General features: G+C 46.3%; 1 protein-coding gene across 1 annotated transcript; it reads left to right on the top strand.

The window, feature by feature from the left end:
• The first annotated feature begins 12302 nt into the window (after positions 1-12302).
• Positions 12303-63994, top strand: gipc2 (GIPC PDZ domain containing family, member 2). Its single transcript, XM_078408145.1, has 6 exons — positions 12303-12699; positions 44136-44321; positions 53668-53848; positions 59055-59164; positions 60170-60251; positions 61681-63994. Exons 1-6 carry the CDS (start codon positions 12415-12417, stop codon positions 61830-61832), a joined length of 996 nt encoding a protein of 331 aa, XP_078264271.1. The 5' UTR covers positions 12303-12414; the 3' UTR covers positions 61833-63994.
• Positions 63995-72089: the final 8095 nt, after the last annotated feature.

Below are 72089 nucleotides of genomic sequence, written 5' to 3'. Positions count from 1 at the left end.
TATCCCTTGATTCCACTAGCCTCTAGAGCTCTATCTAACTCTCTTTTAAATTCATCCAGTGAATTGGCCTCCACTGCCTTCTGTGGCAGAGAATTCCACAAATTCACAACTCTCTGGGTGAAAAAGTTTTTTGTCACTGCTTTAAATGGCCTCCCCTTTATTGTTAGACTGTGGTCCCCCGGTTTTGGAACGTACAGGTTTGTGGGTTAATTGGCGTGGTTTAAATGGAAAATTGTCCCTAGTGTGTGTAGGATAGTGTTTGTGTGCGGGGATCGCTGGTCGGTGGTGGACTCGGTGGGCCGAAGGGCCTGTTTCCGCGCTGTACCTCTAAAACTAAAACTAAAAACTCACGCCACCCTGGCCATACTTTCAGTTCACTCCAGCCATCGAGAGGAAAATATAAGAGTCTGAAAACCATGACAATCCCAGGTTCAAGAACAGCTGCTTCTCAGGAACCATAAAGCAATCAACACTACAAATACCAATTAAAGTCTGTACTTTGTAAATTGTCAACACCCTTTATGGGCAGTTATTTGCATACCTTGGTTATGCAAGCAAAGAATTTCACTGTGACTTGTTACATGTGACAATAAAGTATTTATTCATTCATTCAACCTACAAAGCCCTCCATAACCTGGCCCCATCCTACCTGACCGACCTCCTCCACAGGCACACTCCCACCTGCACCCTCCGCTCTGCCGCTGCCAATCTCCTATCCCCCCACATCCGGACTAAACTCAGATCCTGGGGGGACAGGGCTTTCTCCATCGCTGCTCCCACCCTATGGAACTCACTACCCCAAACCGTTAGAGACTCCCCCACACTCACCACATTCAAAACATCGCTGAAATCTCACCTGTTCAGTACTGCCTTCAACCACTGAAGGTCACCTCACCTACTGTCTCCTTTCTCTGTTCATTTATTTATTTACTTATTTATCTATTTATTAATTTCCCTATGTTCTCAAAATCTCTGTAAAGCGTCTTTGAGTATATGAAAAGCGCTATATAAATAAAATGTATTATTATTATTATTATTATTCATTCATTCATTTATTCACGTATCTGTACACTATAAATGGCTTGATTGTAATCATGTATTGTCTTTCCGGTGAATGGTTAGCACGCAACAAAAGCTTTTCACTGTACCTCGGTACACGTGACAATAAACTGAACTGAACACTGAAACTGAAAAACTGAAATGAATGCTGTCACCAATTAGATTGAAACAATATTTGGAGATAACAGGAATCTGAGGGGTAACTTTTTCTACACAAAGGGTGGTGGGTGTATGGAAGAAGCTGCCAGAGGACGTAGTTGAGGCTTGGACTATCCTAAAACAATTAGACAAGGACATGGATAGGACAGGTTTGGAGGGATATGGATCAAATACTGGCAGGTGGGACTAGTGTAGCTGGGACATGTTGGCCAGTGTGGGCAAGTTGGGCCGAGGGGCCTGTTTCCACACTGTATCGCTCTATGACTCGATAAATAAACAGCAGTAAAGATTAAAAGTCTTTCATTTATTTCAAAGATAGGCACAAAGTGCTGGAGCAACTCAGCGGGTCAGACAGCATCTCAGAGGAAACAGACAGGTTAGGGTCTCGAAATGTCACCTACGCTTTTGCTCCAGAGATACAGCCTATCCCACTGAGTCAAGTCAAGTCAAATTTATTTGTCACATACACATACACGATGTGCAGTGAAATGAAAGTGGCAATGCCTGCGGATTGTGCACAAAAAAGAATTACAGTTACAGCATATAAATAAAGTTAATAAGTTACTATTAGTGTCGACAAAAATTTAGTCTCTGGGGTTATAAAAGTTGACAGTCCTGATGGCCTGTGGGAAGAAGCTCTGTCTCATCCTCTCCGTTTTCGCAGCGTGACAGCGGAGGCGTTTGCCTGATCGTAGCATCTGGAACAGTCCGTTACTGGGGTGGCAGGGGTCCCTCATGATTTTGCTTGCTCTGGATCTGCACCTCCTGATGTATAGGTCCTGCAGGGGGACGAGTGTAGTTCCCACGGTGCGTTCTGCCGAACGCACTATTCTCTGCAGGGCCATCCTGTCCTGGGCAGAGCTGTTCCCAAACCAGACTGTAATGTTGCCGGACAGGATGCTCTCTACAGCCCCAGAGTAGAAGCAATGAAGGATCCTCAGAGACACTCTGAATTTCCTCAGTTGTCTAAGGTGGTAAAGGCGCTGCTTAGCCTTACCCACCAGTGCGGCAATGTGCGTTGCCCACGTCAGATCCTCTGCGATGCGGACTCCCAAGTATTTGAAACTGCTCACCCTATCCACAGTAGACCCATTTATCTCCAGTGGCGTGTACGTCCTTGGATGTTTAGCCCTTCTGAAGTCCACAATCAGCTCCTTTGTTTTAGTGACATTCAAGAGGAGGCTATTGTCCTGACACCAGAGTGCCAGATCAGCCAACTCCTCCCGGTAGGCCTTCTCATCGTTGTTGGAGATCCGGCCCACCACCACAGTGTCATCAGCAAACTTGACGATGGAGTTTGAGCTGAACCTGGCCCCACAGTCATGTGTGTACAGGGAGTACAGTAGGGGGCTAAGGACGCAGCCCTGGGGGGATCCTATGTTCAGGGTGAGGGAGCTAGATGTGTGTTCCCCCATCCTGACCACTTGGGGCCTGGCAGTGAGAAAGTCCAGGACCCAGGCACACAGAGGGGTGCTAAGCCCCAGTTCCAGCAGCTTCTCAACCAGTCTGCTGGGGACTATTGTGTTGAATGCTGAACTAAAGTCAATGAACAGCATCCTCACATAGCCCCCCTGGCTGTCCAGATGAGAGAGAGCGGTGTGCAGAACTCCAGCACGTTGCGTCTTTCTTTGGTGTAAACCAGCATCTGCAGTTCTTTGTTTCTCCATTTATGTCGTACCATTTGAAAACATGCACTTCACAGCAAATGACATACTTCTGAAACACAGTTGGTCGGCATGTGAGAGATGGGCCGATGGGCCTGTTTCCGTGCTGTGTGATTAATCTCAGTTGCTGTAAATACACTGTATTTATATGCTGTATAAATACGCTGTAGGAAACACGGCAGATAATTTGAACACCACCAATTTCCATAAACAGTAAATGATAAAGGTGAGATCATCACTCTTAAATGGTCGAACATAAATATTTATGTGTTCACAGGTAAGAACTTTTCTGCTCTCCTTCAAAGTTCCGCAAGAAATTGCGGGGAATTGTGGACGCAGCCCAGACCATCACTCAAACCAACCTCCATTTATACCTCACGCTGCCTCGGCAAGGCCAGCAGCATAATCAATGACGAGTCGCACCCCGGCCACTCCCTCTTCTCCCCTCTCCCATCGGGCAAAAAGTACAGAAATGTGAAAATGCACACCTCCAGATTCAGGGACAGTTTCTTCCCAGCTGTTATCAGGCAACTGAACCATCCATAACAGTCCTGAACTACTATCTACGTCATTGGAGACCCTCGGACTATCTTTAATTGGACTTTACTGGCTTTATCTTGCAGTAAACGTTATTCAGGTTCTTCCCTTTATCATGTAGTATATTGTGGATGGCTTAGTTGTAATCATGTCATGTCTTTACGCTGACTGGCTTGCATGCAACAAAAGCTTTTCACTGTACCTCGGTACACGGGACCATAAACTAAACTCAACTCAAGTAGTGTTTAGTTCAGTTTAGTTTAGAGATACAGTGCGGAAACAGGCCCTTTGGCCTACCGAGTCCACACCGACCAGCGATCCCCTGCACACTAACACTATCCTACACACACTAAGGACAATTTTACATTTCCACCAAGCCAATTAACCTACAAACCTGTACGTCTTTGGAGTGTGGGAGGAAACCGAAGATCTCGAAGAAAACCCACGCAGGTAAAGATTTTGTGATGCTGGAGTGAGCAGAGAGGATGTCGCTTCAACATGGAGACACAAGCGACTGCAGATGCTGCTTCAGTCTGATGTAAGGCTTTGACCCGAAATTGAGGGAGTGCAGCTCAGGTTCACATTGGTTCATTCCCGGGATGGCGGGACTGTCGTATGTTGACAGAATGGAGCGACTGGGCTTGTATACTGTACATTGGAATTTAGAAGGATGAGAGGGGATCTTATTGAAACATATAAGATTATTAAGGGATTGGACACGCATGAGTTCCCGATGTTGGGGGAGTCCAGAACCAGGGGCCAACGTTTAAGAATAAGGGGTAGGCCATTTAGAACGGAGATGAGGAAAAAGCTTTTCACTCAGAGAATTGTAAATCTGTGGAATTCTCTGCCTCAGAAGGCATTGGAGACGAATTCTCTGGAGGCTTTCAAGAGAGAGTTAGATAGTGATTGTGAATGATCAGCCATGATCACATTGAATGGCGGTGCTGGCTCGAAGGGCCGAATGCCCTACTCCTGCACCTATTAATTGTCTATTGATCAGTTTTAATTTTTAGTTTTAGAAAGACCGCATGGAAACAGGCCCTTCGGCCCACCGAGTCCACGCCGACCGGCGATCACCGGTAACCTAGTTCTATTCCTGCATATTAGACAGAATTTACAGAAGCCAATTAATCTCCAAACCTGCATGTCTTGGGAGTGTGGAAGGAAACCAGAGCACCCAGAGAAAACCCACGGGTCACAGAGAGAACGTGGAAACAGTACCTGTGGTCAGGATCGAACCCAGGTCTCCGGCGCTGCAAGGCAGCAACTCTACTACTGCGACACCGTGCCACCTGCGTTGATTGACTGTGTTTATCATTCCTTTCCACCCACAGTTGCTGCTCAACATGCTTATTTACCCCAGCAGATCATTAGTTGCTCCAGTTCAACTAGGGTTGCCAACTATCTCACTCCCAAACAAGGGACAAAGGGTGACATCACCGCCCCGCGCCCCACGTGACCTCACCCAGCCAGCAGCCACGTGCTTCCGCTCCACCAACGGCGGCCGCCCGGGCCGGGAGGAGGGTTGCTACGCAACCTCCGTTAGGCGGCGCCCGGGCCTCCGGACCTACACTGTCCGGACCTACACTCTCTGGACCTACAGCGTCCGGGCCTACAGTGTCCAGGCCTACAGTGTCCAGGCCTACAGTATCTGGGCCTACATCGTCCGAGCCTACAGCGTCCGGGCCCACGGCGCCCCCCGGGCCTAATACGGGACAAGGGTGGTCCCGTACGGGACAAACCAATTTAGCCCAAAATACGGGATGTCCCGGCTAATACGGGACAGTTGGCAACCCTAAGTTCAACATATTTTTGGGCGACAGTGTAGATTCCCTCAGTATTACACTTGATTTGTGGTTTTACTGGAATATCATCTCAATCTGCAATCTATTGCCTCGGTGACCGAAACCTATCTGTTCACCTGCAATTTGGTTTGGTTTAGTTTAGTTTAGTGTGGAGATACAGCATGAAAACAGTCCCTCCAGCCCGCTAAATGCACGCCGACCATCAATCACCCGTTCATACAAGTGTCTCGACCCGAAACGTCACCCGTTCCTTCTCTCCAGAGACGCTGCCTATCCAGCTGAGTTACTCCAGCATTTTGTGTCTTTAGTTTAAACCATCATCTGCAGTTCCTTCCTACACACCCGTTCACACAGTAGTTCTACGTTATCACAGGGAGAACATGTAAACTCCACTCACAAACAGCAGCCGAGATCTGGATTGAACCTGAGTCTCTGACGCTGTGAGGCAGCAGTTCTATCAGCTGCACCACTGTTGACAATTGACATGCAAGTAGGCCCGACTCTGTAGGAAGGAAGGAACCGCAGATGCTGGTTTACGCCGAAGATAGACACCAAGTGCTGGAGTAACTCAGCGGGTCAGGCAGTATCTCTGGAGAAAAGGAATAAGTGACGTTTTGGGTTGAGACCCTTCTTCCGACGGAGAGTCAGGGGAGAGGGAAACTAAGGGTATGGAAAGGTACAGAACAGATCAGAGGCGGCACTAATTGTTCAGAGCAATTGTGTCTTCTGTAACTAGATGTCGCAATAGCCCAGGGCTTATCCTGCAATTTGTGCAAAGTTAACTGATTATACTGTCAGTGGAAGAGATCCAATGACAGAACCTCCGTGGGCTACGGCAGGGATCATTTTACATCTTTCCTGCTCTGTGTTGTTATCCTGTGACCGCAGCAAGTGACTCCAGACAACAATCTTGGCCCCACTCTGATATAGCCGCTAAATCTAAAAGTGTGGCATGGTGGTGCAGCGGTAGCATTGCTGCCATTCAGCACCAGAGACCTGGGTTCGATCCTGATCTCGGGTGCTGTCTGTATGAAGTTTGTACGTTCTCCCTGTGATCTGCGTGGGTTTTCAACGGGTGTACCGGTTTCCTCCCACACTCTAAAGACATACATGTTTGTTGGTTAATTGGCTTGGTAGATGTGTAAATTATCCCTAGTGTGTGTAGGTTCGTGTGCGGGGTGATCATTCTTGCTATTGAGGGCGTGCAGCGTAGGTTTACTAGGTTAATTCCCGGAATGGCGGGACTGTCATATGTTGAAAGACTGGAGCGACTAGGCTTGTATACACTGGAATTTAGAAGGATGAGAGGAGATCTTATCGAAACGTATAAGATTATTAAGGGGTTGGACACGTTAGAGGCAGGAAACATGTTGCCAATGTTGGGGGAGTCCAGAACAAGGGGCCACAGTTTAAGAATAAGGGTCAGGCCATTTAGAACGGAGATGAGGAAAAACTTTTTCAGTCAGAGAGTTGTGAATCTGTGGAATTCTCTGCCTCAGAAGGCAGTGGAGGCCAATTCTCTGAATGCATTCAAGAGAGAGCTAGATAGAGCTCTTAAGGATAGCGGAGTCAGGGGGTATGGGGAGAAGGCAGGAAAGGGGTACTGATTGAGAATGATCAGCCATGATCACATTGAATGGCGGTGCTGGCTCGAAGGGCTGAATGGCCTCCTCCTGCACCTATTGTCTATTGTCTATTATCATTGGTCAATGTGGACTTGGTAGGCCAAACGACCTGTTTCTGCGCTGTATCTCTAAAGTAACTTTGAGATACAATTTACCAACATTTTTTGTTAAAAAAAAAGGAGGGCAACCTTTCCTCTTTGCCAACTAGATATGTCACATCCAGAAAGTTATAGCAATTTTGTTTTTATTCTGTAAAATTTCAATCTTAATCAAATTTGTTAAATAGGTGATTTTATTATGGGTTTGACTTTTTAGAAGTTCATTCACAGAACGTCAGCATCGTGATGAAGCCCAGAATTACTACCAGTTGCTAGCTGCCCTTGAGATTGATCGAACGATCAAGGGTCAAGGGTATTTTATTGTCATATGTCCCAAAACAGAACAATGACATTTGTACTTGCAGCAGCACAACAGATATGTCTACCTAAGGTAGACACAAAATGCTGGAGTAACTCAGCGGGTCAGGCAGCATCTTGGGAGAGAAGGAATAGGTAACGTTTCGGGTCGAGAAAGTCTGAAGAAGGGTCTCAACCCGAAACGTCACCCATTCCTTCTCTCCCGAGATGCTGCCTGACCCGCTGAGTTACTCCAGCATTTTGTGTCTACCTTATGTAAACTTAGTACTCTGTAAATCACATGATAAACAAAAAAATAATAATTTGGCGTATATTTGGAGGTTGGAGTGTTCAAGAGCCTGATGGTTGTTGGGAAGAAGCTGTTCCTGAACTTGTGTAGGAAGCAATTGCAGATGCTGGTTTAAACCGAAGATAGACACAACATAGAAACTTAGAAACATAGAAAATAGGTGCAGGAGTAGGCCATTCGGCCCTTCGAGCTTGCACCGCCATTCAACATGATCATGGCTGGTCATCCAACTCAGTATCCCGTACCTGCCTTCTCTCCATACCCCCTGATCCCTTTAGCCACAAGGGCCACATCTAACTCCCTCTTAAATATAGCCAATGAACTGGCCTCAACTACCTTCTGTGGCAGTGAATTCCACAGATTCACCACTCTCTGTGTGAAAAAAAAACGTTCTCATCTCGGTCCTAAAAGACTTCCCCCTTATCCTTAAACTGTGACCCCTTGTTCTGGACTTCCCCAACATCGGGAACAGTCTTCCTGCATCTAGCCTGTCCAACCCCTTACGAATTTTGTAAGTTTCTATAAGATCCCCCCATCAATCTTCTAAATTCCAGCGAGTACAAGCCGAGTCTATCCAGTCTTTCTTCATATGAAAGTCCTGCCATCCCAGGAATCAATCTGGTGAACCTCCTCTGTACTCCCTCTATGGCAGGAATGTCTTTCCTCAGATTAGGAGACCAAAACTGTATGCAATACTCCAGGTGTGGTCTCACCAATGCCCTGTACAACTGCAGCAGAACCTCCCTGCTCCTATACTCAAATCCCCTCGCTATGAATGCCAACATACCATTCGCTTTCTTCACTGCCTGCTGCACCTGCATGCCTACTTTCAATGACTGGTGTACCACGACACCCAGGTCTCGTTGCATCTCCCCTTCTCCTAATCGGCCACCATTCAGATAATAGTCTGCTTTCCTGTTCTTGCCACCAAAGTGGATAACCTCACATTTATCCACATTATACTGCAACATGTTGGAGTAACTCAGCAGGACAGAAAGAAGGATCTCAACCCGAATGGTCACCCATTCCTTCTCTCCAGAGATGCTGCCTGTCCCGCTGAGTTGCTCCAGCATTTGGTGTCTACTTTCGGGAAGTCATTGAATTGTTCTTTCAAAATGCCAGCTTCCGTGTTGCACAATTTTAATGGCACTTTGCTCAGCATGTTCTGACTCCCTAATTGGTAAAATGCAATATCAATTCAGATAAGATAAGGTACCTTGAATGCACTTGAGTGTCTGGAATGTACTGCTGGGGTTGGTGGTGGAGGCAGATACGATATGGCTTTTGGTAAGCACATAGATAAGCAGTGAGTGGAGGGATATGGATCGTGTGTAGGCAACAGATAGTTTAAGTTTAGAGATACAGCATGGAAACAGGCCCTTCAGCTCACCAAGTCTGCACTGACCAGCGATCCCCGCACACCATCACTATCCTGCACACTAGGGATAATTTACAATCTTTACTGAAGCCAATTAACCTACCAACCTGCACGTCCTTGGAGTGCGGGAGGAAATCGAAGATCCCGGAGAAAACCCACGCAGGTCATGCGGAGAATGTTACAAACTCCGTACAGACAGCACCCGCGGTCAGGAGCGCACCCGGGTCTCTGGCGCTGTGAGGCGGTAGTTCTACCGCCACGTCACCGTGCCACTAAATATTAATTTATCTTGCCGTCAGAGATTGTTAGAAGCTAAAAACAAGTTAAAATGTGTCAAACTGTAAACCACAGAGGGACCAAAAGATGCCAGTTTCACTCCAGCACTGCAGTTTCAATGGACAAGTGACGCTTGGGTTGGGACCCTTCTTCAGGCGTCACCTATCCATGTTCTCCAGAGGTGCTGCCGGACCTGCTGAGCTACTCCAGCATTTTGTGTCATTTTTTGTAAACCAACATCTGCAGTTCCTTGTGTCTACCACTTACATTTTAGGTCATCTGTGAACGGCTTGATTGTATTCCTGTATAGTCTTTGCCTGGATAGCAAGCGAACAAAAGCTTTTCACTGTAGGAAGGAACTGCAGATGCTGGTTTAAACCGTAGACACAAAATGCTGGAGTAACTTGGACTGAAGGAGGGTCTCGACCCGAAACATCACCCATTTCTCCCCAGAGATGCTGCCTGTCCCGCTGAGTTACTCCAGCATTTGGTGTCTATCTTCAGCTTTTCAGTGTACCTTGGTACACAAGACAACAATAAACTAATAGTCTTTATATTCTAAAGTCTGCCATAATAAGGTATTTATTTGTTGCTGGATCTAAATACTGCAACAGTGTGGGGAAGGGCCCGAAATGCCACCTATTCCTTTTCTCCTAAGATGCTGCCTGACCTGCTGAGTTACTCCAGGTTTTTGTGACTAACATTCTACTAATCAGCATTGTGGAAGCATCTTCCCTCAAAGGTTACAGCTGTTCAAAAAGATGACAGTGTTCTCAAGGACAGTTCAGGGGGACAAGAATAGCTAGGCTTGCCAACAATGCCCACATCCTGAAAAAATGAAAATCTGTGACTGATAAGAAAGTAGCACAATTGTGTATCCTTGAAGTTTAGAAAAGAAAACGAAAGGAAATCTGTATAAACATTTTCCTGTATTTCCCCACATACTTCAGTAGTTAAACATGTTTAAAAAAATTAAATGCTCAACAGCTTTCATTGTTAACATCTGCAATTCCTTGCGCTGAAGCATTCATTGAAAGGCTTGGACAGGGTGGATGTGGAGAGGATGTTTCCACTAGTGGGCGAGTCTAGGACCAGAGGTCACAGCCTCAGAATTAAAGGACGTTCCTACAGGAAGGAAATTAAGGGGAATTTCTTTAGTCAGGGGGTGGTGAATCTGTGGAATTCACTGTGGAGGCCAAGTCAATGGATATTTGTAAGGCATAGATAGATTCCTGAGTAGTACGGGTGTCAGAGGTTATGGGGAGAAGGCAGGAGAATGGGGTTAGGAGGGAGAGATAGATCAGCCACGATTGATTGACGGAGTAGACTTGACGGGCCGAATGGCCTAATTCTGCTCCTATCACTTATGAACTTATTGGTAGGTCGAAACTGTCCTGACTAATTCAGCGATTGCTAAAAATAAGTTCCTGTGTTCTGTCAATGTGTAAACAGCAGAGGGAACAGAGACGCCCTTGTGTACGTAACTGACTCCACGCCAGTTTCACTCAACCCCTGTTACCTGTTGCCGCGCCTCAGGTGAGAGCGCCCAAGCCATGACGTCAGTGCAGACTGACACACGGTTGATGAACTGCGCCTGCGCTGCCTCAAGGTGCATGTTCCCCGAGTGTTCTGAGCGATGACTGCGCCTGCGTGACAGTGCCCCGCCCCTTGAGATCGTCCAACTTAAGCCCCGCCCCTTGAGGGCATCCAACAGTCGGTGAAACAGCACCTGCGTGTCCCATTGAGGCTCCACCCAGTGACTGGGGAGACTTGTCACAATCCATTCTCCATTCAAGTAACCCTGATCTATGAATTGAATAGAATACATTTTATTAGCTGAGTATGCATACATACAAGGAATTTGCCTTGGTGCTTTGCTCGCAAGGATAGCAAGGATTCTCTCCCGAGATACATAGAAAATAGGTGCAGGAGGAGGCCATTCGGCCCTTCGAGATGCTGCCTGAACTGCTGAGTTACTCCAGCATTTTGTAATACCTTCGATTTGTACCAGCATCTGCAGTTATTTTCCTACACAAAATGCTGGAGTAACTCAGCAGAACAGGCAGCATCTCTGGAGAGAAGGAATGGGTGATGTTTAGGGTCTCGGCCTAGAAACGTCACCCATTCCTTCTCTCCACAGATGTTGCCTGTCCCGCTGAGTTCCTCCAGCATTTTGTGTCTGTCTACTACATTTGTATTCGCTGCAATTTAGAGGTATGAGAGTGGATCTTATAGAAACATATAATATTCTTAGAGGATTAGACAGGTTAGACGCAGGAAAAATGTTCCCCATTTGAGTCCAGAACCAGGGGTCACAGTTTAAGAATAAGGGGTAGGTAATTTAGGACTGAGATAAGGAAAAACGTTTTCACCCAGAGAGTTGTGATTCTGTGGAATTCTCTGCCACAGAAAACACTGGAGGCCAATTCACGGGATGTTTTCAAGATCTAGTTAGATTTAGCTCTTAGGGCTCACGCAATCAAGGGATATGGGGATAAAGCAGGAACGGGGTACTGATTTAGGGGGGGAGGAGGGATGGGGGAGAGGGGGAGGGGGGAGGGAGGGGGAACTTGGAGGAGGGGAGGGGGAACTTGGAGGGGAGGGAGGGGGAACTTGGAGGGGGAGGGAGAGGGGGGGAGGGAGAGGGGGGGAGGGAGGGGGGAGGGAGAGGGGGGGGAGGGAGGGGGAACTTGGAGAGGGAGGGGGAACTTGGAGGGGGGGAGGGGGAACTTGGAGGGGGGGGGGAGGGGGGAACTTGGAGGGGGGGGAGGGGGAACTTGGAGGGGGGGGAGGGGGAACTTGGAGGGGGGAGGGGGAACGGAGGGGGGAGGGGGGGGAAGGGGGGGGAGGGGGAACTTGGAGGGGGGGAGGGGGAACTTGGAGGGGGGGGGAGGGGGAACTTGGAGGGGGGAGGGGAGATGCGTTTACGCATGCGCGCCAGTAAGCCCCAGTAAGGTCATCCAGCGGTGGGGGAGGAGGGAGATGCGCGTGCGGCCGCGAGCCCCGCCCCTTGCGGTCACCGAGTGAGCGCGGGTGGGGAGGGAGGAGGAGAGGGGGCAATGTGCGCCTGCGCGTCGTTCCCTGAGGCGTCGGTAACGGCCGAGGGAGGCTCCGGCTCTGCCGCCATCGCCATCATTGAGGGGCGGGAAGGAAAGAAGGCAGGCAGGCAGGCGGTGAGTGAGTGAAGTGAAGTGAAGCGAAAGATGCCGCTCGGCCTGAAGGCCAAGTGGAAGCACAGGTCGCGGGACAGCAGCACCTTGGTGGAGAACGAAGGGGGGCCGGGCTGGAGGATTGGTGGAGGCGGCAGAGGCGGCCGGGCTTCACCCGGCGACGTGGCCGGGGGGCTCCCGCCGCCGCCCGCCCGCCCCAAGCTGGTCTTCCACACGCAGCTGGCGCACGGCAGCCCCACCGGCCGCATCGAGGGCTTCGCCAACGTCCGAGAGCTCTACGCCAAGATCGCGGAGGTGTTCGCCATCCCCGCCGACGAGGTAAAGCCACCGCTCTCCCCGCCCTGACTGGCTGGCCGGCCGGCCCAGTGCAGGGGGTATGGGTGGGTGGGTGGGTGAGTGAGTGGGGTATGGGTGGGTGGGTGTATGGGTGGGTGTGTGAATGGGGTGGGGGTGTGGGTGGGGGTATGGGTGGGTGAGTGAGTGAGTGAGTGGGGTATGGGTGGGTGAGTGGGGTATGGGTGGGTGAGTGAGTGAGTGGGGTGGGGGTGAGGGTGAGGGTATGGGTGGGTGTGTGACTGGAGTGTGGGTGGGGGTATGGGTGGGTGAGTGGGGTATGGGTGGGTGAGTGGGGTATGGGTGGGTGAGTGAGTGGGGTGGGGGTGAGGGTATGGGTGGGTGGGTGTGTGAGTGGGGGGGGGTGTGGGTGGGTGAGTGGGGTATGGGTGGGTGAGTGGGGTGGGGGTATGGGTGGGTGAGTGGGGTGGGGGTGTGTGTGAGTGGGGTGTGAGTGGGGTGGGGTGTGGGTGTGTGAGTGGGGTGGGGGTGTGAGTGGGGTGGGTGTGTGAGTGGGGTGGGTGTGTGAGTGGGGTGGGTGTGTGAGTGGGGTGGGTGTGTGAGGGGTGGGTGGGTGTGTGAGTGGGGTGGCGGTGTGGGTGGGTGAGTGAGTGGGGTGTGGGTGGGTGAGTGAGTGGGGTGGGGGTATGGGTGGGTGAGTGGGGTGGGGGTGGGTGGGTGAGTGGGGTGTGGGTGGGTGAGTGAATGAGTGGAGTGGTGTGGGGGTGTGGGTGGGTGAGTGGGGTGTGGGTGGGTGAGTGGGGTGGGGGTGTGTGTGGGTGAGTGTGGTGTGGGTAGGTGGGTGGGTGGGGTGGGGATGTGGGTGGGTGGGGTGGGGTGAGGTGAGAGGGTGGGGGCTCCATAGGGTGAAGGCATGAGGACTCTTCCACTCTAGCACCAGAGGAAGGGCACAGCCTCAGAATTAAAGGACGCACCTTTTAAAAAGGAGATGAGGATTGAATTTCTTTACAGAGGGGGGGGTGAATCAATCCGTGGAATTCATGGCCACACAAGGCTGCGGAGACAAGTTTCAAAGGCAAAGATTCATGGTTTAGTAGGGGGTTAGTCAGGGGGTTGTGGGGAGAAGGCAGGAGAATGAGGTTAGGAGGGAGAGAGAGTCAGCCATCCATGATTGAATGGCGGAGTAGACTCGATGGGCCGAATGGCATAATTCTGCTCCAAGAACTGATGAACATCATCCCCTCAACCCCCCCCCCCCACAATTTCTGTCCCTCATCCCACCCTTGGGTGAGCAAGCAAAGAATCACTGAGTAAAGTATTCATTCATTTGTGCTTCCTGTTACCCCCCCCCCCTCATTCCCACGGCTCCCACCCCCCCAATCATCTCATCCCACTCAACACTCACCCCGTCATCAAACAGTGAAAGGCCTGAAAAGAATGGATGTGGAGAGGGTGTTTCCACGAGTGGGAGAGTTTAGTACCAGAGGCCATAGTTTCAAAATAAACGGAAGTACCTCAGAACTGAGATGAGGAAGAATTTCTTTCGAGGAAGGTGAATCTGTGGAATTTGCTGTAGAGACCAAGATGAAGGTAAACACAAAATGCTGGAGTAATTCAGCGGGATAGCGGAGTTAGGGGGTATGGGGAGAAGGCAGGAACGGGGTACTGATTGAGAGTGGCGGTGCTGGCTCGAAGGGCTGAATGGCCTACTCCTGCACCTATTGTCTATTGTCTATTGTCTATCTCTGGAGAGAAGGAATGGGTGGACGAGACCCGTCTGCAGTCTCTCATGGGAGCCAAGACCAAGTCATTGAGTATTTTCTAAGGTGAAGGTTGACAGATTCTTGATTAGTGCGGGTGTCAGGGGTTATGGGGAGAGGGCAGGAGAATGGGGTTGAGATGGAGAGATAGATTAGCCTTGATTGAATGGCGAGGGAGGCTCCTTTTTATCACTTATGAACTTAAGACCCCGTCCCATTGGCCCCCTCATGCCCGCTCCCCACTTCCCATTGGGCCTCTCCTCTCGGCCCCCCCTCTTCCAATAGGCCCACCTCCTTGCCCCTTCCCATTGGCCCCCCTCCTTGCCCCTTCCCATTGGCCCCCATTGATTTTCACCCCCAGCAGTCACTTAGTTTAGCTTACTTACTGCCACGTCTAATGACCGAGGTACAGTGAAAATCCTTTGTTGCGTGCTATCCAGTCAGCAGAACGACAATACATGATTATACAGTTGAGCCATTTACAGTGTATAGATGCATGATAAGGGAATCATGTATCTATCGCCCGGTCCAGTCGAGCCCCAGGCTGCTGCAGGGCCTCCTCCATCACCCTCGACAGGTAGAACACAAAATGCTGGAGTAACTCAGTGGGTCAGGCAGCATCTATGGAGCACATGGATGGGTGACGTTTTGGGTCCGGACCCTTCAGTCTGAAAAACTGGTAGATGTGAGATACTTGGACTTGCATAAGACCTTTGAAAAGATGCCACAAATGATTCCATTAAAATTAGATCGCATGGAATAGGGTGTTGTGAGAGTTTAGTCAATCCCTGCATCTCCAGCGGCGATGCAGCACAGTGGCTCAGCGGTAGAGTTGCTGGCTTACAGCGCCAGAGACCCCCGGTTCGATCCTGACTACAGGTGCTGTCTGTACGGGGTTTGTACGTTCTCCCCGTGACCTGCGTGGGTTTTCTCAGAGATCTGCAGTTTGCTCCCATGCTCCAAAGACGTACAGGTTTATAGCTTAATTGCATTAGAATAAATGTAAAATTGTCCCTAGTGTGTGTAGGATAGTGTTAATATGCAGGGATTGCTGGTCGGTGTGGGCTGAAGGGCCTGTTTCAGCGCTTTTTCTCTAAATAAACTATACTAAACTCCAGTATTTAATCTAATCTGTTCTTTTTTTCATCTATTTAGAGCTATAGAGATATAGTTATAGAACATAGAAACAGGCCTGAATATGGTTTGTGGCCCATGTTGGTATTCAGGTACTGCCACAGCCTCCTGGTATTTATTTCATGGGATTGAACCTCTAGTTTAGAGTCATACGGAAACAGGCTCTTCAGACTCTAATACTCCGTGTGGCCTAGCCACCATCTCGCCCAACTGCAACTTCAGTATTCAGTCCAGTTTAGTTTATTGTCACGTGTACTGAGGGACAGTGAAAAGCCTTTGTTGCGTGCTGACCAGTGAGTGGAAAGACAATACATGATTACAATTGCGCCATTAACTGTGTATCGAGATATGATAAGGGAATAACGTTTTTTGCAAGGTGAAGCCAGCAAAGTCCGATCAAGGATAGTCCGAGGGTCACCAAAGAGGTAGATAGTAGTTCAGCACTGCTCTCTGGTTGTGGTCGGCTGATTCACAAAATAATTCACAACTTGAAAGTACCTAAATGGTCGCTGAAATAAAATTCAAAAGTGACTTACAAAAGAAAACCATATTAAATGTCCTTTTCAAGGCATTAGATACTTCGGTGCAATCGGAGTGTAATGACTGCTGTTTACAGAAATACAGTAGCCACACTCCATGTAGCAAACTCCATAAACAGCAGTGTGATAATGATATGTAGATTTTGACAAGGACTCTATGGATCAATGACCTTGTTCTTCGCAGACATTGTACATGAGGGGGGTAGGCAGGTCCTCGGTTTAAAAATCTTAGAAGTAAGTTGGTACCTTTTGACAGTACAATACTCCCGCACACTGCACTATATTTACTGGTTGTTATTGAATGTGATGCTTGGAATTGTATTTGATGGAGATTTGAAAGGGGATAATTTAAGACAAGTAATGGTTGACACAATTAACAATTTATCACTGAAAGAGAGCATTCAATGGTGTGATTACTGCATTATCAGAGAAACCTACGCAGTTTGGGTAACTCAGAGAGCAGGAGCAACTCACTGGAGAATAGGAATTGGTGACGTTTCGGGTCGAGACCTTCAGACTGAAGAAGGCTCTCGACCCGAAACGTCACCCATTCCTTCTCTCCAGAGATGCTGCCTGTCCTGAGTTACTCCAGCATTTTGTGTCTCCCATCTGCAGTTCTTTCCTACACTTTTGGTTATTTTTATTATGGACTTTGGATATTTTTTGTTTCAGATTGCACCATAATCTTTGAATCATTCCGTGGTTCTACACTCACTGTTTACTTATTGCTGTATTTGTCATTCCCAGGTTGAAATTCCTGGGCGTTGATATCTCAGACCTCCATATAATCACAAAGGAGGCACACTAATTTCTTAGTCATTTAAAGAGATTCAGCAGGGCAGCTCTGTGGCACAGCGATAGAGTTGCTGCCCTATAGCGCCAAAGACCCTGGTTCAATCCTGACTACAGGTGCTGTCTGTACGGAGTTTGTACATTCTCCCTGTGACCTGTGTGGATTTTCTCCTAGGTGCTCCGGTTTCCTCCCACATTCCAAAGACATACAGGTTTGTCGGTTAATTGGCTTCGGTAAGAAATGTAAAGTTGTCCATAGTGTGTAGGATAGTGTTAGTTTGCGGGGATCGCTGGTCGGTGTGGACTCGGAGGGCCAAAGCTGTATTTCTAAACTAAACTAATGTCCCTGGATACTCAGTAACAATCTACCTTGGATGCACTGTAGAATATATCTTGACTGGTTGCATCATGGCCTGGTCTGGCAATTCTAACATAGAGGAATGCAAATGGTTGCAGGGAGTGGTGGACTCAGCCCAGTCTGTCACGGGTATAGCCCGCCCCACTGTTGAAAGCACTGTTGAAGACATGAGCTTCTGCCTGAAGAAGGCGGCATCTATTGTTGAGGATCCCCACTATCTTCTTGTTATCATCGGGCAGGAGGTACAGAAGCCCACGCCACCAGGTTCAGGAACAGTTAGTTTAGTTTTAGTTTGAGATACTGCTCAAACAGTCTATGTTGCCCATCGAGCCCGGGCCGACAGCAATCCCTGTACACTAGCACTATCCTACACATTAGCGACAATTACAGTTTTCACCAAAGCCAATTAACCTACAAACCAAACTGTTTGGAGTGTCGGAGCAACCGGAGAAAACTTACGCGATCATAGGGGAACATACAAACTGCGTATAGACAACACCCGTATTCAGGATTGAACCAGGGTCTCTGGCACTGTGAGGCAGCAACTCTACCACTGTGCCAACATGCCGCCCACTAATTTCCTACATGTGCCAATCCTAATCCTACCTTTGCACTAGGATTGTGTCAATCCTAATCCTACCTACATCACCAAGCCCACGTCTTGTACTGCAATGGACTGGTTTTCTAATTGTGTTTTGGGCTGGTGTCTTGTTTTTCCCAGTCATTTTCTTTTCGCTGATTTTTAGAATTTATATGTAATTTATGTATTATTTGTTTTTGTACGTTGGTTGTCCGTGTCTGTGATGTTGACGTAAGCAAGATTTCCAATGTACCTGCACCTCAGTGTACTTGTACATTTGACAATAAAAGCTATTTGACTTGCACCCATGTCAGAAGATAATTTAGTGACTTAGTTTATAGTAGAAACAAGGAACTGTTCATGCTGGTTTACAAAAAAGGACACGGAGTGCTGGCGAAATTCAGTGGGTCAGGCAGGAAAATATGGATAGATGACGTTTCAAGTCGGGACCCTTCGGACTGATTCATAAGTTACATTTCTGGTCAGCATAAGCCTGACACTTACTTTCTTGTTTTTTGGCACTTTGTGTTTGTAAGTTAGTTGGTATATTTCCCACATATTGTAACCAACACCGCAAATTGCCAGAGTAATCTTGCACTATACGTTGTTCCCTTTATCATGTATCTGGCGATTGCAATCATGTATAGTCTTTCTGCTGGCTGGTTAGCGCGCAGCACAAAGCTTTTCACTGTACCTCGATACACGTGATGATAAACTAAACTCAACTCAGTGGGCCAGTCTGAGTAATGGTCCCGACCTGAAGCATCGCCTATCCATGTCTTCCACAGATGCTGCCTGACCTGCTGAGTTACTCCAGCATTTTGTTTTGTAAACCAGTGTCTGCAGTTCCTCGGGTCTCCATTTTACAGCAATAACTAGGCTTGCAAGGAACTATATCACCTGTTCAGAGCTTTGCAAAAAGTGTCAATCTACAAATTTGTTCCTATTGGTTTGACCTCTTGAAATAGGAAATTGATAATTGTTACTCCTTAAAAATGTCCCCGAGTTATTTAGTCACAATCCCTCTGAGGATACTGCCACACGCACATCCTGCATTTCTCTATGACACGATACTGATGAAGAACAGACCGTGGGTGTATCTCACATCCTGCTTGGATCTGTAATTTGATTGGCACATTCAGCCAATAATTCTGTCAATTCGTTTACTTTTTTTGTTTTAATTCAAAAATCTGGATGTGAGTATTTGCAGTAGAAAATCTACTGTAGCTGATTATGGAGTTTGCTTGACTCTTTCCCTAACTTTGTGAATTTCTGACGAGATGGCATCATTGAAGAAATGTCTGGGGTTATGGGGAGAAGGCAGGACAATGGGGTTAGGAGGGAGAGATAGATCAGCCATGATTGAATGGCGGATTAGACTTGATGGGCCTGATGTAGCCTGACCAGCGGAGTTGCTCCGGAACTTTGTCTATTTTTGTAAACCAGCATCTGCACTTCTGCAGTCATCTATAGACCATAGCTGAGACAGTCCCCATTCTTCCCCATGTATTTGCAGATTTCCCTGCACTGTAAATGACACTGAGACTGGAAACTGCTGTTTCCTCCTGATGTTCCTTAGTGATTTAGCGATACAGGGCGGAAACAGGCCCTTCAGCCCACTGAGTCCGCGTCGACCAGGGATCCCCGTACACTAACACTATCCTACACACAAGGGAAACTTTACGGAAGCCGATTAACGCTCAAACCTCAATGCTTTTGGACCATGGGAGGAAACCGCAGCACCTGCGGAAAACAAGGCGAACATTCTGACAGCACCCAAAGTCAGGATCGAACCTGAGCCTCCGGCGCTATGGCAGTAACTCTACCGTTACGCCACTGTGCCGCCCTAAGTGGAAAGAGAGATGAAGCCAGCCCATCATCTATGAACCTGTCCTGAGCTAAGTTGTTGGGGCCGTGCTCCAATTTGCAGGAAGATTCTGGACAATGTCCTTAATTCAGGTGTATAATCGTAAATCTGTTGGGGCCGACAGCTGGTTAACTGATCCTCCTTTCAAGTTCCCAGTGCTCTAATTAAATTAATGTGCTCTTTAAAGCCTATCTTGCGCATGACCTCTATTTGTGAATTAAGTGTAGAATTGTTTTCTAACAATGGGATTATTTACAGTATGGTACCTTGCCAAGCGTGGCATAACATAAAGGACTTGTTAGGATTACAAATTGTGAAGACTACATACTCAACTGCCATCTTGTTTTGAATGTAAACATGCTTTTAGTTTGTTTTTGTTTAATTGGCATAGTAGCAGACATTATCCCCAGTATATAACTGGATGAAAATGTTTGCATGTCTGAGCTTGCAGACCTGGGTTATTTAGTGCATCAGCGTGCTTGAAATTGGGTAAAACTTTCCTTTGGAGCCACATTTAAATTAGATCGTTTGCACTTAATTGTTTTGCATTCCCTTGAATCTTCTTGAAGATTCAATCATAATTTTTAAATAGAATTTGGCTGAATGAGAACGGGTTGGAACTTGACTAAATGCATAGTTTGACTCGAATGAGGTTCATACGCTTAAAGCACAGCTTTAGGTTGAAAATAGGCACACAATGCTGGAGTAACTGCCAGCATTTCTGGATAGAAGGAATGGGTGACGTTTCGGGTCGACACCCTTCTTCAGAATGAGTCAAGGGGGAGGGAGACACAGAGATAAGGAAGGGTAAGGTGTGAAAACGAGACTTCAAAGGGGATGTCAGATCTAGGTTGCATAGTGTTCACTATTTCTCAGTCAAGATGATATGTTTAATAATGGAGACTTCCATTCTAGGTGTCTTTTCCAGTCTTGCCTGTTCTTGATCAATACTTGACGACAGACACAAAATGCTGGAGTAACTCAGCAAGACAGGCAGCATCTCTGGAGAGAAGGAATGAATGGATGACACTTCAGGTCGACCCGAAACATCTCCCATTCCTTCTCTCCAGCGATGCTGCCCGTTCCTCTGAGTTACTCCAGCATTTTGTGTCTGTCTTCAATTTAAACCAGCTTCTGCAGTTCTTTCCTGCACGCTTGATCAATACTTGTTTTTTTCCATCTCTTAATGTTTGTTATTGTTATACTTACTGACAACAGTCAAGATGGCAACAAAAACAAAAAGTGCCTTGACTTGAGTTTGGATGGCAATAATTCAGTAGTTTCAGTTATATTCTTGAGTCATTTACAGATGATTAGAAACTTTGGTGGGGTTAACCCAGAGTGAGGAGGCAAAACTAAAGCTCAAAGGTGGGATGTGAGATCAGGAACCTCTTGGAGAATTCTTCCCTTTGAAGGCAGACACAAAATGCTGGAGTAACTCAGAGGGTCAGGCAGCATCTCTGGTGAACTCTAGGTGAATAGGTAACTGGTAGGAGTTCCACTGTTTGCCTCTTGTTTTCACACCTTCCCCAGCCAACAATGAGCCATTATGGGCTCCACCCTTCCCGAGGTCATCTGTTGCCGAACCTGATTTGCTCTGGCCTTTTCTCACCTGGAGTTTATTTCCCCTCCCCCCTCAAGATTCAAGATTCAAGATAGCTTTATTTGTCATCCAATATTGGACGAAATTCAGTCACCCACAGTCCAACAATAAAAGCATTAAATAAGCATTAAAATTACACAACCCCAAAAAAACCCCAAAACACAGTCCAACAATAAAAGCATTAAATAGGCATTCAAATTACACAACCCCAAAAACACAGTCCAACAATAAAAGCATTAAATAGGCATTCAAATTACCCAACCCCAAAAACACACAAAAAAAGAAACATCCATCAAAGAAACATCCATCACAGTGAGTCTCCTCCAGTCCTCTCCTCACTGTGATGGAAGGCCACAATGTCTTTCCCTTCTCCTGCTGTCCTCGCCCGCAGTCAGGTTGTTGTGGTTGTAGGCCGCACCGGACGGTCCACAGCGGGCCAAGCCCAAGGCGAGTCGCAGCCGCTCCCGCAGCCTCCGAAGACGGCCGGCTCCGCCGATGATAAGTCCGATCCGGGGCGGGCGAACACGCTGCCGCTGTTGCTGTTGCTGCACGTCGGGGCGGTCGTGGCTCCCGACATTGAAGCCCCCGCCCAACAGAGAAATATCCCGCGGCATATCTTAGGCCGCGCTGGACGGTGAAATGTCCTCGACCCAAGCCCCGCGATCCGGGGCGGGCGAACCCGCTGCCGCTGCCGGAGCTCCCGATGTCGGCATCCACGCGGCCCGAGCCTAAGGCGAGTCGCAGCCGCTCCCGCAGCCTCCGAAGACGGCCGGCTCCGGTGATGGTAAGTCCGATCCGCGGGCTCTGCGAACCAGAGCCCTGGAGGCCGACAGCTCCAGGAGTTGGGCCGATGGTAGGCCGCAGCAGGAACGGAGACAACACCCAGAACACAAAGGTCGGGTCTCCGTTCGGAAGGGACACATATTTACAATTTTACAGTTCCCCCCCTCCCCCCCACATACACACATAGTACACAAACACAAAAACACCACATCACAACTACAATTAAGACAAAAAAAACCAACAAAAACACAAAGACAAATGGACCGCAGGTGAGCCGGGTTTCAACCTGAAACGTCACCCATCCTTTTTCTCCAGAGATGTTGCCTGACCCGCTGAGTTACTCCAGCACTTTGTGTCTACTTTATATTAATACACATAATCTGTTGTGAGATAGATTACCTGTAATAATGTTTCTGCAGCTCAAAAGCAATATTCTAAATCTGCAAAGACTGGTGTAGTCAAATGTTGGTCAAAGTTCCAATGTACGTTATGCAAATTTTATGATCCACCGTTCAGCTCTTCGGGTATCCCAGTGACATCACTGCAGATTTATGGAGAGGTTGAGTGTGATGAGTCTGATTCTGCAAATTTTATGTCAGCACGTTTTTACATTCCTCCTTCCTCTTGCCACGCCCAAAGGTGTCTGCTGTAATGCGTATTACACCATCTCTGTGGAGACTATCGCTTTGGATGTCACTAAAGTTCAGTTTTGATTGCATCAATTCAGATTATTGAAGGCAAGGGTTGAGGGGGAAGGGGAAAACCCTATCTTAAGTTTATGAATGATGACGTGGAATAACTGAAGGGCATGAATAAAGGAAGAACAATTCAAAAATCAGCACTGGACATGTTGTAAAAGACACGTCCTGAAAACAATACAATGTTGTCACAATCTTTGATTGTATCCAGAGGTTGAACTTTGCCGATCCTCTCCATCCAGTCCTGGGTAGATGTGGAGATGGTCTTTCTGCTAGTGGGAGAGTTACGGACCAGAGGCCAAAGCCTCAGAGTAAAAGGACGTTCCCTTAGAAGGGGGATGAGGAGGAACTTATTTAGTCAGGAGAAATCTGTGGAATTCATAGCCACAGAAGGCTGTGCAGGCCGCGACTGGATACTTTTAAGGCGGAGATTGGCAGAGTCTCGATTAGTACGGTTGTCGGGTTATGGGGAGAATGCAGGACAATGGGGTTGAGAGGAAAAGATAGTTCAGCCATGATTGAATGGCAGAGTAGACTTGATGGGCCGAATGGCTTAATTCTGCTCCTATAACTTATGAACTTTCCAAAAACATTTCTGGCACTTCTTAACCTGAAGAATGGACCATACCTTTTCTGTCCTGTTTTTTTGGCCTTCCGCTCGATTACGTGTGAAAAACAGAGATCCACAAGACACGGATGAGAAAATAGTGTAACAAAGATGCTGGCCTTGTAAAAAGGCACGATTAAGTCAAAATGTTTTTTTAAAATGAAAGAATATGTATCAAAACATTGTATTCCTTGCATTTGTAAAATCTTAACTGGACAGAAAGTCCAACAGTGTTCCATCAGATAATTTGTGACGTCTCTTTTGAGGAGTGCCAAGAAATGGACATCATAGGTTTCAATCAAGAGAAACAATGTGGAGAACTGTGGAACTGGTAAAACGATGAGGGAGGGAGGGGGGGGGGGGGGGGGGGAAGTGGAGGGGAGTATGAGGCCAAGTTACTTAAAATTAGAGAATTCAATGTTCATACTGATGGGTTGAAAGCTACCCAAGCAACATATGTGGTGCTGTTCCTCCAATTTGCGTGTGGCCTCACTCTAGCAATGGAGGAGGCCCAGGACAGAAATGCCTGTATGAGAATAGGAAGGGAAGTTGAAATGGTTGGCAACCGGGAGATACAGCAGGCCGAGGCGGACCGACCGAGTGGAAGTGTGCAACGAAACGGTCGCCGAGTCTATGCTTCGTTTCGCCGATGCAGAGGAGTCCTCTGTTCTACTTGCGTTTCAAGCCATTGGCATGGCTGGAGTATCCTTAACCTAGTGTTGTACTGCATCTGCATGCAGTGATGTGGATATGGAACAGTGGAAAATAAGGGTCAAATGGATGGATGGAGACTTCATAAATTCATTAGTGATAGGAACAGAATTACTCTGTCATTCGTGTACTCTGCCATTCAATCATGACTGATCTATCTTTTCCTCTTAACCCCATTCTCCTGCCTTCTCCCCATACCCCTGACACCCGTTCTAAGTGAGAATCTGTGCCTTAAAAATATCCATTGACTTGGCCTCCACAACTTTCAGTGGCAATTAATTCCACAGATTCATCACCCTCTAGCTAAAGAAATTCCTCCCATCTCCTTTCTAAATGAACGTCCTTTAATTCTGATGCTATGACCTCTGGTCCTAGACTCTCCCACGAGTGGAACATCCTCTCCACATCCACTCTATCCAGGCCTGTAGAAACTGCAGATACGAGTTTACCAAAACAAAATAGGTGACATTTTGGATTAGGGTCCTTTTCCAGTCTGACGAATGTCCCGACCCAAAACGACAGCTATCCATGTCCTCCAGAGATAGAGATGCTGCTTGACCAGCTGAGTTACTCCAGCCCTTTGTGTTTTTTCTCAACTGGGATTTTTTTTTCTGATGACTTGTTTGCTGGTCACAGTTGGATAATTGAGTAGTTTTGCTTGTATGCCAGTTATTGTAATGCAAAGAGGAACTGGTTGAACCAGCTCTTAGTTTGGTGTGAGATGAAATTGGTTGAGTGATAATCCTGGAAACCAAAGCTATTCTGTGTCATTCAATTACAGCCTGCTGATATTTCTGTCGGAAAAAGTGTATTCATATTTGTCCCCTGTTAAATTGGCTGTTCAGTGTCAAAGAAATGGCTTAAGAAACAAATGTATACATTCAATATTAATAACAGTAATTGATACTGAGAGGGGTATTTCCAAAATGTTGTTTGGCTGACAGCTACACCTTATGGGTGGATTCCGAGATTCTTTGTGCCACGTAGTATCATTGCAGACTGTTTATCGGTATCATGTGGTGGCCTTCTGCTGGATTCCATTTCCTCTGGCAAGGGTGTTAAAATGATGGGCTTCCAAGATTACTTCTGAGTCTTTTGGTATTTATTCACAAAATGCTGGAGTAACTCAGCAGGTCAGGCAGCATCTCAGAAGGAATTCTGAGAAGGAATGGAAGACGTTTCGGGTCGAGACCCTTCTTCAGACTGAGTCTTTTGGTATCAGGTGTAAACAGATAGTACTGTAGATAGACACAATGTTCAGTTTTAGTTTAGTTCCGAGATACAGGATGGAAACATTCGGCCCACTGAGTCTGCTGACCAGCGATCCCCGCGCATTAACACTATTATATCATATATCATATAATATCATATAAAAGGCCTGTTTCCGGCTGTAGATATATGATATGATATGATATGATATATATACAGCCAGAAACAGGCCTTTTCGGCCCTCCAAGTCCGTGCCGCCCAGTGATCCCCGTACATTAACACTATCCTACACCCACTAGGGACAATTTTTACATTTACCCAGCCAATTAACCTACATACCTGTACGTCTTTGGAGTGTGGGAGGAAACCGAAGATCTCGGAGAAAACCCACGCAGGTCACGGGGAGAACGTACAAACTCCTTACAGTGCAGCACCCGTAGTCAGGATCGAACCTGAGTCTCCGGCGCTGCATTCGCTGTAAAGCAGCAACTCTACCGCTGCACTACCGTGCCGCCCACTATTCTACACACTATGGACAATTTACAATTTTACCAAGCCAATTCACCTACAAACCTGTACGTCTTTGGAATGTGGAAGGAAACTGGTGTTCCCGGAGAAAACCCATGCAGGTCAAAGGGAGAACGTACAAACTCCATACAAACAGCTCCCGTAGTCAGGATCGAACTCGGGTCTCTGGCGCTGTAAGGCAGCAACTCTACCGCTGCGCCACCGTGCCAAAATGCTGGAGTGACTCAGCAGACTAGGCAGCATGTGCAAAGAAAAAGGTGTCCTGGCAGCATGGTGGTGCAGCAGTAAAGTTGTTGCTTTACAGCGCCAGAGACCCGGGTTTCATCCTGACTACGGGTGCTGTCTGTACGGAGATTATTCCTTTGCCCTGGGTGCTTTGCTTTCCTCCCACACTCCAAAGACAAACAGGGTTGTAGGTTAATTGGCTTTGATATAATTGTTCCTATTGTGTAGGATAGTGTTAGTGTCGGCACGGACTCAGTGGGCCGAAGGGCCTGTTTCCGCTCTGCATCTCTAAACCAAAAAAATAGATTCTGGACCTGAAAATAGACACGAGTGTAGGAGGTGGTGCTTAGCTAAACATATCTCACACTATTGTGGTTTCTTGGTTGCCAGTGTTTGTGTACATGTGGTAAATATTGCAGCAAATTATGGGGATTGATAATGTACTCCATGGTTGGTAAAGCATAGTGGTTTCCTTGTGTGATTCTGTAGAAATGGCAGATGGAATACAGCTTGAATTGATCTTGCATTAATTTCAATTTGAACTGATATTCTGTAATTTCCATTGGGGAATCAACTTTAATTGGATGAAACTCGAACTCGCTATCTGTGGTGAAACTGTGGTTTGCATTCAGAGCAATTGGTCTCTGATGTAAAAGATGTGGGCTGTTTACAGTCAAATTGGTGGTACCACTTTCCCAAATTAAGTACTTGTTAAAGAAGGGGCTTGCATGTATATGGCAACTGTCACAAGACCCCCCAAAACATCTTAAAACCATTTAAAAAACTTCCTGAAGCACCGTCACAAATTATTAAGATTTAGCATCTGAGCATTTTTAACATTTCAATATTTTAATCTAATTTTCCTTGGGGAGGAAGCAAACATATATGCTGATAGAGTTCTTGTTTGACATTTGTGCCTTGGTTTCATCCAACCTAACAACTATTTTATATCTTTTTAGATTAATCAATGTCATTCAGATGGACAACATTAATTGTAGGGTGGCACGGTGGCGCAGCGGTAGAGTTACTGCTTTGCAGTGCCAGAGACCCAGGTTCGGTCCTAACTACGGGTGCTGTCTATATGGAGTTTGTAAGTTCTCCCCGTGATATGCGAGGGTTTCCCTGGGAGCTCCGGTTTCTGTCCACATTCCAAAGATGGGCAGCTTTCATAATAATAATAATAATCGTAATTTATTAGCCAAGCCTATTTTGCAACACACAAGGAATTTGGTTTGCCATACAGTCATATCAAAAAAGCAACATGACACACAACTACATAAAATTTGACATAAACATCCACCGCAGTGGCTCCTCCACATTCCCCACTGGGATGGAAGGCAATAAAGTCTTATCTTCTTTCCTCCTTTTCTTCCGCGGTCTGGGGAGTCGAACCATCCGCAGTCGAAGCTCCCGCAGCCGGCGATCGAAGCTCTCGTGTCGGGGTGGTCGAAGCACCTATGGCTTGGAGCTCTTGAAGTTGGTCCCTAACCAGGGACTACGAGCTCCACTGTGTTAAAGTCCGGACGCTCCCGTGGTTGGAGCTCCGAGGTCCAAACAAGAGGCCGCCAGCTCCACGATGTTAGGCTGCAGAGCGGACGGAGATACAGCATGGAAAAAGTCGCATCTCCGTCGAGGAAAGAGATTAAAAAAAAGTTTCCCCCACCACCCCCACATAAAACAAAACTAAAGATAAACTGAAACATACATTTTACCAGAAACTAAAAACACAAAGAAGGAAAATGACGAGACAGACTGTTGACGAGGCAGCTATTGTTCGGCAGCCCCTGGTGGTATTTGGAATAGCTGGATTGAAGGCCAATTGGTAAAATTGTAAATTGTCCCTATTGTGTGGAGGACAGTGTTCGTGTGCAGGAGTCGCTGGCCGGCATAGACTCGGCGGGCCGAAGGGCCTATTTCCACTCTGAATCTCTAAACTAATCAATCTTGGCTGAAAAATATCATGTTCATTATGACACTCATTTGCCCATTGAATCCATGCTGTTTCTTGTAGAACAATTCTGTCGCTCACTTTTCCCACACTCTTTTACCTTAGCATGGCACTTTGTATTCCGCTTGGGTTGCTTACAATACAACAAAATGAACAATGAATTCTCCAATTTTAGGTAACCAACCAAACCTCACCACCCTCTTCTCCCCCACCCTATGTTTCCTTCCCCCTCGCCCACCCCTTCTATCTATTCCTTCCTCTGGCTTCACATTCGTAACTCTTCTATCCTTATCTCACACCTTTTGGTCTTTTCATCTCTGGCCATCTAGGCAGATGTCCAACTATCTGCCTATCAAACCTTCCCCTACTCACCTGTATCCCCATATTACTTGCTCGGCTTTCTCCTGCCCCCTCCTCTCTTCCAGCTTACCTCCCCCTCCCTCATCACAATCAGTCTGAAGAAGGGTCCCGACCCGAAACATCACCTATTCATGTTTTCCAAAGATACTGCCTGACCTGCTGAGATATTTCAGTACTTTGTGTCATTTTTTGTGAACCAGCATCTGCAGTTCATTGTTTCTACATGGTCAATTACTTCCCTGCATTGTCTGACAAATTCCCTTTCAAAAGTCCCGCATGACTCCTCCACCGAAACGAAGTTAGCTTGGCTGCAACTATTCCCTGCATAAAATGTTATTTTCCTTGTTTTCGTCTCAACCTTCGCTCCGCACATTCAATCTGCATACCCTTGATCATTGAACCATCCGTGACAAGGTACTGCTTATCTCAATCTCCCCCCTCTAAGCATGACAACATCATGTATATCTCGATCAGATCTTTCTCCCAAGGTGCATGGTTCAGTTTCTGTAGTCCAATTTAGTTACTGAATTTCGTCATCCTTCTAAAAAGCGAACCCAGGAAAACAATGGAAAGCTTTTGTTTATGGTTTAGTTTAGCTTATTTCACGTGTACCGCGGTACAATGAAAAGTTTTGTTGCACGCTAACCAATCAACGGAAAGACAACCAATGATTACAACCGAACCATCCACCGTATACAGAAACACAATAAAGAAAATAATGTTTAGTGCAAGAAATAACTTTTCGTGCAAGAGGTGGCTTCAAAGAAGAGGAGAGAGCTAGATAGAGCTCTTAAGGATAGCGGAGCCAGGGGGTATGGGGAGAAGGCAAGAACGGGGTACTGATTGAGAATGATCAGCCATGATCACATTGAATGGTGGCGCTGGCTCGAAGGGCCAAAATGGCCTCCTCCTGCACCTATTGTCTAAGAGATTACAACACAATGTGGAAAGAAAGAACTGTGGATGCTGGATAATGCCAAAGATAAACTCAAAGTGATGGAGTAATTCGGTGGGTCAGGCAGCACTTCTGGAGAAAAAGGATCGGTGACGTTTCAGGGAAGAAGGGTCCTAACCCGAAACGTCACCCATCCTTTTTCTCCAGAGGTGCTGCTTGACCCGCGGAGTTCCTCCAGCACTTTGCGGCTATCTTCGAGATTACTGCACACTTCGCCTGCATTGTTAATTTGATCAAATATTGCATCGAAAATGTTTTGTTCTGGAAGAAATCTATCGTATATGCATTGAAATAAATTCTGAAACTCCATAACTGATGTCTTTTAAGAAAATCACTGCTGTGACTTTCATGGTGCAACCTGATTTTAGCTTTTTTTTCTATAAACCAGTACATGTTTTACATGGCCATTGGAAGGAAATACCAGAGGTTCAACGTAATTGCATAGATTTTCAATCTCGAATGATTTGCTGCAGCCGTAATAGCTGAAAGAGCAAGTTGCTGCAGGAGACTGACGCGGTGTGAACAATTGCTGTTTGGACCCGGGGAGGTGTGAAATGACTAACAATTGCCGTGAAATTGAATCAGTAGCTATGGTTGTTCATCACACTGAAGGGGCCATGGATTCTGTCACTAGCCTCTGGTTCTGACTATTCCTTTAACATTTTGTCCAGAAACCAAACCAGCTCCGGGTAATAAGTGCACTCAGCTTTACATATCGTTTCTTTCATGTAAACAAATATCTTTTTTTGGAATATATGGGTTGTAGGGTAATTTGGTATTTAAGGCCTGTACATGTCCCTAATTTTTAAAATTTAGTTTAGAGATGCAGCGTGGACACAGAACCTTCGGCCCATCGAGTCCGCGCCGACCAACGATCCCCGCACACTAACACTATCCTACACACGCCAGGGACAATTTATATTTGTACCAAGCCAATGAGCAGACAAACCTGTTTGCCTTTGGAGTGTGGGAGGAAATGGAGCACCCGGAGAAAACCCTTTGCGGTCACGGGGAGAACATATAAACTCTGTCCAGATGGCACCCGTAGTCAGGATCGAACCCGGGTCTCTGGCGCTACTGTGCCACCTGTGGTGCCAACTGTGCTAAAATTAACTTGAAGAATTGCAACATCCTCTCCCGAGTTCTAGAAACTTCTGGCCTATAACTGCCCAGAGTTGAGAAGGAGCCTTAGAGCACGCTGAAGCCCTGCATAATCAGCCGCTGAAGAGAACGACTTCACAAGCTAGCCTCCAACCTACCTTGTTGGCCATTTTACTGCCATCGGTGGAAGCTCTGCAGTTGATGTAATTGTTTACGAAACCATGGTAATTCTTGATACCAAGCAACTGCTGAGAAAAACGTCTTATTGCATCTCTGTTCAATGAGCAAGGAATGTTGCGCCCAATTGACTTGGACTGGTTAACCGATAGTTGGCGTATGACCTACTCAAAATCAGTTTGGTTTAAATAAAATGTTTAACATTGTTTTGCTGACTTCTATGGCTAGTTAGTGGCAAAGAGTGGAGGAGGTAAATGTATAGATGCAGCGCAACTGAGAAACCTGATATTTGCACAACTGATGGGGCCTTGACAGAGATCTTTGTATCCTCTTTATCTACAGGCAAGGTCCTAGAGGACTGGAGAATAACCACTGTTGTTTAAGAAGACGGTAGAGAAATTGTACACCCCTGCGCTTTGCAACAATAGTAGTAAAGGTTCGAAGATTCTTCTGGGAGGATTTAACACACCTGCAAAAGCTTTAGGGATAGCTGTCAGCATGACTGTATGGGGCGTTCATATCATCTGAAGAAGGGTCTCGACCCGAAACGTCACCATTCGTTCTCTCATGAGGTGCTAACTGACCCGCTGAGTTACTCTAGCCTTTTGTGATACCTTCGATTTTAGTGGAGGTGATTAGGTGATTGAGGGCAGGGCAGAGAATGTTATTTACTTGGACTTTATTTAGTAAAGCATTTGACAACTTTCCAGGCTATTCTAAAAGATTAAGTCACATGGAATCCACAGAGACTCGGTTAATTAGATTCAAAATTGGCTGAGCCACAGAAGATGGACTGGTGTTATTCTGTCTGCTGGTCTGTGACCAGTGATGTTCATATACAATATATATGATGTTCATATTCATATATGTTCATATACGGTATGAACGTCGACTTCTCCAACTTCAGATAGCTCGTCTGTCCCTCCCTTCCCCTCCTCCTTCCCAGATCTCCCTCTATCTTCCTGTCTCCACCTATATCCTTCCTTTGTCCCACCCCCGACATCAGTCTGAAGAAGGGTCTCGAACCGAAACATCACCCATTCCTTCTCTCCCGAGATGCTGCCTGACCTGCTGAGTTACTCCAGCATTTTGTGAATAAATGTTCATATACAAATGATTTAGCCAAAAAATGTCGATGCGCTGATTAGTAAGTTTGCAACTGACACAAAAATTGTCAGAATTGAGGACGATGAGGATTATTGTCAAAGGATTCATCAGGATATATATCAGTTGGAAATATGAGCAGGGAAATGGAAGGAGGAGTTAAATCTGAACAAGTGTGAGGTGTTGCAATTTGGGAGGCCAAATGTAAGAGGAAAGTATAGAGTAAATGGTAGGGCCCTTGGGCATATTGTACAGAGGATCTTGGGTTGCAAGTCCATAGATCCCTGAAAGTGGCAAACACAAATCCATTGGGGCATTGAGAATGAATGGATGCTTTATTGTCCCATGTGGCATGTGACAAGTCACAGTGAAATTCTTTGCTTGCATACCCAAGGTATGCAATAGTCACTACATGAATGTTATTAAGTTGTGATACATCTGTATAATACTTTGTTCAGGCCACATTTGGAGTCAGTTTTGATCGCTGCATTATAGGAAGGATGTGGAGGCTTTGGAGAGGGTGCTTGAGGTTCACCAGAATGTTGCCTGGATTAGAGAGTATTAGTTGGACAAATTTGTTGCTAAACTGATGAGAAGTATAAAGAGGATAAATAGTCAGTCTTTTTTGCCCGGGATTGAAATGTCAAATTACTAGGTGGCATAGATTTAAGAAGAGGGGGGTAAAGTTTAAAGACGTGCAAGGCAAGTTTGATAAACAAAGAGTGATAGGTGCATGCAATGTGTTGCCAGGGGAAGTGGTGGAAGCAGGTACAATAGCAATATTTAAGCTGCATTTAGATAGATACATGAACAAGCAGGGAATGGAGGGATATGGACAACATGTCAAATCTTCCTCCTCTACCTTCAGTTTGAAGGAAGGGTTCCGACCCAAAACATCACCCATCCTTTTCCTTCAGAGATGCTGCCTGACCCGTTGAGTTACTCCAGCGCTTTGTGGGGTTAATTTAAATTGGCATCATGGTCAGCAGAGAAATGGGCCTGTTCCTGTGCTGTTATGTTCTCTGTTCTATGCTGGTACTGGCAATTCTTTAAACTTTGTTTATGGTACGGGGTTAAGTGAGCTGGTGCTAACAAAATCATATGGAAATGCCTTGCTTGTTTTAAAGTACAAGGAGACGCTGAGAAGACTGTAAAAATGAGATTGATTTTACATAACGTTGGTTAAAAGCAAAGGTCTCAAATGATTTTGTGTGTCATCTTCAAGGGAATCTGTTTTTCCAATGTCTTGCCACTATCACCCAATACAATCTCAGATCTAAATGTAGAGATTGAATGCAGCCATTTTAGAGTTGTCTTTCACTTCTAAATTTCATGCCCTTCCCACGCCAATTTGAAAATCTAGGTTTTTGGCACAATAGGCTATTTGGTCCTATTGTACTCCGTTTGATTGTGTTTCCACTTAACTTAATCTGGCTATCAGTATATGTTAAACCAGCATCCGCAGTTCCTCTTTTCACACTGTTTTTACTCCTTTTATCTAATTTCTCACTGTGTTTCCAATTCGAAAGCAATGACCAGTCTTCAGAGGTGATCCATTCATTGTAAAGTGCTCTAGCAGAGCCTGAGATTGAGAAAGGCTGCATAAAATCCCAAGAATTTTTCATGCATATCCACTTTCACCTTAAATTGAATTTCGGCAATTGCCCCAAGTTCTGTGACAAGTCCCACGTTTATATTGTTTGCTAAAGCAGCTTCTTCTGATTTCCCTAATTGATTTATCGGTGGTTTGACTCCAGGTTTTGTTTCCCTTTCAGATGAAAATATGTCTTTGTTCTTTTCAAGGAAGTGCTTTATAATTATGAAAACAACTCAGTTCTTTAATTGAATTCACTCTAATAGCGGTTAGTTCGAAATGGCACCAGCATGTTACAGCTTTGTTTATGTTGGTGGTGGAGCTGTACTGTTTTCCCACAGGGTCAAAGAACAAGAAATGTTGAAGTTATCTTTGCTTATTTAGAAATTCCAGAATGCTTGGGATCACGTGTTCGGAGATTGCTTTGATTATGGCTGACATTGGCTAGAATGAGTTCATAAGTGATAGGAGCAGAATTATGCCATTTGGCCCATCAGGTCTACTCCACCATTCAATCATGGCTGATCTATCTTTCCCTCTCAACCCCATTCTCCTGCCTTCTCTCCATAACCCCCAACATCAGTGAGTAGCTGTTTAAATTTCAAGCTGTCAACAATTCATCGGAAAACCAGCTCTCGTCCCCGTTTGTAGTAACAAATTTCATAATCCATATTCAAGATAATCTCTCCAGAGATGCTGCTTGTCCTGTTGAGTTACTCCAGCTCTTTGTGTCTATCCTCAAATTAACAGATTGCTTCCTATTTTAAATAAATCTTCACCTGGACTCTTACCTATTTCTCCCTTCCCCCTCCAGTCCCATTCCTTCCTCTGGTTTCACTATTCACAACTCTTGTCTCTCACCTGTTTTTAATTAAAATCTCTGGCCTTTGCTACATGTGATTCGATATAGAAACAAAACATTGCAGATGCTGGCTTATACCAAAGATAGACACCAAGTGCTGTTGTAAATCAGCAGGCTGGGTAACATCTCCGGAGAGAAACGATAGATGACCTTCAGAGTGTCTGAAGAAGAGTCCTGACCCGAAACCATCACCCAACCTTTTTCCTCTGCAGATGCTGCCTAACCCGCTGATGTACTCAAGCACTTTGTCTATCTTTGTGTAAAAATATATTTGCAAATGAATGAGATGGGGCCTGGGACTGACCTCGAAATTACACTGGTCCATGGATAACTAGTCAGTAGACAGTGAGGACTGAGTATTTTGAAGGCTTTTCTCATTCACCTGATACTGTTTACATTGTTCTCCCTTGCCTTGATCTGTCTCTGTTGTGGCTTTGAGGTTTTTTGCTTCTCGGAAGGAGTTGATTGAAATTCCTGTTAACCCAGTCCTTTGTGTGATTTGACATGCCCATTAAGTTTTCTGTACAATGTTTCCTGTACATTTGGCAATCATCTCAGAATACCTCATCTTGTTACGTTTGCTTTGTCCCAGAACAAATATATGCATGTACGGTTTGAGGAACCAGTTGTCTGCATAAGCACTGTCCGGAAGTGGCTGCTTTACTGGGGACTTTGCACCTTTTTTACAATGACTGTTCTCTAGTCACATGGCCATACCTTGTGATTTCAAAACCATTCGTTGCTTACAGGTATCAATATCTCAACAGAAGTAGTTTGAAGAAAAGTAGGACCAGGAAGTAGGAACACAAGGAACCGCAGACAAAAAAAGATGCAAAGTGCTGGAATAACTCAGCAGGACGGGTAGCATCTCTGGAGAACGTGAATAGATCGGCACCCTTGGGGAAAATGGATGGGTGATGTTTCGGTCTTGGAGAACGTGGATAGATGATGTTTCAGCTCAGGAAATGCAGATGCTGGTTTATCAGAAATGACACTAGTAAATCAGTCTGAAGAAGGGTCTCGACCCGAAACGTCGCCTATTCCTTCTCTCCTGAGATGCTGCCTGACCTGCTGAGTTACTCCAGCATTTTGTGAATAAATACCTTCGATTTGTACCAGCATCTGCAGTTATTTTCTTACACTAGTAACTCAGTAGGTCAGGCAGCATCTCTGGAGAAGCCACCTGACCCCTGAATTACTCCAACACTCTGTGTCTATCCATCCCAAAATGCTGGCAAACATCATGGTTTTAAATGTACGGTGAGTCACAGGTGGGTACCTATTTAGACGACTGGCCAACAAAGCAAGTTTCTGTCAACTTTAGATCTGGTAGCCAGGATCTTGCCAGAAATGCCCACAACTGATTAATGAAGAGTTGGGTCATTTGGCCTCGGGTCATCCTCATTCTGTGCTCCCTTTCCACACCCATGGTCAGCATGGTCACACTTTTAATAACAGATTTCCTCAGATGCCGACAAACAAAAACGCAGGTTAATGTTTTTCTCGTAGAAACAAGAAGTCGTAGTTTTCCTGTAGTCGCGCCGCCGACCGGAATGCGCCCCGGTAGGCCCTACTTGCCCCACAGGCCGCCCAGGGAGAAGCCGGGCGACGAGGTTTGTCTAGGCCGAAGGAGCCTCCGGCGGCTACGAAGGGAGTCTCGGCGGCAGCAGCGGGTGCCTCGGTGGCAGCGAGAGCCTCGACAGCAGCTGGAGCCCTGGCGGTGGTGGGGCCTCGACGGCAAGAGGAGCCTTGGCAGCAGCAGCAGGAGCGGGAACCTCAGTGGCAATGGAGCGTGGGAGGGGGAAGAGGGTAAGAACAATGGGGACCCAGTGACGGGAGGACCGCCATGAGGGACGGTAGGAGAACGAAGGTGGACCCAGCGGAGGGCACTCTAGTTTAGAATCCTCTGCCCAGCGGATAAGTCTGTTTGTTCGTTCGTTCAGGCGAAGGCGCTGTGCACACGGCAGCCAGCCAACAGTCGCTTGGCTTTTTCTTTTGTTTTCACTTTTAATTTCAAGTTTTCGTGTACCTTGTGTGATGGGACTGTTGGCAGACCGATTTCCCTCCGGGGATGAATTAAGTTTTATTATATCGCCTCATGTCGTACAAGGAACTGCAGATGCTGGTTTACACAAAAAGACAAAGTGCTGGAGTAACTCAGCAGGTCAGGCAGCATCTCTGGGGAACATGGACAGGTGACGTTTTAGGTCGGTCCCTTCTTCAGACGAGTCTTTTGTCTGAAGAGAGGTTCTGACCCAAAATGTCGTCTATCCACATTCTCCAGTGATGCTGCTTGACCCAGAGTTACTCCAGCACTGTGTGTCTATTACAGTTTTTCTTTCGGTATTGCCTCTATACCGTCTAGACACCCCTAACTCCCCACAGACCTGATGAGACGTCACCAACCTAAAACTTTGTCTCTGTTTTGCCCACTCCACAGATGCTGTCAGGCCTGCTGAATATTTCTAGCATTTCCTGTTTCAATTTTAGGTTTATAGTGCCTGCTGTTTATCGTTTAATAGTCTTCCCAAGCTGCCAAATGGATTGCCAATTATTCCGCAATATAAGGAAATAAAACTTCAAAGCCTGCTTCAGTACACCTGAATGATATATAACCGATGAATCATGTGTTTTATATCCTACTTACGATTGAAGATTAGATTGGGATCCAGCAAGCTTGCTAACAACATGGCGCCATACTGTATATGCAAGATAGACACAAAGTATTGGGGTAACTCAGCGGGCCAGGCAGCATCGCTGGAGGAAAATGATGGGTGGGGTTTCGAGTCGGGACCCTAATCGGTCTGAAGAAGGGTCCTGACTTGAGCGTCGCCTATCCACGTTCTCCAGGGATGCTGCCTGACCCGCTGAGTTACCCCAATACTTTGTGTCTTTTTTATAAACCAGCAGCTACAGTTCATTGTTTCTACAGAGGTACTCTGCAAATTATTGCTTGGTTAGCTCATCCTTGTGATCAAACCTTTCAGACCAGTTTCACATTGGAACCTAGTGATACGTCTTGCGAACGTTTGCTGCCTTGACTGTATCAATCTTCTTAGTCGTCTCTTCAAAAAAGTTCAGTTTAATTTAATGAGACGTGTCCCAAAGTACAGTGACAAAAAAAACCTCAACACATTCTGTTTAGAGAATAGTCTAGACACAAACTATTCTCCAGACCAAAAGCCACACTGACCAGTCCTTGCGTTTGTGTAGGAAGGAACTGCAGATGCTGGTTTAAACCGAAGATAAACACATGCTGGAGTGACTCAGCGGGACAGGCAGCATCTCTGGAGTGACGGAATGGGTGACGTTTCGGGTCAAGTCTGAAGAAGGGTCTCTACCCGAAACATCACCCATTACTTCTCTCCAGAGATGCTCCCTGTCCCGCTGAGTTACTCCAGCATTGCCAACGCATGCATCCTTGTGGGTTGTGTCCATCAGCAGCCTGCGTGTGGAGCAGACCAGCAAACAGCACAGCACAGCACGTCATGTTCGACTGCACTGTCCTCCGTCCCCCTGGTGGAGGGGTAGACCTCACGGCCCACGACAACAGCACATTGCACTGGCTACAGCGCCTGGAGGGCGTTACACAAGTTCTGCTGCCTCAAACGCAAGAAGAAGAAGAAGACTCCAGAATTTTGTGTTTTATCTTCTTGCCTTTCTAAATGCAGATAGATCCAGTCTATCAGAACCCCTCCCATCAACTTTCCCCTCAATGATGTTAGGCTCACCGGCATATTGACAGCTTTAGACTTTGAAACACAGCACAGAAACAGGCCCTTTGACCCACCTCGTCCGCGCTAACCAGCAATCACCCCCCAATACCCAGGAGTATTCGACACACAAGGGACAATTTAAAATTTTGTTGAAGCCAATCAACCTACAAACCTGTGTATGAAAGAACTGCAGTTGTTGGTTTAAATCAAAGGCAGACACAAAATGCTGGAGCAACTCAGCGGGTCAGGCAGCATCTCTGGAGAGAAGGAATGGGTGACGCTTCTGGTTGAGACCCTTCTTCAGACTGGAGTTACTCCAGCAATGTGTATCTAAACTACAAACCTGTACTTTGGAGTGTTGGAGGAAACAGGGGAAAACCCATGTGGTCACAAAACGTACGGATTTGGTAGAGACAGCACCCTCAGTCGGGATCGAACACAAGCATCTGGCGCTGGAAGGCAGCAACTCTATCACTGTGCCACAGTGCCACACCGGTCCATAGTTCCATGGCTTGTCCTTGTATCTCTTCCTGATTAAAGGCGCAACATTCCTCGGCTTCTAGTTGGGAAAGATACAAAAATCTTTGTTGTGTCCCCAGCAACCTCCCACAATGTCCTAGGATGCACTTTATAGTTCCAGAAGGCTCAAATCAGCTATTTAAAACAGTTCAACATCAGGAATAAATACAACCTGGCACAAGGCCCGCCTCTGCCTTGCATTGACAGTAGGTGGTGGCATATCCTGTTTATCCATCTGGTACGTGGCCTCTTACTAATTGCTAGCCAAGTTGTGAGCAAACTATCCATCTACTTGACTGGGCATCCTGGATTTCTTACACATTGAGCTGTTGAGTTTTGCTTAAGATATCTTCACCTTGTTGAGGGCGCTGCTAATGTTTGGACATGGGAATTGGGCAAAAAGATGGCGGCAGAGAGGCGCAGCAGTAGAGTTGCTGCCTTACAGAGCCAGAGACCTGGGTTCGATCCTGACTACGGATGCTGTCTGTATGGTGTTTGTGCAATCTCCCTGTGACCACGTGGGTTTCTCCAGATGCTCTGATTTCTACCCACATAGGTTCAAAAGTGAATTGGCTACGGTTAATATTGTTAATTGCCTCTGGTGTGTCGGATGGTGTACGGAGTGATCGCTGGTCGGCGTGGACTTGGTGGGCCCAACAGTCAGTTTCCATGCTGTATTTCTCTAAAGTTTAGTTTTGCGATAGAGTAAAAGTGGCTTTGCGGTGGTACATCAGTGGAGTGGGCCTGGGGACCCTTTGAGGCCCACACTGCTTCCCATTCTTACACTTTCATGTTTAGATGAGGCAGCAGCAGAAAACTAGATTGTTTGATTGTCTGAAGAACGGTCTCGACCCGAAACGTCAGATATTCCTTTTCTCCAGAGATGCGTCTGACCTGCTGAGTTACTCCAGCTTTCTGTGTCTATCTTTGGTTTAAACCAGCATCTGCAGTTCCTTCCTACACATTGTTTGAGCAAAATATACCTATTGGCAATGCTGCCTGGTTGTAGGCATTTGGAAGAAGCTGCAGCATTTTCCATAGCTGAGTTCTAAGGATTCAGGAATAGTGAGATTCTTGCTGCTGTTTGGCACATGGTATATGCTCTACATGTTCAGGTATGCAGGCAAGAAAAGAAAAGGGACTAACATGTACTTATAATGCCTGAAGCGTTTTACTATGTTACGTAGACAAAAATCACCAACCATTTTGCACGATGTCCCATTAACAGAAATGAATGAATGACTTAAATGTGTTGCTTTTGGTAACGTTTGAGAGGAGATTCAATGCAAGAATTAGTATTACTGAATCATGTTTATCTCTGTTTAATGCCCCATAGTCATTCAATGGAGCATCAATTTACCTACAATTACATACTCCGGCATCTTTGGGCGACACGGTGGCGCAGCAGTAGATTTGCCTCCTTACAGCGCCAGAGATTCGGGTTCATTCTTGACTATGGGTGCTGTCTATAAGGAGTTTGCACGTCTTCCCTGTGACCGCAGGGTGCTCCAGTTTCCTCCCACATTCCAAAGATATGCAGGTTAATTGGCTTCTGTAAATTGATGCTAGTGTATAGCATAGAATTAGTGTATGGGTAATCATTGGTCGGCGTGGACTCAGTGGGTTGAAGGGCTTGTTTCCATGCTGTTTCTCTAAGTTAAATTGACCTAAAACACCGATTTAAATTACATATTCCAAAAGGGGGTTTTACTATTTTGACAACCAAGTTAGTAGCATAAAAATGACTGGAAACACTCAGCAGATCAGACAGCATCTGTGGAAAGTGAAACCGAGACAACATACTGAATTCTGGAGAGTTTTCTTAAGCAGTATGTAGAGGCCCCCTCACGTGAGAGGGCAACGCTGGATCTAGTATTGGGAAGGGCAAGTTAATGAGGTGTTTGTGGAGGAGCCTTTTGGGACAAGTGACCACAGTTCGATTAGGTTTAAGATAGTTATGGATGGGGACGGAGAGTTATGGATAGGTCCAGGCGTTAAAATGCTCAAATGGGGTAAGGCCAACTTTGAGGGCATGAGAGAAGGTCTCGCTCAAGTTGACTGGACCAAGTTGTATGAGGGGAAAGGAACATTGGCCAAGTGGAATGTTTTTAAAAGTGTGCTGATGAAAGCTCAGGATATGTACGTCCCCGTTAGAGTGAAGGGCAAAGCAGGCAAATGTAAGGAAGCTTGGCTGACGAAGGAAATTGAGGCGTTGGTCAAAAACAAGAAGGTTGCATGGGACAGGTATGGGCAGCTGGGATCAAGTGCATCCCTGGAGGAGTTTCAGGAACTAAGGAATAAACTGAAAGAGGAGATCCGAAGGGCAAAAGATTTCATAAATATATAAGGGGGAAAGGGGTAATTAGAGAGAGAGAGTGGGACCTCTCGGGAATCAAAGCTGTCACCTCTTTGTGTAGCCACAGGAGATGGGCAAGGTCCTCAATGAGTATTTCTCCTCTGTAATTACCGAGGAGAAAGACAGTAGGATGGAGGAACTTGGAGCAGTCAATGGAAGTGTCTTGAGAGCAGTCAGTGTTACCGTCGAAGAAGTAGTGAAGGTACAGTCGTGTATGATGGTAGACTAATCTCCAGGGCCTGATCTGATATATCCGAGGACATTGCGGGAAACTAGAGAGGAAATTGCGGGAGCCCTGGTTGAAATTTACGAGTCGTCCATAAATACAGGAGAGGTGCTGGAAGACCAGAGGGTGGCAAATGTTGTGCCTCTTCAAGAAGGGCTGCAGGGAAAATGCTGGGAACTATAGGCCGGTGAGCTTAACATCTGTAGTTGGTAAGTTACTGGAGAGTATTCTGAGGGATAGGATATACAGGCATTTGGATGGGCAAGGGCCGATAATGGATAGTCGGCATGGTTTTGTACGTTGGAGGTCGTGTCTCACAAATCTGATTGATTTTTTTTGAAGACGTGAGCAAAAAGGTTGATGAGGGCAGAGCTGTAGATGTTGTGTACATGGATTTCAATAAGGCATTCGACAAGGTTCTGCATGGTAGGAAGGTTAGATTGCATGGGATCCAAGGAGAGATAGCTGAATGGATAGCAAATTGGCTTCATGGAAGGAAGCAGAGGGTGATGGTGGAAGGTTGCTTCTCGGACTGGAGGCCTGTGACTAGTGGTGTGTTTCAGGGTTCGGTGCTGGGCCCGTTACTGTTTGTCATCTACATCAATGATTGGGATGAGAACATACAGGGCAAGATTAGCAAGTTTGCTGATGATACAAAAGTAAGTGGTTTTGCAGGAAGTGAAGATGGTTGTGAAAGATTGCAACAGGATCTGGATCGATTGGCCAGGTGGGCGGAGGAATGGTTGATGGAATTTAATTCAGAGAAGTGTGAGGTGTTGCATTTTGCGATGTCAAACAAGGGCAGGACCTACACAGTAAATGGTAGGCCTCTGGGTGGTGTTGTAGAGCAGAGGGATCTAGGAGTATAGGTGCATGGTTCCCTGAAAGTTGAGTCGCAGGTAGATAAGGTGGCCAAAAAGGCTTTTGGCACTTTGGCCTTCATCTGTCAGAGTATTGAGTATAGAAGTTGGGAGGTCATGTTGCAGTTGTATAAGACGTTGGTGAGACCACATCTAGAATATTGTGTTCAGTTCTGGGCACCATGTTATAGGAAAGACATTGTCAAGCTTGAAAGGGTTCAGTAAAGATTTACAATTATGTTGTCAGGACTAGAGGGTGTGAGCTACAGGGAGAGGTTGAGTAGGGTGGGTCTCTATTCCATGGAGCAAAGGAGGATGACGGGAGGTCTTATAGAGGTGTACAAAATCATGAGAGGAATAGATCGGGTAGATGCACAGAGTCTCTTGCCCAGAGTAGAGGAGTCGAGGACCAGAGGACATAGGTTCAAGGTGAAGGGGAAAATATTTAATAGGAATCCGAGGGGTAACTTTTTCACACAAAGGGTGGTGGGTGTATGGAACAAGCTGCCAGAGGAGGTAGTTGAGGCTGGGACTATCCCATTGTTTAAGAAACAGTTGGACAGGTACATGGATAGGACAGGTTTGGAGGGATATGGACCAAGCGCAGGCAAGTGGGACTTGTGTAGCTGGGATATTGTTGGCTGGTGTGGGCAAGTTGGGCAGAACGGTCCGTTTCCACACTATATCACTCTATGACTATGATTCTAACATTTCGGGTCTAAGACCCATTGTCTGAACTGGGAAGAGAGACAGTGAGAGAAACAATGGGTAGAGATTTAAAGAAGCACCTTCACGGTTTCAAGAGGTGTTGCTCGAGCTTGAGGCCTGGACAGCAGATGGTGGAGGGGATAGAGTCGGGGAAAGCACGTGAATTGAAGGAACTGCATGAATGGGTTTTGAATCTGGTAACTTCTGGCGACATAAAATGCTGGTTCATTCACCGAATCGTACCGGATAGTGCAAGGCCTGGATCAAGTGGATGTGGAGAGGAAATTTCCACTTGTGGATGAGTCCAGGACCAGAGGGCACAGCCTCAGAATAAAAGACCGTACCTTCAGAAAGCAGATGAGGAATTTATTTAGTCAGAGGGTGGTGAATCTGTGGAATTCATTGCCACAGAAGGCTGCGGAGCCCGTCAATGGATATTTTTCAGGCAGAGATAGATAGATTCTTGATTAGTGTGGGTGTCAGGGGTTATGGGGAGCAGGCTGCAGAGAGGAAAGATAGATCAGCCATGATTGAATGGCGGAGTAGACTAGATGGGCCGAATGACCTAATTCTGCTCCTATAACCTATGAACATGGTTCAGCAACAGCTTCTTCCCAGCAACCTTCAACTAAACTCCAAACTGCCTTAGGTGCACCAGTGACTTCGGCCTTTTTTTTTCTCTATATTGTTTTATTTTATTTGTTGAACTTTTTAACGTGTGACAATAGACAATAGGTGCAGGAGTAGGGCATTCGGCCCTTCGAGCCAGCACCGCCATTCAATGTGATCATGGCTGATCATTCTCAATCAGTACCCCGTTCCTGCCTTCTCCCCATACCCCCTGACTCCGCTATCCTTAAGAGCTCTATCCAGCTCTCTTGAATGTATTCAGAGAATTGGCCTCCACTGCATTCTGAGGCAGAGAATTCCACAGATTTACAACTCTCTGACTAAAAAAGTTTTTCCTCATCTCTGTTCTAAATGGCCTACCCCTTATTCTTAAACTGTGGCCCCTGGTTCTGGACTCCCCCAACATTGGGAACATGTTTCCTGCCTCTAACATGTCCAATCCCTTAATAATCTTATACGTTTCGATAAGATCCCCTCTCATCCTTCTAAATTCCAGTGTATACGAGCCTAGTCGCTCCAGTCTTTCAACATATGACAGTCCTGCCATTCCAGGAATTAACCTAGTAAACCTACGCTGCACGCCCTCAATAGCAAGAATATCCTTCCTCAAATTTGGAGACCAAAACTGCACACAGTACTCCAGGTGCGGTCTCACTAGGGCCCTGTACAACTGCAGAAGGACCTCTTTGCTCCTATACTCAACTCCTCTTGTTATGAAGGCCAACATTCCATTGACTTTCTTCACTGCCTGTGTTTATTATAATTTCTATATAGTACTATTTTTACCAAACTGTTGTGGTGCTGCAAGTAAGATTTTTTTTGTTCTGTTTCGGTAAATAAGATAATAAAACGCTCTTGACTCTCCTGGAAGTAGTTAGTTTGGGACACCTTGTGTATCTTCTGGACCTTTACTGTTCTGTATTTACAATCTGTGTTTTTCCTCCCTACAGATTTTGTTCTGCACGTTGAACACACACAGAATAGACATGGACAAACTCCTCGGAGGACAGATTGGTCTGGAAGATTTTATTTTTGCACACACGAAGGGTCTCAGGAAAGAAGTGGATGTGTTCAAAGCAGAAGAGGCTCTGGGATTAACCATTACTGATAATGGAGCAGGATTTGCTTTCATAAAGGTAGGTTTGAATCCTCTATCTGGGTATCTCATAGAGTCATAGTCTTACAGCGTAGAAACAGGCCCCTTGATCCAACTTGCCTACACTGGCCAACATGTCCCATTTACACTAATCGCCTCCACCTGTGTTTGGCCCATATCCCATCAAACCTAATGTGCAGGAGGGAACTCCAGATGCTGCTTTACACCAAAGAGTAATTCAGTGGGACAGGCAGCATCTCTGGATAGAAGTAATGGGTGATGTTTTGAGGGCGAGACCCTTCTTCAGACTCTGAACCACCTACCTGCATTTGGCCCATATCCCTCTAAACCTGTCCTGTGCATGTCCCTGTCCAAATTTTTCTTAAACGTTGCAATAGTTCCTGCCTCAACCACCTCCTCCATGCATCCACCACACTTTGTGTGAAAATATTTCCCCTTAGGTTCTTATTAAATCTTTACTCCCAACTTAAACCTATGTCCTCTGGTTCTCGATTCCCCTGCAATAGACAAGAGGCTCTGTGCATCTACCCGATCTATTCCGCTCATTATTTTGCACATGTGTAGTCTTTTCTTTGACTAGATAACACACAAACAACAGCTTTTCACTCTATCTCGGTACATGTGACAATAGTAAACTAAAGTGACATTACACGGTGGCACAGCGGTAGAGTTGCTGCCTTACAGTGCTTGCAGCGCCAGAGACCCGGGTTCAATCCCGACTATGGGTGCTGTCGTACGTTCTCCCCGTGACCTGCGTGGGTTTTCTTCAAGTTCTTCGGTATCCTCCCACACTCCAAAGACCTACAGGTGTGCAGGTAAATTGGCTTGGCAAATGTAAAAATTGTTCCTAGTGTGTGTAGGATAGTGTTAATATGCGGGGATCGCTGGACGGTGTCAGACCAGAAGGGCTTTTTTTCGCGCTATATCTCTAAACTAAACCTTCGCAGCATGATTTGGGAACAGCTCCATTCCAAGACCGCAAAAAATTGCAGAGTGTTGTGGACGTAGCCCAGATCATCACACAAACCAACCTCCCTTCCATTGACGCCATCTGCATGTCACGCTGCCTCTTCAAGGCCAGCAGCATAATCAAGGGCCAACCTCACTCTATCTTCTCTCCTCTTCCATCAGGCAAGAGGTGTAGAAGTTTGAAAACTCATATCTCCAGAATCAGGGACAGTTCCTTCCCAACTATTATCAGGCAACTGAACCATCCTTTCACCAGCTAGAGTGCGGTCCTGACTTCCCATCTAGCTCATTGGAGACTTTTGAACATTAACAGACATCATAGGACTTTTATCTTGCACTGCATGTTCTACCCTTCATCTGTATACCGTGGACGGCTCGATTGTAACCATGTATAATCTTTACCGTGACTGGATAGCAGGCAACAAAAGCTTTTCACTAAAGTACACGTGACACTAAACAAAACTACTTGTTTATGTATCTTCACCTTAAAAGAGATGTGCATAGGGTTGGCTGCTGCTACTTTGGATAAAGCCTTTGGTTATTTTTGTATGACCCGATGAAGCAGTTTGATAGCTGCAGATTTTGCCACGACAGGAATAAGATTTTGAAAGTATGTGCAGGCATAAGGCTACTTTATCTGCAACCCTGTTTTCTTCTTGTCTATTGTTTTCCTGTCCTCTTGGTCTTGTGTGACCATGTTGGTTTTGAAAGGATGTTTGCACGAATGCAAAGGTCAACCATCTTCAATCTGGTCAGTGGTAACCCCACACAAGCTCATTTGGATGGAGAGCACAAGGCAAATACTTATTTTCTGGAGATAGGTGTCTGGAGATAAGTTGTTGCTTAGATTTTGTGCTTCATTTCTGGAGCAGTTACTGCATTTTGGAAATTGAAGGGATCGATTGACTATTTCAATTGGAGAAGGGAGAAGCCTTGAGGCAAAAGAACAAGAAAGGAGAGGAGACATTTTTCTTTATGGATCATTATGATCGACAAGATAATGTTTTTCATGCTGCCAGGGATGGTGATCAAGGCTTATGCCACCATGATAGACTCAAAGTACCGGAGTAACTCAGGAGAAAAAAGATGGGTAATGTTTTTGGTTGGGAGCAGGGATTTAGATTTATAGACCACTGGGATCTCTTCTGGGACAGGGGTGACCTGTACAAAAGGGACGGGTTACACCTTAACTGGAGGGGTACCGACATTCTGGTAGGCAGGTTTGCTTGTGCTACACGGGTGGGTTTAAACTAAATAGCGGGAGGGAGGGGTTGACTAATTGGGAGTATAGGATGGAATTAAAGGGGAAGAGAGTACAGGAAAAGTTACAAATGGAACGGAAAGTTCAAGAAGGGATAAGAGAGTGTCAGGGAAGCGAATACCGAATTAAAAGTGTTATATATGATTGCGCGAAGTATAAGAAGTATAAGAAATAAAGTGGATGAGCTTGAGGCTCAGTTAGAAGTTGGTAAGTATGATGTTGTGGGAATTCCAGGGACATGGCTGCAAGAGGATCGGAGCTGGGAACTGAATATTCAGGGGTGTACGGCCTATTGAAAAGACAGACAGGTGGGCAGAGGAGGTGGAATCGTTCTGTTGGTAAGGAATGAAATCCAGTCCCTTGCAAGGGGTGACATAGAATCAGAAGATGTAGAGTCATGGTGGATAGAACTGAGAAATTGTAAGGGTAAAAAGACCTTAATGGGAGTTATCTGCAGGTCCTTAAACAGTAGCCTGGAGATAGGGTACAAGTTGCATCAGGAGTTAAAATTAACATGTGACAAAGGTGATGCTATGGTGGTTATGTGAGATTTCAACATGCAGGTAGACTGGAAAAATCAGGTTGGTACTGGACCCCAAGAAAGGGAGTTTATAGAGTGCCTCTGAGATGGATTCTCAGAGCAGCTTGTTAGGCTGACATCAGTGGTGGGGAAAATGCTGGAGTCGATTATCAAAGATGTAAAAGCAGCGCATTTGGATAGCAGTAACAGGATCGGTGGTGCAAGTCAGCATGAATTTACGAAGGGGGAAATCATGCTTGACAAATCTGGAATGTTTTGAGAATGTAACAAATAACATGGACAAGGGAGAGCCAGTGGATGTAGTGTACCTGGACCTTCAGAAAGCCTTTGATAAGGTCCCACACAGGAGATTAGTGGGCAAAGTTAGAGCACATGGCTGCACAATAGGCTACTGACATGGATAGAAAATTGGTTGGCAGACAGGAAACAAAGAGCAGGGATTAATGGGTCTCTTTCAGAATGGCAGGCAGTGCCTAGTGGGGTGCCGTAAGGCTTGGTGCTGGGACCACAGCTATTTATAATATACATTAATGATTTAGATGAAGGAATTAAAAGTAACATTAGCAAATTTGCAGATGACACAAAGCTGGGTGGCAGTGTGAACTGTGAAGAGGATACGATGGGGATGCTGAGTGACTTGGATAGGTTGGGTGAGTGGGCAGATGCATGGCAGATGCAGTTTAATGTGGATAAATGTGAGATTATCCACTTTGGAGGCAAGAACAGGAAGGCAGATTATTATCTGAATGGTGTCAGGTTCGGAAAAGAGGAAGTATAACGACACCTGGGTGTCCTAGTGCATCAGTCACTGAAAGTAAGCATTCAGGTACAACAGGTAGTGAAGAAAGCTAATGGCATGATGGCCTTCATAACGAGATGATTTGAGTATAGGAGCAAAGAGGTCCTTCTGCAGTTGTACAGGGCTCTGGTGAGACCACACTTGGAGTATTGTGTACAGTTTTGGTCTCCTAATTTGAGGAAGGACATTCTTGCTATTGAGGGAGTGTAGCATAAGTTCATGAGGTTAATTCCCGGGATGGCGGGACTGTCATATGTTGAAAGAATGGAGCAACTGGGCTTGTATTCACTGGAATTTAGAAGGATGAGAGGGAATCTTATAGGAACATATAAAATTATCAAGGGATTGGAAATGCAGGAAACATGTTCCCGATGGAGTCCAGAACCACGGGCCACAGTTTAAGAATAAGGGGTAGGCCATTTAGAACTGAGATGAGGAAAATTTTTTCACACACAGTTGTGAATTTGTGGAATTCTCTGCCTCGGAAGGCGATGGAGGCCGATTCTCTGGATGCATTCATAAGAGTTAGATCGAGCTCTTCGGGCTAGCGGAATCAAGGGGTGTGGGGAGAAGGCAGGAACAGGGTACTGATTGTGGATGATCAGCCATGATCGCATTGAATGGCGGTACTGCGTCGAAGGGCTGAATGGCCTACTCCTGCTCATGTTGTCTATGTGTCTATGTATGACCCTCTTCAGACTATGTCCAGTATGAAGAAGGATCCCAACCCAAAATGTCATCTATCCTTTGTCTTCAGAGAAGCTATCTGACCCACTGAGTTACTCCAAGACATTGGGCCTATTCCTGTGCTGTACTGTTTGTTCCATGTCCTGTGAATGCACAGAAAGGAGAGTGGATGCAGATTCAATAATAGCTCCCACTGACAAAAGAATACATTCGCAGGAGCCTGAGGGCAGTATGATAACTTTCAGGGAGAGGGCATAACAGGCAAACGATCTCTGCTCTGTGGGGTTTGGTGATTAATGAGCCAAGGTGAGGATTTTACACAGAGTAAAGCGCTTTTTTTTACAGGCAATAATGGTTTTGAGTTGGGTCTTTTTTTAAAATCAATGTTTGAATGAATGGAGTGGGAGTGCAAGGTTGGCTTCCTGCAAGGGGAAGTATCAGTAGGGTTGGGTGTGGGTGTGTGTGTTTCCAGTAGGCACAGGATCCAGCTAGATGATCGTTGTTAGCAGTGTAAACACTTGCAAAATGTTGGCAAAGGGAAGGAAGTCATCATAGCTCTGTGTTTGTTCTGACTAATGATCTGCATTTTAGTTGGAGCGGCAACAAATCCAAATGGAAAGGCAGCCGCCTTAGTCCTGCAGCAAAATTGATTTATTATAATAGTGGAAAATAGATGTTAGTGTATGGAGTAGTTTATGGACTTCACATATTGGACTGCAGATAACTATTAATCAACTATAAATTAAATATGTACTCAATAACTGCACTTAATGTGTTTTTTCACTTGAAGTAATTATTCATTGATACTTTATTGTCACCTGTACCCAGTGACAAGTACAGTCACCTGTACCCAGTGACAGGTACAGTGAAATACTTTGCTTTGCATACAGCCTGGTTAAATTATACAGCAGACCTCACTCATCGAGGCAGTGCACAAGAGTCGCCATGTTTCTGGCGCGGACAAAATGACAAAGTCAAAGTTATTAGATTTGGTCAAATGCCATTCTAATTATCACGCTTCTTACCTGCTGCTTGTTCCAGAGGTGCCAGCTTATCAATCCTTTGAGAAGATAATTTATCAGATTCTGTGAGCAGTATGATTTTTAAGATGAGGGATTGGCATTTCTGTAAAGGCACCTGATGACCCATTAACATCAAGCATCTTTAATTCAAGTTTCCTTGAAGTGGTGAAGAAAATTCCTCCTCATAGAGTTGGCTGTGTCTGAGAGTTGACATTTTGTGTACTGCCAGGTTCTTGTGTACGGTCAGGTTCTGCAATCTAAAGAGGACAATGTTTTTTTGCATATTGCTGCCAAAGTGAATATTGCATGAATGTTTTGGGAGCAGGGTGGTGTACGTTAATGTACTTGTATTTATAATTCAGTGTCTGTGCTGTGTGACTTGAGCCATTGGTGTAGAGCAGTGGTGTCCAAACTTTTTTCAAAGAGGGCCAGATTTGATAATGTGAAAAAAACAAGGGCCAATGCCCCCCCCCCCCCCCCCCCGGACCTTTAACTAATGCGCTCTCCCACCCCGGACCTTTAACTAATGCGCTCCCCCCCCCCCCCCCCGGACCATTAACTAATGCGTTCTCCCCCCCCCCGGACCTTTAACTAATGCGCTCCCCCCCCCCCCCGGACCATTAACTAATGCGTTCTCCCCCCCCCCGGACCTTTAACTAATGCGCTCCCCCCCCCCCCCCCCGGACCTTTAACTAATGCGCTCTCCCACCCCGGACCTTTAACTAATGCGCTCCCCCCCCCTGGACCATTAACTAATGTGTTCTCCCCCCCCCCGGACCTTTAACTAATGCTCCCCCCCCCGACCATTAACTAATGCGTTCTCTCTCCCCCCCCCGGACCATTAACTAATGCGTTCTCCCCCCCCGGACCTTTAACTAATGTGCTTCTGCGCCCCCCCCCCCTGGACCTTTAACTAATGCGCCCCCCCCCCCCCCGGACCTTTAACTAATGTGCTCCCCCGGACCTTTAACTAATGCGCTCTCCCCCCCCCCCCCCCCTGAACCTTTAACTAATGAGCTCTCCCCCCCCCGGACCTTTAACTAATGTGCTCCCCCCCCCCAGGACCTTTAACTAATGTGCCCCCCCCGGACCTTTAACTAATGCGCCCCCCCCGGACCTCGCGTCTGACAATCCGCAGATCGGGCAGCGCTGACCGCCGGGAGATGTAGTCGCCGTCGCCTCTCCCGCTGGGGGGGGGGGGGGGGGGGGAGCGGCACCAGCCCGACTGACGGGAGCGCCTACCAATGAGTGTGCTGGGTGAGGAGAGCTCAGCTGCTGCTCTCCCGTCCCATGCGTTCTCCCCCCCCCGGACCTTTAACTAATGCGCTCTCCCACCCCGGACCTTTAACTAATGCGCTCCCCCCCCCCCCCCCCTGGACCATTAACTAATGCGTTCTCCCCCCCCCCCGGACCTTTAACTAATGCGCTCCCCCCCCCCCCCCCCCCCCCGGACCTTTAACTAATGCGCTCTCCCATCCCGGACCTTTAACTAATGCGCTCCGCCCCCCCCCCCCCCAGACCATTAACTAATGCGTTCTCCCCCCCCCGGACCTTTAACTAATGCGCTCTCCCACCCCAGACCTTTAACTAATGCGCTCTCCCACCCCAGACCTTTAACTAATGCGCTTCCCCCCCCCCCCCCGGACCATTAACTAATGCGTTCTCCCCCCCCGGACCTTTAACTAATGTGCTTCTGCGCCCCCCCCCCGGACCTTTAACTAATGTGCTCCCCGCCCCCCCCCCCGGACCTTTAACTAATGCGCTCTCCCCCCCGGACCTTTAACTAATGTGCTTCCCCCCCCCCCCCCAGGACCTTTAACTAATGTGCCCCCCCCCGGACCTTTAACTAATGTGCCCCCCCCCGGACCTCGCGTCTGACAATCCGCAGATCGGGCAGCGCTGACCGCCGGGAGATGTAGTCGCCGTCGCCTCTCCCGCTGGGGGGGGGAAGCGGCACCAGCCCGACTGACGGGAGCGCCTACCAATGAGCGTGCTGGGTGAGGAGAGCTCAGCTGCTGCTCTCCCGTCCCATGCGTTCTCCCCCCCCTGGACCTTTAACTAATGCGCTCTCCCACCCCGGACCTTTAACTAATGCGCTCCCCCCCCCCCCCCCCCCCCCCCTGGACCATTAACTAATGCGTTCTCCCCCTCCCGGACCTTTAACTAATGCGCTCCCCCCCCCCCCGGACCTTTAACTAATGCGCTCTCCCATCCCGGACCTTTAACTAATGCGCTCCCCCCCCCCTGGACCATTAACTAATGCATTCTCCACCCCCCCCCCCCGGACCTTTAACTAATGTGCTTCCGCGCCCCCCCCCCCACCTATGAGCGTGCTGGGTGAGGTGAGCTCAGCTGCTGCTCTCCCGTCCCCCGCACGCCCTCAACCCCGCCTCCGGGAAGTGTAGTCGGCGTCACCTCTCCCGCTCGGGTGGGGGGGGGGGTGTAGGTCGGGCAGCGCTGCCTGCCGGGAGGTGTAGTCGCCCTCTCCCCTCCCCTCTCCCCCTACCTTCATTCTGTTAGACATTGCTGGCGGGCCATAAATAATAAATTTTAAGATGGAAGCTGCGGGCCGTATAAAATCTGACCTCGGGCTGCAATTGGCCCCCGGGCCGGACTTTGGACATGTCTGGTGTAGAGTGTACTGCACTGCCACCTAATGGTTCAATTGTTCTTTATTATTACGTATGCACAGCACACTGAAATTCTTTTGCACAACCACAAATGAGCAGTCACCACAATTTTGATGTACCAAATTAAAAAAAAAAAGCAGAAAGCACAAACAATTCAAAGTCCAGTCCACACGTTGGATGTCCTGGAGGGCCCCCTGATCCAGGAAGCCTGCAGGCTCGCGACCCAACGTCCCACTCCTCTGCTGACCGCCTCTGTATCTCGGGGGTGCCTCCTGCAGCCGACCTTGAAGGCACTGGTGGTAATACCCTGGTCCCTCTCGTTCACTTCTCGCATCCATCATTGGTGTCAAGTGTTGTGGGGAGAAGGCAGGAAAATGGGTTTAGGAGGCATAGATCAGCCATGATTGAATGGCGGAGTGGACTTGATGGGCCGAATGGCCTAATTCTACTCCTATAATTTGTGCATAACTTGAAGTCACCGCTAGCGGCTCACTCCTCGACTCTCCCGTCTTCGGGGGTTCCAAGCTTCTGCTGGAAGTGGCCGACGGGTCTTTGTTCTGACAGATCAGTGGTAATTGGCTGCTCATAGTTGCTGACTCTTTAATTGAAAAACATTGACCTTTCCTCAGAATGGGAAGGAGAGTTAAAATGTTTGGCAACCGGGAGATCGCGTCGGCCAAGGGAGACTGAGCAAAGGGATTCAGCAAAATGATCGCCCGGTCTGCGTTTGGTCTCGCCAATGTATAGAAGTCCACTCCAAGAACTACAGATACAATGCTCATGTACGGATCTCAGCAGAGGCATGGTGGTGCAGTGGTAGAGTTGCTGCCTTACAGCGCCAGCGACCAGGGTTCGATCCTGACTACGAGTGCGTGTCTGTACGGAGTTTGTACGTTCTCCCCGTGACCTGCGTGGGTTTTCTCTGAGAACTTTGGTTTCCTCCCACACTCCAAAGACGTACAGGTTTATAGGTTAATTGGCTTGGTATAATATAAAAATTGTCCCTCGTGTAGGATGGTGTTAGTGTGCGAGGATCGCTGGTCAGTGCGGACTCGGGCCATACGGCGTGTTTCCGCGCTGTATCTCTAAACTAAACTAAATTAAACAGTTGGAATTTCTGTTGCCAGGCTGTATGTCTGAGAGATGCTTTTATGGGTCAGCTCAATTCTTCATCAGGAGATAGAAAAGAAGGTAACCAACCTTGAGTGAAAGAAATGCCTGGTTTGGAAGGTGCTGGGTGGATTTTAGGAAGAAATTCGGGAGCTGAGAGAGGAGGCAACCGAAGGCATAACTGCAACTTGCAGATTGATCAAATTCAGCGATGTGAAAAGAGCCAGAACTATTGATGCAAGCAGATATTGGTGATTGTATTTGCCCTGAAATAATAGTAATAAGAAATGGCGTTGGTTCTTTGCTGCTTTGCGCTAACAAAGTTCCCTCTCCCGCTCTCTCGCAGCGCATCAAAGAGGGCAGCATCATCGACCAAGTCAAGGTCATCCTCATCGGTGACCACATCGAGTCGATCAACGGCAAGGGCGTGGTGGGCTGTCGGCACTACGAGGTGGCCAAGATGCTGAAGGAGTTGCCGAAAGGCAAGACCTTCACGCTGAAACTGGTGGAGACTACAAAAGCCTTTGGTAAGGTCAATAGACGATGCCTGTGCACCACGGCACTGGTCTGCCACTCGCCCTCTTCTGATCTTCCATCCTGCAGTGCACCGACTTGTTTTCTGCAATGCATGTATATACAGCCCAACAACAGGCCCAGTCCTCCCCAAGTTTGTTCCCTTCCCTCTGCCTTGCCGAAGTGACCCAACATTGATGACTTGTCTTTTCAGATGATGGTGTAATCAGTTCACCTCTGAGTTGGAATCCTGACATCTTTGACCAGGAGAAGCGCGGTGGCGCAGCGGTGGAGCCGTTGCCTCACAGCGTCAGAGACCCGGGTTTAATGTGACAATGGATGCTGTCTGTGCGGAGTTTGTACGTTCTCCTTGTGACCGTGTGGGTTTCCTCCGGGTGCTCTGATTTCCCCTCACATTCCAAAGATGTGCAGGTTTGTAGGTTAATTGGCTTCTGTATTTTGTCCCTAGTGTGTAGGTTAGAACTAGTGTACAGATTGCTGATTGGCATGAACTTGGTGGGTCCTTTCCAAGCTGTACCTTTAACCTAAATAAAACTAAACTTGACCTAATAATGACTCCAGTTCCACAGTGAAAGAAAGGATAGGTGGCCTCTCTAACTACCCTCTAATGTGATTGAGCACCCAGTTGTCTGAGTCCTACGTGCAGCTGTTAAAGATGGCAGTTCCCACCATCACCTCTTTAAGGCTGTAAATGCCAACGTTGTCTCCATGTGTGATATTGATCAGGTTCATTGGACTGAGGTGAGAAATTGCCCTGAAAAAAAATGAATGCATTGTGTCCAAAAACTCAGAATAAATGCAAATATTTCCTAATTTGGTTAAATCAATGTAAATGCCTTAACCACTCTTAACAGAACAGCATGGCTGGAGATCTAGAAGAGAATAGACTTTCTTCAGTTTAGTTTAGAAATACAGCGTGGAAACGGGCTCTTTGGCCCTACCGAGTCCGCGCCGATCATCGATCCCTGCACATTAACACTATCCTGCGCACACTAGGGACAATTTTTACATTTACCAAGCCAATTAACCAACAAACCTGTACGACTTTGGAGTGTGGGAGGAAACCAAAGATCTCTGACAAAACCCACGCAGGTCACGGGGAGAACATACAAACTCCGTACAGACAGCACCCGTAGTCGGGATCAAACCCGGGTCACCGATGCTGCAAGCGCTGTAAGGCAGCAACTCTACCGCTGTGCCATCATCCTGCCCACTTGAATGTTTTGGATTTATGATATTTATATTTTTTGTTAAGCCACATGGTAAGCCTGTTAGTCTCCATACTTCTCGAGGGCATGAGCTATGGGGAGTGGTTGAGCAGGCTAGGATTTTATACCTTGGAGGGCAGGAGGCGAAGGGGTGATCTTAGAGGTGTTTAAAGTCATGAGGGTAATCGACATGGAGAATGCACAGAGTCTTTTACCCAGGATAGGGGAAATCCAGAAGACATAGGTTTAAGGTGAGAGGGGAAAGATTTAATAGGAACCCAAGAGGCAGCGTTTTCATTCAGGTGGGGATGAGAATTTATTTAGTCAGAGGGTGGTGAATTTCTGGAATTCTTTGCCATCGAAGGCTTTGGAGGCCAGGTCATTGGTTATTTTTAAGGTGGAGGTTGACAGATTGTTGATTAGTACAGGTATCGGGGAGAAGGCAGGAGAATGGGGTTGAGATGGAAAGGGAGATCAGCCGTGATTGAATGGGGGAATAGACTTGATGGGTCGAATGCCCTAATTCTGATCCTATGACTAATGAACTTGCATACAACGAGCTGCCAGAGGAGATAGTTGGGGCAGCTACAATAACATTTAAAAGCACTTGGACAGGTAAACGGATAATAAAGGTTTAGATGGTTATGGGTCAAATGCAGGCAAATGGGACGAGCTTAGACAGGGCATCTTGGTCGGCATGGACGATTTGGGCTGAAGGGCTTGTTTCCATGCTGAATGACTTTTTTCCCCTCCTCCTCCCTTATAAAATGAGTTGTTCTGTGGTGAGAACCTGGTGAGTTATTCATATCACGGTAGGGAGAGTGAACAGAGACCGAATTCTGAATTGAGAAAGGAACAGATTTTTATCTGTTGTCGTAACTACCTTAGCTGGGGGTCTCTGGCAAAGATTTTCATTTCTGTCAGTAAATACCTTCTCTGTTCCTCAGGAGGGGAGGGGTCTGCGGATAATACTGGGTTTATTTGAGGTGACGCATCGGCTAGTTCATGGAATTTCTACACTTAGTTTGGCCTTTGTGTACAGATGTTTTTCATTGTGCAACCTCTCGATAGTTACTCCTTTTAGGTGAGCTTGTATGATGACTCCATAACTTTCAACATAAATAAGATATTTGAGTGTACCGAGGTACACTGTAAAGCTTTTGTTGCGTGGTTTTCCCGAGGTGTTCTGATTTCCTCCCACATCCCAGTGATGTGTTGGTTGGCAGGTGAGTTGGCTACTGCAAATACCCGCTAGTGTAGGCGAGTAGTTAAAGATCAGAGGACGTTGATATTAGTTGAGCTTAGTTTATTGTCACGTGTGCCAAGGTACAGTGAAAGGCTTTTGTTGCATGCTAACCAGTCAGCGGAAAGACAGTACATGATTGCAATTGAGCCATTCATTGTGTACAGTTTTGGTCATTGTGTACAGTTTTGGTCTCCTAATTTGAGGAAGGACATCCTTGTAATTGAGGCAGTGCAGTGTAGGTTCACGAGATTGATCCCTGGGATGGCGGGACTGACATATGAGGAAAGATTGAAAAGACTAGGCTTGTATTCACTGGGGTTTAGAAGGATGAGAGGGGATCTTAAAGAAACATAAAATTATAGAAGGACTGGACAAGCTAGATGCAGGAAAAATGTTCCCAATGTTGGGCGAGTCCAGAACCAGGGGCCACAGTCTTAGAATAAAGGGGAGGCCATTTAAAACTGAGGTGAGAAAAAACCTTTTCACCCAGAGAGTTGTGAATTTGTGGAATTCTCTGCCACAGAGGGCAGTGGAAGCCAAATCACTGGATGGATTTAAGAGAGAGTTAGACAAAGCTCTAGGGGCGAGTGGAATATATGGGGAGAAGGCAAGCACGGGATATTGATTGGGGACGATCAGCCATGATCACAATGAATGGCGGTGCTGGCTCGAATGGCCGAATGGCCGCCTCCTGCACCTATTTTCTATGTTTCTATTCAGTGTACAGATACATGATAAAGGGATTAATGTAAATATTGTTTAGTGCAAGATAAAACCAGTTAAGTCTGATCAAAGATAGCCCGAGGCTCTCCAAAGAAACTCAATGAGGTAGTGCTTGTTATTAGGGTGAATAAGGAGACATACCGTATATTCAGAAAGTTAGGCTAAATTTGTTGGAAGAACACTGGTGCAGCCTCACAGTGCTAGAGACCCGGGTTCGATCCTGACCACGTGTGCTGTCTATATGGAGTTTGTATGTTCTCCCCATGGCCATGTGAATTTTCTCCGCGTGCTCCAGTTTCCTCCATATTCCAGGCATGCAGGTTTCTAGGTTAATTGTCCTTAATGTGCAGGGTGTGAAAGTGGAATAACATAGAACTAGTGTGAATGGGTGATCGATGGTCGCTGTGGACTCAGTGGGCCGAAGGGGCCGTTTCCACACTATCACCTAAATTAAACTAAAACAAAGTAGGAGAGCAGATGAGACCTCAGAAGTTGGCACCTCTGACAGTGCCCTTCACGGAGTGCCAGTCTAGATTTTATTTTTGTGCTCAATTGTCTGCAATAGAAACTTGAACCCACAACGTTCTGGGAAAACATAAGAGCAGCTAATTGGGGCTGATGTTGTCATGAGGTTAAGGCCATGTGTGAATGATTGTGTGTTCTTTCCTCCTAATGTGATGGGACGGAGTGCAGTGCTGCTGATGGTAATGCATTACCGAGGCATGTGGGGACTGCAGGATGGTACTGTGTGCCCAGACCTGTTGTCATTTTAAGCTGCCTATTGGTGAGCCAAGTGTTCGGTTGATCTAAATCTGCTTTAGAGCTAGAGTCATGTAGACATACAGCACGGAAATAGCCCCTTCGTCCCAACTTCCCCACGCCGACCAACTTGCCCCATCTACACTAGTCCCATCTGCCTGCGTTTGGCCAATATCCCTCCAAAACGAAGGTAGAAACAAAATGCTGGATTAACTCAGTGGGACAGGTAGCATCTCTAGATAGAAGGAATGGGTGACGTTTCGGGTCGAGAGTCTTCTTCAGGACTCCCCTCCAAACCTGTCCCGTCCTTGCATCCATCTAAATGCTGCTTAAACGTTGCAATAGTACCTGCTTCAACTGCTTCCTCCGGCAGCTCGTTCCACCCCCCCCCCTCCCCGGTTGTGAGAAAAGTTTCCCCAAAGGTTCCTATTAAATCTTTTCTCCCCTCACCTTAAACCTATTCCTGCTTCAAGTAATAGAGCCCAATCCTGCTCAACCTCTCCCCATAGCTCAGGCCCTCGGGTCTTGGCAGCATCTTCGTAAACCTCTGCATACTTTCCAGCTTGACAACATCTTTTGTATATCGTGGTGACCACAATACTCAACACAACAAAACTGAACACAATACTCCAAACTGTCTTTAAAATTTCACTGCGGATGTTAACTTGGGAAACTGGCAGTTCAGGCCAAAGTGACTCATAGTTGAAGCAAACCTCCTTGACTGGAATTGATTTGTTTGTCTGTCAGACTTTGGCTCCATCTCTTGCTGCTGCACAGTCCAGGGATTAACATTGGTATCTGCTGCGTGCTTTATTGAATAACTGTTGTAAGCTGCACAAATCATCAAAGAATAGGTCGGCACAGCGGAGCAGTGGTAGAGTTGCTGCCGTACAGGGCCAGAGCCCCGGGTTCAATCATGACTAACGGGTGCTGTCTGAACGGATAGTGTGTGGGTGTGTGTAAGATAGTGTTAGTGTGTGGGGATCACTGGTTGGCTTGGGATCGGTGGGCCGAAGGGCCTGTTTCCGTGCTGTATCTCTAAAGTGAAGTAAACTCGAGTACTGCACTAAAAAGATTTATGGATGACTTTTACCCAACCTCGAATCTCTGGATCATGTCCCATTCCAGTCTTGAGTACAAAATGCCATGAGCATAGGCTGATTCTCCATCACTCTAAGGGGGAGATCCGCCATTGGTGGAGCCATTTTGCCGACGAAATGTCCTAAAACGACGTTGAATTTTTTTATTTCCCCCTTTTCTCAGATGTGATTGAACCCCGATCACGGGGGAAGCCAGGGGGTGAGGGCAAGATCGGCACAGGAAGGGGCACACTACGATTACGTTCAAAGGGACCTGCAACTGTGGAGGAATTGGTAAGTGGAACAGACTGGCGTGTTCTACTGAACAAGGTTTACATACTTTGATGGGTACAAAGCGATGGCAGCACTTCCGGAGAACATAGATAGGTGCCATCTCATGTCAGTAACCCCAGTTTTACTGGGTTAATTCCAGGAATGGCGGGACTGTCAAATGTTGAAAGACAGGAGCGGCTAGGCTTGTATACACTTGAATTTAGAAGGATGAGAGGGGATCTTATTGAAACATATTGAAACATATGGACACGTTAGAGGTAGGAAACATGTTCCCAATGTTGGGGGAGTCCAGAACCAGGGGCCACAGTTTAAGAATAAGGGGTAGCCATTTAGAACAGAGATGAGGAAAAACTTTTTCAGTCAGAGTTGTAAATCTGTGGAATTCACTGCCTCAGAAGGCAGTGGAGGCCAATTCCTCTGAATGCATTCAAGAAAGGCTAGATAGAGCTCTTAAGGAAAGCGGAGTCAGGGGGTATGGGGAGAAGACAGGAACGGGGTCCTGATTGAGAATGTTCAGCCATGATCACATTGAATGGTGGTGCTGGCTCGAAGGGCCGAATGGCCTCGTCCTGCACCTATTGTCTATTGTCTATTCATCTGACCCGAAATAGCACCTATACTTGTTCTCCAGAGATGCTGTCTGAGATGCTGAGTTACTCCAGCACTTTGTGTCCTTTTGTGTAAACCAACAACTGCAGTTCCTTATTTTTCCTCTTTGTGCCAGTTCCCCAATTCCTTAATTGTTTTCCCCTTTCAATTACTAATACATCTCCACCACTCAGATTATTGCCAAGATTTTCCTGCTGATTCTGGTGTTTTGATTTGTTCCTATTAACAATCATGTTTACTGCACTTCAAAGTGAATTAATTGGCTGTAAAATGCTTTGTAAAATCCTGTGTTCGTGAGAGGTGCTAATGAGGGTACTTTGTTTTTGAGACAAATGTGTCGATCTGTCTTCATGTCAGATTTGTTGGTTTTCATTCTTCATTAACTTTTATCAACAGCCTACTGAATTCGAAGAAAAAGCCATCAGTAAAGTTGACGACCTGCTAGAAAATTACATGGGTATAAGGGACACAGAACTGGGTGAGTTTAGTGATCTTTATATCATGCATTAGTTTAGTTTAGTTTAATTTAGTGTATTGTCACGTGTTGTGAGGTACAGTGAAAAGCTTTTTTGTTGCTTGCTATCCAGTCGGTGGAAAGACTATACATTATTGCAATTGGGCACAACGGTCGAGTTGCTGCCTCACAGCGCCAGAGACCCAGATTCGATCCTAACTACGGGTGCTGTCTGTACGGAGTTTGTACGAACTCTGGGCTGAAAGGGCCTGTTTCCACGCTGTATCTCTAAATAATAATAATAATAATAAATTTTATTTGTCATATGTAGGTTGGCACACGGTCAACGATACAATAAAATGTATTTGACAAGACAACGGGTCACCTCAGCAGTAATATTCCAAGGATAAATAAGATTAAAAAAATGACATTAGTAAGGTAAAAAGACAATATTAAAAATAGGTAAAAAGACAATATTTAAAATAATCAACATATATACTCAACCTCTCCCTTTGGCTCACACCCTCTAGTCCTGGCAACATCCTTGTAAATCTTTTCTGAACCCTTTCAAGCTTGACAATATCTTTCCTATAACATGGTGCCCAGAACTGAGCACAATATTCTAGATGCGGTCTCACCAACGTCCTATACAACTGCAACATGACCTCCGAACTTCTATACTCAATACTCTGACTGATGAAGGCCAAAGTGCCAAAAGCCTATTTGACCACATTATTTACCTGCGACTCGACCTTCAAGGAACCATGCACCTGTACTCCTAGATCTCTCTGTTCTACAGAGGCCTACCATTTACTGTGGAGGTCCTGCCCTTGTCCGACATCCCAAAATGCAACACCTCATACTTCTCTGTATTAATTTCCATCAACCATTCCTCCGCCCACCTGGCCAATCGATCCAGATCCTGGTGCAATCGTTCGCAACCATCTTCACCATCTGCAAAACCACTAACCTTTGTGTCATCAGCAAACCTGCTAATCTTGCCCTGTATGTTCTCATCCAAATCATTGATGTAGATGACAAACACTTAACGGGCCCAGCATCGAACCCTGAGACACCACTAGTCACAGGCCTCCAGTCTGAGAAGCAACCTTGCACCTGATAACAAGTTGCCTGATAACAGCTGGGAAGAAACTGTCCCTGAATTTGGTGGTGTGCGTTCTCACACTTCTGGGATCAGCATGCAGAGAGTTACCTGGCACCAGCTCGGAGCCTCTTTTAATTACTATTATCTTAAAAAAAAAAAGAAAAAGAAAATTGGAAATTTGAAGTAAAATTGCCAACGTTACTGATCTTCTTGGTCAGCAAGGATGGTGGGCCGAAGGGCCTGTTTCTCTGCCGTATGATTCTGTCTCTAGGACCTTTTTTACTATGTTCTAGGCGTTATACAAACGCAAGCTTTTGTTTACAACCTTCTTTTCTGCTTTCTTTTCAGCTGCAACCATGGTTGAGGTAGGAAAGGACAAGAAAAACCCGGATGAATTTGCTGTGGCACTCGACGAAGCGCTTGGCGACTTTGCTTTTCCAGACGAGTTTGTTTTTGATATTTGGGGAGCAATAGGCGACGCAAAGAAGGGAAGACTTTAGTGCCAACATTTCAATCGGAATGAATAGGCAGCGGTTTGAAACTCTTCATTGATTATTCCTTTTGTTAAAATGTCAAATGGACTCTGCAGCCTGAAAAGCGGAGTGAGCACATTTTTAATTGATGTGTTCAATTTGCCCTGTGAGTTCATCGAAATAATATCCAGTAAACCACAGGGTACCACCCTCACCCTCTGCCACTGTCTTCCCACTGGTTGTTGGGTTAAAGGCAAGCTTATCTTTATTAATCTCACACTTTCCCCGACAGGTTTACCGTGTCTGTTTCTCCCTGGTTACCACTAGAGGGCAGTGTGAGATGCCATCATTAAGGCACATGAGACCCATGACTATTTATCACTGGTAAAGTGTAACAAAGAAATTCGAGAAAGGTTTACTTCAGTGACTAATTGAACAACAAGCCCGATTAGAAGCATAGGCCTGTCGAAGTGGAACTGCGAATATAGAGTGTATTTAAAATGTATGCCATCCCTGGTTAATTTTGGTGGTACACTGTAAGGTGATGTAAAGAGTATTGCTCCTGTTGGCAGTTCCCATCAGAATCCTAAATAAAGCAGGCACCAATATTCATCATTCATTATAAATGGTATCGGACCAAAGATTTTCTAAGAATATTTGTGCACTCCCTCAATCCAATGGTGGTTTTGTCCAATTTTTAAACACGTGGGCCTAATGTATCTCTGATCTGCATACAAAAAATTGCAAGCCAAAAAAAAGTGTTTTTTTAATAACTAGACTCGTTTTATAATTTCGAATGCCTGAAATTGATTTACCATGGTGTGCCTAATAGCATTTCACTGTGTGGTTTTTATGAGCAAATTGTTTGGTAATCTTTTGGGATCTTTGGTACCAGGGCAGTCGATTAAACTAATATTTGGTAGGATTTCTATTTTAGTAATAAATCTCGCACTTCCCGTTTTGGGTTCATTTAAACTGTAAATACACATTGCCTATTGACTTACCTGAATGTAGGCTGGAGTTTTAATTGTGGGGGTTGTGGTTGTCATTACTTGCGATGATGTTCTTGTCTGAACCACCTACCCCTTACCCCTAACACTAATAATTCAAGAGCCGGCCTTTAATCCTCAGTGGTGAAGGGGGCTTGGAATCAGCCAGGCAGGACTTCCCATCAGAACCATTTTTTTGTATAATCCTTGATTGGTGAGTCAAACTGTCTAACTTTTTCCACTCATTGCATGGAAAAAGAGTTCACTTCACTTTTTAATGCGGTATGCACTTGATATAGTTAATGAGATTGCATCATGCATTGGATGTCCATAATCTTACACATTATTTATTTGAACTCTTTCGTTCTACATCCTGATGGATTTGTGTTTTCATTGCTATGTTTTTTTTAATAGGGTATTGGTTCTTAATCCATTTTATATCGCTTGTAACTCTACCTTAGCTTAAAATGAATCTCTTACCTCAGAAACTGTTCTCAAAGAGCATCCAGATTTGGTGTCTATGGGTCAATGTTAGGGTCTTGGGTGTTAGATTTTTCTGCAGTGGTCTGCAGTATTGAGGCCCGCAGGTGTGTAGCATAGCCCCAAACTATGTCCCTGGGTAGCCTACGTATTCAGTCCGGTGTGGCCCACTCTACCTGTAGTGGTGTACGATGGCCAAAGTATGTACCCGCATGACAGGTGTATGTGGCTGGAGCTGCATCAAGCCATAAATATAATACTACAAACATTCCCATCATGAGCTATTGATGCCTGGAAGTTCATCGGCTAAGGAGGCGTCACCTGCCTTGTCCACTCCTCCAACAATCTTCCCAAATTCGCACCTTGAGAAATTAAGAAATGAGAATAACTGACTTGGCGGTCTGATTCATGATTCAAAATTTGGATGCTTCAACTTTATGGGACCAGTTTTCTTTCAAAACACAACAAACTTTCTTCTGCACTTTCAATAAAAGGGAAAAATAGTTACTCCCAGTATAAATGACTACCCGAGCACCGATTTATTCAGCATATACGGTGCAAATGGACCGTCATAACTGGGCTTTGAAAGGCCACAAAAATTATAATGACTACTTTGCCTAAAGCAATGCAACTGTATTGAACTACTGAGAACAAGAAATGATTTACACAACATCATGTTAAAATGCCTTCTGTAAAAATTGTTTTCTATTAAAGTTTTTTGACAAACTACTGTGTTCAATTGTTTTTGTGTTCTGCATGAAAGATTTATCCCATGACCAGGGAACAAACTACTGTATGGCGGCACGGTGGTGCAGCAGTAGAATTGCTGCCTGACGGCGCCAAAGACCCGGGTTAAATCCTGACTACGGGTGCTGTCTGTATGGAGTTTGTGCATTCGCCCCGTGACCTGCAAGTGCTTTTCTCCGGGTTCTCCGATTTCCTCCCACACTTCAAAGACAAATGAGCAATTTGTAGGCTAATTGGCTTGGTATAATTGTAAATTGTCCCTAGTGTGTGTAGGATAGTGTTGGTGTGTGGGGATCGCTGGCAGGCATGGACTAGGTGGGCCGAAGGGCCTGTTTCTGCACTGTATCTCTAAACAAAACTAAACTAATCTCAGCGGGTCGAGCAGCATCTGTGGAGGGGGGAGAGGAATTGCCGTTGTTCTCAGTCAAGACCAATGTCTGAACTAGAAAACATAGCACAGCACAGGAACACAGCACAGCTTCAGCCCACAATAATGCCAACTCCTATGTGCCTTCACATAATCCATATCCTCCCATTCCCTGCATATCCATGAGCCTATCATAAAGTCTCGAATGCCGCTATGGTATCTGCTTCCACTACCACTCACTGGCAGTGTATTCCAGGCACTCTCCACCCTGTGTGAAAAATAAAACAAACTTGCCCCGGACATCTATAAACATTGTCCCTTTTAACTTAAAGCTATGCCCTCTATTATTTGATATTCCCATCCTGGGGGGGGGGGGGGAGGTTCTGACTGTCTACCCTATCTACGTCTCTCATAATTTGAAATACTTCTATCAGGTCTCTGCCTGTTTCCACGCTGTATCTCTAAAACTAAAACTGCCCTTTGCATTCCGCACTGTGAATATTGGTTCTGGGTTCCAAGAGCTCTGTTTTGATGTATCGGTCTCAAGTATTCCCAGGTTATCTATACAGAATGCCTTTCTCAATAATGTACCTCCTTGGGCTGCAGAGTGATTTCTATACATTAATATGATGGATTTTCTAATGTCATTTTAATGCCAAATTGGTCAGTTTTGTATCTGGACTAGTTTTTAAATGACAGAATGTGACCGATTTCATCTCCTACGAAAGATTCTCAACGCTATAAGTTGGCTTGATGCAAACTAGTAAAAATTACTGGGCATTTATTAATTGCGATATGAATCTAATCTTAATTTTGTTTTGAGTAAGAAATCTTTGATGCACCAAAGAAGTCAATAATTATGGGATACGGTTCCAGAAGATTGAGATGCATTCATTCCACGGTGACTTGGTAGCTTAGATTTAGTTTAGATATACAGCACGGAAACAGGCCCTTCGGCCCACTGAGTGCTTGCCGACCAGCGATCCCTGCACATTAACACTACCCGCACTAGGCCCAATTTAAATTTATACCAAACCAATTAACCTACAAACCTGTATGTCTTTGGATTGTGGAAGGGAACTGAAGATTGCGGAGAAAATCCACGCAGGTCACGGGGAGAACGTACAAAGTCCGTTTCGACAAATACCTGCAGTCAGGATCGAACCGGGGGCTCTGGCTCTGTAAGGCAGCAACTCTAGCGCTTTGCCAGCATAACTTAATCATAGAACGCCGAGGGTAATGCTGGAATGGCTGGAGGTCAGTGATCAGTGGAGTTCTGCAGTGATCTGTGCTGGGGCATCCCTTGTCTGTGATATATATGCTAGTTTACCAAGGAACGACAAAGTGCTGGAGTAACTCAGTGGGTCAGGCAGCATCCATGAAGAACATGGATAGGTGACATACCTTGTTGGGAACCCTTTAGTCTGAAAGGCCTGTTTCTGTTTCTTCTGAGTGCTCTGGTTTCCAAGAAGATGTGGGGTTGTAGGTTAATTGGTCTCTGTAAATTGGTCCCCTAGTGTGTGGGGGAGTAGATGGAAAAAGGAGGATAACATAGAACCAATGTGAAATTGGCTGATCAATTGTCGGCGTGGTCTTGGTGTGTCAAAGGGCCTGTTTGCACGCTATATCTCCAAACTAAACAACCTTTTTCCCCAGGGTGGAAATGTCAAGTAACAAAGGGCATAGCCTTAAGGTCGGGAGTGGAGTGGGGGAATTTAAAGAGGATGTGCAGAGCAAGCTTTAAAAGTACCATTAGCAAATTTGCAGATGATACAAAGCTGGGTGGTAGTGTGAACTGTGAGGAAGATGCTATGAGCTTGCAGGGTGACTTGGACAGGTTGTGTGAGTGGGCGGATTCATGGCAGATGCAGTTTAATGTGGATAAGTGAGGTTATCCACTTTGGTGGTAAGAATAGGAAGGCAGAGTATTATCTGAATGGTGTCAAGTTAGGAAAAGGGGACGTACAACGAGATCTGGGTGTCCTGGTGCATCAGTCACTGAAAGGAAGCATGCAGGTACAGCTGGCAGTGAAGAAAGCCAATGGAATGTTGGCCTTCATAACAAGAGGAGTTGAGTATAGGAATAAAGAGGTCCTTCTGCAGTTGTACAGGGCCCTAGTGAGACCGCACCTGGAGTACTGTGTTCAGTTTTGGTCTCCAAATTTGAGGAAGGATATTGTTGCTATTGAGGGCGTCCAGCGTAGGTTTACTAGGTTAATTCCCGGAATGGCGGGACTGTCGTATGTTGAAAGACTGGAGCGACTAGGCTTGTATACACTGGAATTTAGAAGGATGAGAGGAGATCCTATCGAAACGTATAAGATTATTAAGGGGTTGGACACGTTAGAGGCAGGAAACATGTTCCCAATGTTGGGGGAGTCCAGAGCAAGGGGTCACAGTTTAAGAATAAGGGGTAGGCCATTTAGAACTGAGATGAGGAAAAACTTTTTCAGTCAGAGAGTTGTGAATCTGGAATTCTCTGCCTCAGAAGGCAGTGGAGGCCAATTCTCTGAATGAATTCAAGAGAGAGCTGGATAGAGCTCTTAAGGATAGCGGAGTCAGGGGGTATGGGGAGAAGGCAGGAATGGGGTACTGATTGAGAATGATCAGCCATGATCACATTGAATGGCGGTGCTGGCTCGAAGGGCCGAATGGCCTCCTCCTGCACCTATTGTCTATTGTTTATTTAGCACGGAGTGGTATGTGGCTGATATGCGTTGCCAAGGGTGGTGATGGAAGCTCCAGTCTTTCAACATATGACACAGATGTAATCGTGTTTAAGAGGCTGTTAGATAGGCACATGAATATGCAAGGAATGAAGAGATGTGGATCTGGCAGAAAGATTTGTTTAGTTTAGCATTGTGTTTGGTATAGACATTGTGTGCTGAAGTTCCTGTTCCTGCACTGCACTCTTTGTTCAAATGTGATAATGGTCATTCATGTGTGTTGGGAAATTTTCACGAGCCAAAATCTCATAATTAAGTTGAATAATTGGATAATTGCCTTTGGAAGGATCGATGTTGGCTGAAATATAAATGGGTCTAATTTAGTTTAGTTCATTTAATTTTAATTTTATTTGTCATAGGTAGGTTGGCACAGGGTCAACGATACAATGAAATGTATTTGACAAGACAACGGGTCACCTCAGCAGTAATATTCCAAGGATAAATAAGATAGAAAAGACATTAGTAAGATAAAAAGACAATGTTCAGAGATACAGGCCCGTCATCCTGCTGAGTCCGTGCTGACCAGTGATAGACAATAGGTGCAGGAGGAGGCCATTCGGCCCTTCGAGCCAGCACCGCCATTCAATGTGATCATGGCTGATCATTCTCAATCAGTACCCCGTTCCTGCCTTCTCCCCATACCCCCTGACTCCGCTATCCTTAAGAGCTCTATCCAGCTCTCTCTTGAATGCATTCAGAGAATTGGCCTCCACTGCCCTCTGAGGCAGAGAATTCCACAGATTCACAACTCTCTGACTGATCCCCGCACTCTCGCACTATCCTGCACACTAGGGATAATTTACAACTTTTTACCGAAGCCAATTGATCTACAAACGTGGATGTCTTTGGAGTGTGGGGGGAAACCGGAGCACCCGGAGAAAAACCCACGCGGTCACGGGGAGAACGTACAAAGTCCGCACAGACAGCACCCGTAGTCGTGATCGCACCCGGGTCTCTGGCGCTGTGAGGCAGCAACTCTACCGCTGCGCCAACATGTCGTCCACGTGCCAACTTTTGAATGGTTTATTTTTGGTTCACTTAAAGATCTTTCTTTGGTGGTTGATTATGAATGTCCAGTTCTTGAGGCAGACGTTCCTGTCGATGAAGGGGAGGGTGATGCCCGTGATGTACCGGGCCGAGTCCACCACTCTGCAGTCCCTTGCGTTCCTGTGTGGGAATTGCCGTAGTCGGCAATTTTTATTTTGAGTCCATCTACATCCACTCTTCATGATCACGTGTACTAGCTGGTCCTGGGACAGGTAATCCGAGATGTTAATTCCCTGGAATTTGAAGCTACTAACTCTCTGTACCGCCAACACACCGATCAAAACAGGCACGTAGTCATCAATTAGGTTCAGTTTAGTTTATTGTCACGTGTACCGAGATACAATGTAGAAGCTTTTGCTGCTAAACCAGTCAGCAGAAAGACAAAACATGATTGCAATTGAGCCGTTTACAGTGTATAGATACATAGAAACATGATAAGGGAATGACGTTTAGTGCAAGGTAAAGCCAGCAAAGTCCGATCAAGGATAGGCAGAGGGTCACCAATGAGGTAGATAGTAGGTCGGGACCGCTCTCTGGTTGTGGTAGGACGATTCAGTTGCCTGATAACAGCAGGGAAGAAACTGTCCCTGAATCTGGAGGTGTGCATATTAGACAATAGACAATAGGTGCAGGAGGAGGCCATTCGGCCCTTCGAGCCAGCACCGCCATTCAATGTGATCATGGCTGATCATTCTCAATCAGTACCCCGTTCCTGCCTTCTCCCCAACCCCCTGACTCCGCTATCCTTAAGAGCTCTATCTAGCTCTCTCTTGAATGCATTCAGAGAATTGGCAACATACAGTGTGAAAGCAGGCCCTTCAGCCCAACCTGCCCATGCTGACTAACATGCCCCTTCTACACTAGTTCCACCTGCCTGCGTTTTGACCCATATCTGATATCATGCAGGGAGATATTCATGAGGTGCATGACAGTATGATCAGCATCATATTGAAGCAGGATGTGTTGTGGTTCAGCACTGAGACAGGAATGCTGTTTTGATAAGCAGGGAGCTCGAATGAAACAGAGCGATAGCTGGGACAGTACATATATGGTGACAACAGCGGCTAAAATAGTAATAGCATGTTTCAAGATGGTCTTAAAGAGCCCTGCAGCCCCGTTTCTGAGGTGCAGGGAGCCACCCCCACCAGTCAAAGGGTTTAATTTCTGAAATCCTATGCAAGGTGTGGATGTCGTCTTGAATAATCTTTGCATCGGTTAGAAAAGAAACAGCAGGATTAGTTGAGGGTGGCACACACTCCCCCCTGGGTCACTGGGAAAAAGTCCAGAGCCATGCGATATTAAATAACCATCTTGGGCAGAGACTGGACTTCAGAGTGAAGGGCCAAAATCACGTCTACCGTCCTGTTCTCTATTTGTACCTTGGTGGCTGAAATGTTGGTGATTGCTTTCTCTAGCTCATTTACTCCCAGACCGGGTATCAGGGTGCGGAGGAATTTGTGGAACCCCGTATCGCGAACAACAAGTGGGTTTTCAACCCCTCTCCTGTGTCTAACCTTCCCTGGGTGTGGCTGACCATGATTCCTGATCAAGTGAGTCGTCTGGAAGGTTTTAACTCTCCAAGCATTAGGGGCTTCTTTGTGTTAAGCGAGCTTGTTTTCTTGTCTCTATGGGCCACCTGCACCAGGCCTATTGAGCCATTCACTGGAGTAACGCTCGATTCCCTCAGAGTGAAGTGCTGCCCACGTTGAAATACAAAATGGAAGAACAGCTCAGTTCTTCCCACAATTCCCACATCACTCTAAACCTATCCAATGCATGTACCTGTCCAAATGTCTCTTAAACATTATGATAGTACCTGCCTCAACTACCTCCTCTGGCAGCCTGTTCCATACACGCACCACCGCTTGTGTAAAAAAAGGATACTCCTCGGGTTCCTATTCAGTCTTTCCCCTTTCGTGTGAATCGTGCGGCACGGTGGCGCAGCGGTAGAGTTGCGGCCTTACAGCGAATGCAGCGCTGGAGACCCGGGTTCGATCCCGACTACGGGGTGCTGTCTGTACAGAGTTTGTATGTTCTCCCTGTGACCAGATGGGTTTTCTCCGAGATCTTCGGTTTCCTCCCACACTCCAAAGACCTACAGGTTTGTAGGTTAATTGGCTTGGTGTAAATGTAAATTGTCCTAGTGTGTGTGTGTGTGTGTGTGCAGGACAGTGTTAATGTGCGGGTATCGCTGGTCGGCGTGGACTCGGTGGGTCGTAGGTCATGTTTCCGCGCTGTATCTCTAAACTAAACTATGTGTATAAGAAGATAACTGGAGATGCTGGTACAAATCGAAGGTTTTTAATTCACAAAATGCTGGAGTAACTCAGCAGGTCAGGCAGCATCTCGGGAGAGAAGGAATGGGTGACGTTTCGGGTCGAGACCCTTCTTCAGACTGAAACTAAACTATGTGCTCTGGTTCTCGATTCCCCAACTCCGGGTAAAATAGTCTGTGCATTTACCCGATCTATTCCTTTCATGACCTAGTTTCTGCTCTAAGTCCTGGCACAGTCTGTTCAACAGCATGCAACATCTGAACTGTTCATGAACTGCCTGACTGTCACCTCTTCAAGGGCGATTAAGACTGGGCAATTAAGACGGGGCATGCAAGGTAAAAGTCTGAAAGATGACCTCCTGTTGATATTCATACTTTTCGTTTAGTTTGGTTTTGAGATACATCACAGAAACAGGCCCGTCGCCACAGAGCCTGACCGACCCAGCGATCCCTGCACACTAACATTATCCCACACATACACACTAGGGACAATATATACTTTTACTGAAGCCAATGAATCGACAAACCTCCAATGCGTCTTTGGAGTTTGGGTGGAAACCCAGGCGGTCGGTCACAGGGAGAACGTACAAACTGTACAGACAGCACCCGTAGTCAGTTCACAAAATGCTGGAGTAACTCAGCAGGTCAGGCAGCATCTCAGGAGAGAAGGAATGGGTGACGTTTCGGGTCGAGACCCTTCTTCAGACCGATGTCAGGGGGGTGGGACAAAGGAAGGATATAGGTGGAGACAGGAAGATAGAGGGAGAACTGGGAAGGGGGAGGGGAAGAGAGGGACAGAGGAGCTATCTAAAGTTGGAGAAGTCAATGTTCATACCGCTGGGCTGCAAGCTGCCCAAGCGAAATATGAGGTGCTGTTCCTCCAATTTCCAGCGGGCCTCACTATGGCACTGGAGGAGGCCCATGACAGAAAGGTCAGACTGGGAATGGGAGGGGGAGTTGAAGTGCTCAGCCACCGGGAGATCAGGTTGGTTGAGGCGGACTGAGCGAAGGTGTTGTGCGAAACGATCGCCGAGCCTGCGAGTTACTCTAGCATTTTGTCAAATAAATACCTTCGATTTGTACCAGCATCTGCAGTTATTTTCTTACAGCACCCGTAGTCAGGATCGAACCCAGGTCTCTGGCGCTTTGAGGAGGCAGAAACTGTACTGCCGTGCCACCTTATGCTTCCTGTTTATATTCTTCACGAGAAGAGAGAAATTACAAAAGCTCTTGTTTGATATAAAGCTAAGCAGAAACAGACGTATATTTCCCCGAATACTGTGCATTATTCTTGACTCTGATGCTTTGGAGCTTGCCAACAATATCTACGAGCCAGGATACCGATGTGACATTCATTTGCAGGAATGGCTTTTAAAACACGCTGTTATTGTTAAAAACTTTCCACATTTTGGTAAATGGTTTGTAGAATGGAAAAATTCAAAATGGGAATTAGTGGTGATTGGCGTGCATTGAGATGGAGATGATTGGAAGAAGGTCAAGTTACTTAGACTTCCAGTCTGGTGGAATGAGCTGGGAAAAGACCAAGTGTCAGAATCAGTTTGGACCCAGGCTGTTGAGTGGGCAAGCAGGACTTTGGTTTAATAGTTTCACTAAACAGCAGCACAACAGTTGTGTTCAGTGCTGGGCACCATG

Source organism: Rhinoraja longicauda, chromosome 11, assembly GCF_053455715.1.
Source record: "Rhinoraja longicauda isolate Sanriku21f chromosome 11, sRhiLon1.1, whole genome shotgun sequence".
NCBI classification, from domain to species: Eukaryota; Metazoa; Chordata; class Chondrichthyes; order Rajiformes; family Arhynchobatidae; genus Rhinoraja; species Rhinoraja longicauda.
This window is presented reverse-complemented; position numbering and strand designations above follow the sequence as displayed.

What these genes read in the sequence shown, in the direction of transcription:
- gipc2 (XM_078408145.1), top strand. Translation starts at nt 12,415, where the DNA reads ATGCCGCTCGGCCTGAAGGCCAAGTGGAAGCACAGGTCGCGGGACAGC. An exon ending in TCGCCATCCCCGCCGACGAG is followed by an intron (nt 12,700 to 44,135) that starts GTAAAGCCACCG and finishes TCCTCCCTACAG; the next exon opens with ATTTTGTTCTGCACGTTGAA. An exon ending in CAGGATTTGCTTTCATAAAG is followed by an intron (nt 44,322 to 53,667) that starts GTAGGTTTGAAT and finishes GCTCTCTCGCAG; the next exon opens with CGCATCAAAGAGGGCAGCAT.